This window comes from Ostrea edulis, chromosome 4, assembly GCF_947568905.1.
Source record: "Ostrea edulis chromosome 4, xbOstEdul1.1, whole genome shotgun sequence".
Lineage (NCBI taxonomy): Eukaryota > Metazoa > Mollusca > Bivalvia > Ostreida > Ostreidae > Ostrea > Ostrea edulis.
The window spans coordinates 87,174,659-87,246,747 of record NC_079167.1 but is presented as its reverse complement, the minus strand read 5'-3'; the positions used below and the strand labels follow the sequence as shown (position 1 = coordinate 87,246,747).

The window sequence follows — 72,089 nt, the reverse complement described above, 5'->3', positions numbered from 1 at the left end:
AAATCCGGATCGTATCGGAGGAGAGAAGTTTGAATGTTGCCGCCAATACAACTTGCAATTATCTGAAATCTATGTCGCTTGCGCTGTATATATAGGTTTCTGAAATATAACACGTGATGGGGCTTAACCAATGGAATTACTGTACGGAGACGTCCAACCAATCACGGCACTGTACTGAACCGTACAGACATAATATTGTCAAACAGTGTCAAACAAAGCTGCCGTACAAAATGATAAAGAACGTGAAAAGGTGTTATAAAATCAGAATTGGTGATGGATTTAAACTAGGAGATAATTCTGGAAGTAGTCATACACTGTAAGTAAACATTTATGACTGTAAACATTCGCATTACGTTAAACAAAATATCAATCGTCGAGCAGACGATGTTGTCGCCGTACAAATGAGCAACTGTATTCTATTACAATTTCAGGTAAGATTTTCCGCTAAAATCATCAATAAAATAAATGTACACAACAGCTTTGTAATATTTACAAACGATTTACATAGCAATATAACCGTAAAATGAAACACGTTCTTAAAAACGAAACAGTGCATACATGTAAACACATGGGAGAAAGATGGCGGACATTACGTATACAAAGTGCTGTCCCAATAAACTTCACGCAGGAATAAATAATCAGGGCATCTTCCCGCTTACAAAAACGATGCTTAAAATACCTGTAATGTACACTAAATTGAAAGGTATGTATCTTAACCTACATGAAATAGATTAAGTACAAATATAGAACAACATGCTTTGTGATACTACGGAGACACGAACGTGTATTTCTGAAATATGTAGCAACCATTATTATATTATATAAAATCCACCCACAATTATTCCCAATTGATTCACAACATTGAAATACTGAAATTTAACTGCCAGGTCCTTACAATATCATATACGTCGGGAGAATGCCCAACTTCGAAGCGAAGTCGATTTATTAAGGGCATCTGTGATTAAAATGGATAGAAAAATTGCACACCAAGACAAGGGACTCAATGACTTACGTTCCCCTTCATTGTGAGATAATGGGCTGATCGACAACCTTGAATACTCATCTGGTGAAATCCTATCAGATACTATCTCCAACTTGATAAAGAAATCGTTAGAAATGCAAGTTTCCTTTGTTCGCATTCAGAGAAATAGCGTCAAGGGTACTTACAAATCTAGACCCGTCACAATAACTGCGAAATTGGTGGATCGAAGCAAACAAGGACAAGATACTGAAAGCTCAAATAGCGGAAAAGCTACACAAAATCAGGTCCCCTTTCTATATAACAGCACAAGACCCCCCTGCAATTTGGGAAGAACGCAAAAGAATGTACGCTATTTCTTACTCTCTTGGCGAAAACAAAATCAATGCGAAAGTGGAACGGGGGCGAGTAATTTTGCCAAACGGTGACCCATTGATCCATATTGTGATTTAGTACGAACGATAGAATCATCGGATACTCTATAACTTACACCCGATGAGATCAAAAACTTAGATATCTCGGACACTACAACTGAACTAACCAAACTTAAGGGTTCTGAAATATTCGCCATAGGAGCGACGGTTACTTTAACAACAGAAGTTCAAAACATGTACAAGAAAGTTTGTGCAGGTCACTACTCAGCAGCAGCCGCTTATCGTATCCTAATCTACAGGTTCGTAGACTCTTCCAGGAAAATTAACGAAAGTTACTGGGATGATGGCGAGCATGGAGCAGGGAGGCGCCTTATGACATATATGAAATCAAGCAAAATAGAAAATCTGGGTGTGGTTATAATGCGCTGGTGTGGCCCAAATCATATTAGCCCGGACCGCTTCCGAATCATGGAGGACCATGTATGTGAAGTGGCTAACACTGTACTCTAGTGATTGTTGTGGGTTATATATATATAAAGCATGGAAATAGCAATGAACTCTTAAATAAACATAACTGCCCTAAGTGAAGAAATATTTAATATAAAGCACAGAAAATTTCACTTTATTTGGATACCCACTTCCGTCCCTACCGGGGGTTGAACTCACGACCTGCGGAACAAAATTTCCTAGCAGCATGTAATCAGCGCGCTAGACCGCTCGACCATCTAAGCAAGTCAAAAAACTTGTTTCCGATGACATGGAATTCTCGCCATGCTGTCACACGCTACACGGTCATTGAACTTAATCACTCCATATCATTATCTTCCCACCATTTTATTCCTTAATCACATTGTTTTGGAAGTTTTCCCTTTAAATTTATCTGATTTCTGTAATTTTCAAGAATAATTTTATTTTTATCCTGACCCGACCATGGTATAAACTCTCTACACCATCGTCAGTAAACACGCTTTACAACGAACCCACCATTTTTATCACTCAGTACGACAGTGTATCACTCTTGTTATCAATGTAGATTATTGATACTTGTCGTTTTTTCGTGTTATTTGTTTATGTAATATATGTCTCTTGATAAAGATAAATTTGAGTTTTAAATAAACAACAGTGTCGTGGCCTATTCAGTGCATATATATATATATATATATATATATATATATATATATATATATATAAAGCACATAAATAGCAATCCAAATTTTGTTCTTTATATATATCAGTGCAGTTTGATATCGAAGATCTGTCTCAACGACCATGTATTTTCGACAACCTCAGCAAGGAGGAAAAGTTACCCTTCAATCTCTCAAAAGCCGTAACGACATTGTCATAAAGAAAGCAGACAAAGGGTGTACGGTAGTTGTTCTAGACAAAGAATCGTACATAGCTGAAGCCAACAGACCGCTATCTGACGAGCGATTTTATAAGAAGCTGAACTCAGATCCTACAGAGGAATTTTCAGCCCTCATAACCCAAACTCTCGATAAAATGTACAAAGATGAAGAACTAGAAGACCAAGTTTACGAAGCACTCTGTCCGGCTGACTGTAGATCAGGACAGTTCTATATTCTCCCAAAAATCCACAAAGAAGGCATGCCTGGCCGACCCATTGCAAGTGCCATCAGATATCCCACGGAGAGAATTTTTGAATTCCTTGATTTACATCTCCGTCCCCATGTAGAAGATTTGCCGTCATAACTGAAAGACACCACCGATTACATTAACAAGACTCCTTCTTCTGACCTTCCCGACAACACGTTGTTGGTGACAATGGACGTCACATCTTTGTACACCAACATTCCACACGAGGAAGGTATTGAAGCTTGTAGGGATGTCTAGGATATGAGGTCTATTCAGATATCCTATAATGGATCGTTTGTAAAGCTGTTGGAACATGTTTTCAAGTTCAATAGATTCATGTTCAACGGCGAAAATTACCTACAAATTAATGGCACAGCCATGGGCACCAAAATGGCTTCAAGGTATGCCAACATTTTATAGCGAGACTTGAACACAACCTACTAATGCAGGCACCAATAAAGAGTTGGTTGCGATTCATTGACGATATTGATATGAAATGGGTAGAAAGTCGGGGAGACCTTGACAACTTCATTGAACTAGCCAATGCATTTCATGCTTTGATTAAGTTCACTGTCGATATTTCCGCATCCAGTAACGTCTTTCTAGACACTACGTCTATGGGCTACGGAAATGTCAAGATCGGTATCCACACCAAATCCACGGACTCGTTACGTCAAGCTGCCATCCACCCCATACGTTCAAAGGAGTACCAAAAGGTTTAGCCACCCGAGTCGGTCGTTTCTTCTCCACTCCTGCACTTTATCATAAACAGAGCACCCATCTGCAAAAACACTTCTGCAAGAGAGGCCATGAAGCCCCAAAAGTGCAAGCAGCTATTGATGAGATGTCGAAACACGACAGACAATCCCTACTACAATATAAAGGCAAATCGGTAGGTGACAGAGTCCAAATGGTTACTACGTATCACCCTGGCTTGAAAGACCTAAACAAAATTCTGAAGAAGCAAATTCCCATTCTTCACATCAACCCAAGAATGGCCGAAGTCTTCAAAGAACCTCCTTCGGCTGCCTTCAGACGTCTGCGAAATCTGAAAGACATGGTGGTGGGAACAAAATTGGAGAATCCTTTGCCCAATGGAGGTTTCAAAACATGTTCTTATAGCAGATGCCTGTTGTGCAAACACAGCGCGAGCGCAGATAGTTTTGAGAGCCCTGTCACCGGTCGATGCTACCGAATTCTTGGGGACATATCCTGTCGCAGGGAGAACTGCATTTATCTCATAAGTTGTAAGGTCTGTGACCCACAATACGTAGGTGAAACTGTGGACCTACGTAGAAGGATCAATAACCACCGGTCTACCATTAAAACCAAAAGGGTCAAAGAACCCGTTGCCGAGCATTTCAATCTCTCAGAACACAAATGGGAAGACATGACAGTAGTGGTTATTCACGTGACCTATGTGGAGAGAAAAAAGGAGAAATTCTGGATGCATAGATTGAGGTCATTCCACCCCAATGGTCAATGGCATGGTCAAACCCAATTACTTCACCAGAATGAATATGGCCTATCTTCCCCTAGTTATAACTCAGTGTTGTTTTGTTGGTTTTACACTTTCGTTTTTGCCGTCTATTTGTCACGTCATCATCATTAGCAGTCAAAAACATTTTTCAATTTATTTACTCATTATCAATTATAATATCCTTACTTAGGCCCCCTAATATGTAGTTTAGGAATCCAGTATAGGTACGATAACTCATATTCATTCGACCTATTGACTGGGATATTAAATGTGTCTAATACTGAAGCATGGTTTTGAAGAATCGCCATCGACCTTCCCGTGGACGATCCACTCCGTTCTTCATGACCTTGAAGGATGCGAAGCTTACATTGATGATGCTATCATCTACAACGACACATGGGAGGAACATCTCCAAATCATGCATGTGTTCATCAAGATTCTTAACAGTGAACCTTGCAAAAAGTTACTTTTGCCATGCTGTTGTAAAGTATCTAGGTCATAAAGTAGGTCAAGATTGTGTTACACCTATCAAGGCTAAAGTAGAGGCTAGCGCAAAGTTCCCGATTCCTACAATCGAAAATTGTTAATGAGATTTTTGGGTATGACTGGTTTTACAGAAACTTTTATCCTACTTTTCCCTCAACAGTTGCTCCACTTACCAACTTATAGGAAAAGAGAGTTAACTTTGATTGGAGAAAGGACTGTGATGAATCATTTTGTAAAATTAATTCTGTTCTCATGAGTAGTCCAGTTATTTCAGCTCGAAATCTAGCTGCAGAACTGTAGCTCTCTGAAAAAATAGTGTGACGGACAGAGAGCTACAGATCCACCCCTTATAAAAACCTTCGATTTACGGCGCACAAATAGCTGCGCACGGTTGAGGCCTGATATCGTTGTATTCTTGTCTTGCTGTCACATAAATTTAATATCAAAAAATTCTTAACATATTTTCCTACTATTCTTGTGTCCAAACATACCTTCAAATATTCATTAAAGCCCCATAGACCCGAAAATGCACAGCTTTAAATGATTTCGTTTAAAAGATTTAGAGGCACTCCTTTTGCGTAGTCCTGTTTTTACGCGACATCGGTCAAATTGACCGATACGGTAGAGAAGTAAAAACAAGATGTGTGCAATTTTCTGTCTTTGATACAAGTACAAATGTGTGCTAATTGATAAAAAAAGATATTAACACCGCGACATACCTATTTTATAATTAGCATTTTGATTATCATTTTTGATAAGACTTGATACCCACGCAGCTTAAAGTGCTTGAAATTTAAGGATTATACCATTAACATATCTTCCTTCTTCATTTACTGGACCTATTATGGTTTTTCTTTTTATTCCTTTTTTTTTTTACTCCAAAAGTTAAAAATGTTTTTATTTATTCGTTTTAAAATATCAGTTCCAGGAATTGGTAATACAGATGCTATGTAAATAAATTGGCTAATACCTGAAGTATTTATGATTTCTTTCTTTCCTAAGATTGTTAATTTTCTTTTCTTTTTTGCCATCCTTCAAGGAGTTTTTCCACGTTTTCACATTTATCAATCCAGTTTTTGCGGTGACATTCTTTCTCATTATTTCCTAAGTATATTCCTGAACATCTTAAAGACTCAGTGTTTACTTTTATACCAAAATTTTCTTTTGTTGTGTCTTTTAAAGTACCAGTTAGCATGCATTCTGTTTTATCAATATTCACTTTAGATCCTGTATTTTTTTGATAATATTTTCAATTCTTTAAGCTTCTTTCATTTAATTAATATTTTTTTTAAAACATAGTGAGATCATCCGTATGGTGAGCATGTTTTACTTCCTCACCAAAGTGAGAGGTTTTTATTCCAAATACTTGTTTATTCTTTTTTAGCTTCATAACCAGGATTTCAGCTACAAATAGTTATAATATCGCAGAAATTGGACACCCCTGTCATATCCTTCGTTTCATGTTGCAGGTTTTAGTTATCCAACCATTATATTCTAACCTAAATATTGGGTTTGCATACAATATTTTAACCCATTTTAGAACATTTTCCTTAAATCAGAATTTTGTCAATGTTTTGAACATGAAGCTCCATTCGAGAGAGTCAAAAGCTTTTTCAAAATCTACCAAACGCAAAATTCCTTCATCAGCTGACTCTTTGCATTATTCTAAAATGTCTAAAATTAGTCTAGCATTATCTCCAATATATCGGCATTTGATATACGCGGACTGGTTTTTATTTATCAAATTATCTGAAACCTTTTGAAGTCTTTTTGCAGATATAAATGCTATAATTTCATAATCAGTGTTCGTTAAACTTATTGGACTATAGTTTTTCAAGTCTTTTGTATCTCCTTTTCAAAGATTAGAGAAATTACAGCTAATCTCTGTGTATAGCTTAATTGATTATTTCTATAAATATTTTGCAGTGTGTCATATAATATATCTTTAATATGATTCCAGAAGCATCGGTATAATTTATGTGTTAAGCCATCTAAATCTGGTGCTTTATTTAGTTTGAATTATCAACAGTTTCTGTGCATTCTTCAAGTGATGGACATTCTTCACATAATTGTATATCATTATCACTCATTTCATTTTCTAGTTCAACGGATTGTAAGTAATCATCAATTTCGTTATCTGATATATTTTGGGAAGACTATAAGTTTTCATAGAAATTGCACATGGTATACATTATATCGCTAGTTTTTTTTTAGATATTTTTGTTATCATTTTTTAAATCTTTTATAACACTTTACTTTTGTCTACTTTTTTCTAAAAATAAGAAATAACTCATACATTTCTCACCTTCAGTTATCCATTTTGATCTTGATCGTATAAAAGCACCTTGACATTTCTTACTTATAATAGGTTATCCTACTATGCCTCGATATCTCGTTTTGTATTCAAATCAATGTTTTGAAAGTCTGATTCCTCAATGTCATTTCTTTTTCTAAAGTTCTAATTCTTTTATCTGGATTTTTTCTTTTTTGTTTAGCAAATTGAATAGAAAAGTCCCGAGTTTGTAATTTGAATAATTCCCATTTATCTTGTGGTTCTCCTGGGTCATCATTTTTTATTTCAGTAATCTGGTTTTGAACTCTACGACGGCGTATTTGTGCCAATCTAACCTAGCAGAAAAAATAAAAATAAATCGTTTCTACGATTTATTAAATCGTAGAAACGATTTAAAAAGTCGTTTCTACGATTTAGAAAGTCGTTTCTACGATTTAGAAAATCGTACAAACGATTTAAAAAGTCGTTTCTACGATTTAGAAAGTCGTTTCTACGATTTTTAGGTCTCGTGTGACATATTGGCAATTGGTTGCCGTCTGTCATCGTGCGTTAACAATTGAACATTTTTAACTTCTTGATAAGTATGATCATTCCAATTCATTTCAAATTTGGTATGAAGCATCTTTGGGACAAAGGGAACATAAATTGTAAATTTCAGGACTCCTACACCCCTTGAGCCTTAAGGGCAGGACAAAAACTGCCACAAAATTGAATAATTTTCAAAACTCTTCTTCTCTACCACCACATATATGTAAGAAAAACTAAATGCATTGTGATGTAGAGCAGGAAGGCCTACCAAAATTGCAATTTTCATGATCCCCTGGGTAGGGGTTTTGACCCCAGGGTGAGGCCAAACTTGGTATATAGCGTTTATGTGTAAAACACTTTTATAACATCTTCTTTAGTGCTATTGATACTAAATTAAAACTAAATGGATATCTAAAAGTAATACCGGTAGGTAGTCCTATACAGAAATTGTAAATTTCATTATTCCAAGGGTTTGGTTTCATGATGGTGACAAAATTATTATAACGGTTATTGTCTTAAAGATTTGAAGGACTTCTTTAAGTTTGGTGATACAGTATACAATCTAAATGCATGTTTAAGAATAGCAGAAAAGGGTGTACAAAATAAGGTTGATTTTGCAACCCCAGGGTTTTGACTCTAGTATGGGTCCAAATTAGTCATATCGTTTAATGTTGATATATATTACAGGTATATTATGTAAAGCCTTTCTTCTGTCTATGTACTTTTGAGAGCATTGAAGATTTTAAAAGAACACATGTTGTTTGATAATATACTGTTGCTGAATATTAGAATTGAGGTTAGATATTCAGAACAGGAAATCATTTCTACATTCTTGTATTATCGTATAAACAATTTAAATCGATTTGACCTGGATGATAATGGAAAAGCGAGAGGAACTACATGTAATTAAACGATATTTAGATAAGAGACTGTGCTATTCCGAAATACCTGTTGCTTTAGCTCACAAGTACCGCATTATCATTATTGAAAAAAACTATTTAAAGGATTTCTGCAACTTTGGGCCTTTTCCAACGGAAATACAAATTTAATTAATATCTTTGCGATGTTGTCCTTTTCACTGAGGAAACATTAGAGTATTGTGACCAACTTCATAGGTACAGATGGATTTACTGGAAAGCTGGTAACAGACGGCTTTTTTCCATACAGAGGGGCGGATCCAGGAATTACGGTCAGGGGGCGCAACTTTATGAGGCTGGGGGCCGCCTTGAGGTCCCCAGTGGGTCCAGGGTGGGGGCCCAGGGAAGTCCCCGGAAGCTCCTGGATTTTATAGGGCTTGACATGTCTCCTGTGTAGTCATTTTTACTATTTTCTATCATTTTTAATAAGGTAAACTTAATAAAATGACGCAAATTTTAAGGGATTTTGGAAAATATGTAAGTTCTCCCAATAAAATTAATTCAATAAAAAAGATTTTGTCATTTATATCTTCGAGAGTGGAAGAAATTAGTGCTTCTTCTATCGTTTACATTTTTCTAAACAAGAGACCACAATTTACCTTAAATTTGAAAATTTTAGGGGGCGCCGGCTGCGCCCACCCCCTTAAATCTGCCACTGATACAAGACCCAGAAGGCGTCCATGCATATACGGAAAAGGGACAGATTAAAGTGAAGAGTGTACAGCAGCAAAGGTCCAAATTATATTGGGCATATTGATGGAAATTACAAGTTGAAACTATAGCAATTCATGAGTGTATTGACAGTTTTTCGCGCCACGTCATATGACTGGAAGCTGGAAAATCAAACAAGAGTCCGAGGGTAATTGTTAATTGCTTGCTAAGATACTATGAAGTTAATGAAAATCTTTGAAACTGAGCTGAGCTAAACACAGGTGGAAGAGGATGGATGAGCTGGACCTGATATACAGTATTTCATTCACCCTTACTTCGTTCGTCCGAGTAAGAATTAATCAAATGCTGATTACCAAAAAATAAGAAACTCATCTGGTATCCGTAGGATAGCGGCTCGCTAGAACTTCATTATACTTTACAAACGTAAACATATCATACTTTTTCAACAAGAATGATGATTATCAAAAATAAAACAAAAGATGCATGTACATAGGTCTCATTAATTACTTAAAACAGAGATTTTAACATATCATAACTCAAATATTCACATATATAAGCAAGTCTAAATCGACATTATGCATCTTCTTTAATTCACACATTGTCCCAAAGAAGCTCAAGAAGAAGTTAAAAATGTTCAATTGTTAACGCACGATGGCGGACGACGACCATTTGCAATATGTCACCCGACACCTAAAAATCGTAGAAATGACTTTTTAAATCGTTTCTACGATTTTCTAAATCGTAGAAACGACTTTCTAAATCGTACAAACGATTTATTTTTATTTTTCTGCTAGGTTAAATTGGCACGAATACGCCGTCGTAGAACTCCCATTCTATATTCTATTACTTTTAGATGAGAGTTATTCAATTTCCAGTATCCTTTTCCTCTTTCGTTATAATTTGTTTTATATAGTAGTTGTAGTACTCTGTGATCCGATATTCTCTCTATAGCTACATTAACTGGTGTTTTACGTATGATAACGTTTTCCGAAATATATGTGAAATTTTTACTTATAAACATATAAACTATTCTGCTACAAGGAATGTCGTTTGCATTGCACCATGTATAGCCGTCTAACTCCGGGTGTTTACTGTTTCATGAATCAAACATATCTAATAATGTTAATATTTTCTTTAGTTTTATAGAACTTGGATCCTGTGTAGTATTCTCTATTTTACAATTGAAATCTCCACATATTATAAAATTCATATATTCTTATCTAAGAAATTATGCAATTTTGAGAAAAAATACATCTCTCTGTGGGGTTGTTTGGTGCATAAATGTTTACCAAAGAAAAATATTATCATCTATTCTGACCTTTAAATATAATCTTCCGTCTATCGTTATAATATTATGTTTTTCTAGTATACCACTATTCAAGTCCTTTTTAAAATAATATAGATACTCCTTTACTAAATTGTGATTCACTGAAATAGTGATAATATTTTCCAAACCATCTTGCATTATATTTCGTTTCATCTTTTCCCTATGTAATGGGTTTCTTGCAGAAATGCAATATCAACTTTAGTGTCTCTTAACCAGTCATAAAGTTTTATTCTTTTTTCGTCCGAGTTTATACCTGATATGATATCAAATAAGTCCATGTATTATAATAAAAATTCTTGAATCTTTCATTGACATATATTGTAAGAAATATTCAAATTTCTGACATTAAGAGAAAAAAAATCATTCTGTAAATACAATACATCTTTAGACGATCCGGTTCAAAATTATCTGGGATAATTATACCTGTAATATACACTTTACCCTTTGTCGTTGGAGTAGAGGTCTCGTCGTCTTTGTCTGTTTTGTTCATAGGGACTTTGCTGTCTTGAATCGCAATTTTGTCTGGCATTTCTGGCAGAATTACGTGATGCCCGAGGTGTCGGATCAGAGCGAGAAGCCCGGCTTTGAGTTTTTTTATTGTTTGTTTTCTTTTCTGGATTATGGACACTGTTTAACATTTGTGTGATGTTCATCTGTATCGTAGACTAGGATGTTCTGGTAACCGATGTTCGATATTGATCATATCAGTAGACAGATGACGTAACATTGATTGCATGCACTGTGTCTTTAATGAATATTCCGGAGACTTCATTTTTAGAATAAATGCACTGTCAAAGCTCTGGTAGACAATCACTTTAAAAATTGATGATTTAATGCATTTTTAAAGATATATATCTGGGAACGACATATATAGGAATTATTCCTATTGGAATCCACAGCTGACTTGTGACACTTGTGTGTTTAAATTCGCTTAAACTCGTGACGGACATTATTATTGTACATCTATCATAAGTTAGAATTTTGTTATTGCAATAATTTTCTTTCAATAATTATAAATAAACTGTGTTAATATTTCAAATTGTCTTTGTAAATTCTGCTGCTTTATCAAGGGTAAATCATGACCTATAACATTGTCATGACCCTCCCCCTATAGTAGACTGCTATTTCTATATCATTGTAGGATGTCCGAATTTAGTCACAGTGACTGGGTTTTTTTTTGGGTGAAAAGTGAAGATAACGAACAGCAGTGTTTGTCCAACTCTCTATTTTGTATTGCTTGTAGGAGTTATGAGATTGATCACTGTTCATTATCTTTACCTTTCAGTCAATCCTAAAACTCCTTTGAGGAATACAAAATAGAGAGTAGGGCAAACACGAAATCTTGGACATACCAGAGGTGGGGTCATGTGCCCAGGAGGAGTAAGGATCCCCTGTCGACCGGTCACACCCGTCGTGAACCGTATATCTTGATCTGGTAAACGGAGTAATCCTAGGTATTGTTAGGTCTGAACAGCAGCAGAAATAAAATCGAGCATTGTGTATGTGATTCATAAGTACATCTCTAAACACATTACGTCCAATTTCTTTCTAAGCTGAATTATCCTTAGGTGTACTTCATATTAATCTGCTATTTTGTACCAATATCTACAAAAGTGACTATGTCACAAAAGTTTGTGAGATAATGAATATTATTATACCTCAGTATGAAAATTCTATGCAACGCGTAATCAGATTGGTCTAGGCAGTCACGTGCCAGGGATGACAAAATTTCATATCTCCCTCTTAAACATCATATCTCCTAATCATATTTACCACTTGGGTGCCCTCGTGCATTTTTCATAAATTTAACGTAAAGGTAGATGAAGTGTATTGTGAGGTCACAATAAGGCCGAGTCAATGCACTTAAATCTTCTGGTTTTGGTTGATACAAAACACAAGCAAGTAAATCAGCATTCATGGTGAATGAAAATATAAAAAATTGGTTATCATCATATCACTGTATTTCGTTGTTTGTACCTTCTAATACGTTGACGGCGCGGTGTTACCGTTAGGGCAATCTCAGCTACATACTCTCCAATTGTTAACGTTAGGGCAATCTCAGCTACATACTTTCCAATTTCAAATGCATTTTTGTAGTCTTGCTTTGTTTCGGTATGATAAACAATTTATTGCATGAATGTTCAGGAGATATGAAGCTTTATTCACCCAAGAAAAATCATATTCCCCTCGGGCGTTGCCCTCGGGGAAAATGATTTTTCTTGGGTGAATAAATCTTCATATTTCCCTCACTATCATGCAATAAATGTATACTATAACGTTCTTCTAAAATTTCAAACCATATCTCAAGATTTTCAACTATTCCGTCCTGAACTCGGACACCCGCCAATGTTCTAGAAATAGCAGTCTAGTATTTTGGGCGGGGGATAATGTGTCGATTGCAAAACCTGATAATTTGCATACGAAATAAAACAACTTCGTATAAATTATGGATAAAATTATCACATTTATTACCGAAAAAAAAATCCAAATCAAAGAAATATATACTCTTTATATTTATACTAGTAGACCTGATTGGTTTTCCTGTGAGTGTACAATTGAAAATAATGACCATTTCATTTCGAACACATATTGTTCAATCGAGAAATGATCGACACAAAACGTATATTCGTACGAGTTAATGTACATCATCTTTAGCACGATGGATAACTCGTATACACCTATCATGAGATAACTAGTGGTCATCGTCATACAAACAGTACCAGATAGCCTCGATCTACCCGAAACGTTGAATATAACCATAATTTGGGTTCTGGGGAAAAAATACCCGGAACGTTAAATATAATCATAATTTGGGTTGCGGGTTATATATTGTTATCGTTTTCGCTAAAACCACCCATGATGATTTTTGGGCAACAGGTCCCAGTTTTAATTTAAGCAATCCATACCCACAGAAACCTTTCATTGACTTGAAAAAAATGTACAAAGACAGATACTTGGATGAGTAGCCACGGAAATCAAGGAAGTAAAACCTCGAAAAACAGATCCAAATCTGATTTACCTTGCTCGGCTTCAGTAAGATAAACAACAGTCTCTTTAATGCTTGTTTACAAGGACACTATTTCATTCTCTCTTCGTTTGCAATTTTCACTATAGAACATATAAATTGTATCACCCTGAATTTAAGAGGTTTTGGTGGTCGTAAACTTTTGGTTTTATATTAAAGTCAATGACTTACTTATTACACTCGTAAATGTATCTGCACCCAATGATGATAACAGTAGAATAGAATCCGTAAAAAAGTAACAATGTGGATTTTTAGGTTAGCAATGACTGAATACAATATCTTGCTTGCTGGGGATTTTAATACCATTCTTCATGAACAGGATATACAATATTAGTCAATATAACGATAAAAGCTCTTACAGAGTTCAGTTCAATGTAGTTCCAATTTTACACAGTTATTTTCTATTAAGTTTGGGATTAAACAATTTTATAAAGTATTCCTCCTTTGTAACTCTGGAAATTTCGCAGTCATTATCCTTTGTAACTCTGGAAAATTCGCAGTCATTATTCAGAATTTTGATCAATCTTGAACTTGACGGTTATACATTTGCTATTATAAATATATATGCACCGAATGGTGTCAAAAAGATATGTGAATTTTTCAAAAAATTTAAAATTTTCATGTTAAGACAATCTCTTAAGAAAAATATTGTACTGTGTGGGGATTTTAATTGTCAACTACATTGAACTGAACTCTGTAATTGATTTCCAAGTTTTGTCTAATAATGTGTGTATTATACCGCTACCAGTGTAATTTATTATGACGTCACAAAGGACAATTACTTACGTCGTGATATGTTGACGTTACTTAGCAATATTATTTCATTTTATAACTGTCTGAAGAGGCATTAAAGCCGAAAGTGCTAACAGTGAAATATTATTCGAGTTTTGTGTTTCTTGACTTTTATTATTGGATGTATTTACTGTATCAAATACCGAATTCTTTATTTACAAACTATATATATATATACTGTACATGTAGACATGTATTTTCATTTTTTCTATAAAGTGTGTTTCTTGAAGCAAGACAATATCTATCTTACTTTCTCTTTGCCATGGAAAGATTTTTTTGCCTTTTTTCGAGAGTATTTAGCCCCATACGTTAACTAAAATAAAATCTAGTTTTTCTGTATGAAATTATTGTAATCTTATACACAAAAATCTTATACATGAACTAAGTAAATGAAAATACCATTTCCGTCAGTCCAGTCCATTGTTCAAAAATCAGAATCCTTTCACATTCCGGGCCTTGGAAAACGAAATTGCTATTAATCATTTCAGAGTTGGTGATTAATCATTACCCGTCTCATCTGAATTAGAGTTCGAAGACGCATCAAAGCCTAACAGGGATTCAGATTCAGATTAACTACGTAAGGCTTGACGCATCTGCGCAATGTCTGTTTAGTATTTACTTTGGAATGTTGTTTTTGTTTTAGTTTGCTCCACTGGCCACTATTTTTTTACATTTTCGATTTTTTTTTTTGCAAACTTTGCTGATGATTTTCACAAGAATATTTTGTCCAGGCCAGGACTCCATTTTGGTGTGTTCTGTACCTTGTTTATCCAAGTTGAAAGTTGATTCAAAGTTGATAGTGTCTTTTTTTACTGACCTCAATTTTTCGCGAAACATCAACACTTGTTTGCATTTATTTTCACTAATCTCGGTCATAACCTTCTCCCTTGTATCAATGCAAGGTGAAGATACCATACATTGTTCATTAGGCCTGATTTTGTCCCCAAACCGTTTAGCAGATAAAACTTCTTTGGCGTTTTGGACCATAGTGTCAGCATCAAGGTCATCACATCTGATAACCTTTGCATATTGAAAGGCATGTTCTGCTGAATTATGGGTCACTCAATAGATGTTTAGCTCACACGGGAAAAATTAAATAACATATTGTCCTCTGTATTAAAGGCAATAAGGTTAGCCTGTGCCTCGTATGATGGACAACTTTGATGGTCAGGGTTGTGACCCTCCTGCTTACACACTTTACAGCGAGGTGCGTATTTACAGTACTTCCTGATATGATCGGTAGCCGAACACTGCGTGCAAGTAGTTTTGCGCTGAGATTTGGGTTGTCCGTAGTGAAATAGTTCACATCTCAAGCCGGCACAGTAGTTTACACTAGGTAGATATTTTCCCTCAGGTAAAGGTTCGATGTACATGAACCGATTTCCGTTCAGAACACTAGTCATCTTATTTGTTACAGGATGCCGAATTTTCTGGAACTTGTAAATCAATTGAAGAACCTCGAAACACTGCCAGTCGCTCAAAGAGGACATGTCTTGCTGTATTTCTAGCAAAGCTTCGTATAGGCCTTCCAAATTCAATTTTCCCCACAATCTTCAAGATTTCAATAACCCAGATTCAAAGAATAATTCCATCTGTAAGAGAAGAACTCATGCAAAACTTTGTCACACAGCATCTCGGATTTAAACTCTTTAGTCGTCAGAAACTATGTTTGCATCCTACTTCTCCAATCTCCTTTTCAGTGAGAGACAACCCAGACCAAACCGTACTAAACCTAGATGTTACTGATATATACATACAAAAGAGTCATGACTATGAATTCCAACGCGTCTCATACAGTCTTTAAAAAGATCGTCCACTTGTGAAACCTATGATGGGTACATACTGAGTTTTCAGGGACCATATGTGTCGGATTACCACAACAATGATGCCAACAAAACAAAGCACATGTTCTCACCACAGAATGCTGAATACATTCAAGGTAGCCCTAACTGTTAAATCATTGAAATAAATATTTTAACACTACTATCGTATATTTAGAAGTAGTGCTGGTAAACCTTCACTAGAATTAATCACATACATATTTTTCAAAGTATTTGAGCAATGGGTATCACGTTACTAAATCTTATAATTTTTTCAGCATTGTTGAAAAAGGATGATGTAGTGATCGTTGATAGAGGGTTTAGAGATGCAGTCACCGTTATGGAGGATAATGGCCTACACGTACATGTGTAATTCTATTTCAAAAGAGGAGAAAAACCAGCACACAGCAATTGAAGCCAATTTATCTAGAATGGTAACAAAAGTCAGATGGGTGGTGGAAAGTGGGAATTACAGATTGAAACAATGGAGACTTCTAGATAAGATTATACCCAACACACTTCTGTCACAAATAGGAGACGTTGTTTGCATCGTCTGTGCCTTGTGTAATTGCTTTAGGCATTGTCTTAAAAACATGGACCCAGAATCGGAAAGAACGGCTTCCAAATGTTGGAAAGGGCAGATATTTCCAACAAAGTGCAGAATTTTCTTGAAGAAAACAATATGTTGACACGTCGTGTCGTGTACTCGGCTAGTGATGCCGCTTCTAAGGTTGATGATTTCCCTAATCTAGCACTTGATGATTTGCGTACACTCACATTAGGAATTTATCAAGTTAAGCATGCTGAGACTAACACACATGCGCATCTAAAAGATGGAGGCAGTTGTGAAGTTATGGTATGCCATGATTTCCCTAATCTTTTGAGACTTAAGATTAAGTCAAGACATTCTAAGAACACGCTTTGCACACTTTGGATTAAGTAGGATTCTAATGAAGAGGGTGTCGAAGCCATTTGTGCTGCCAGAATAGTTGGCTGCTGTACACATATATCCAGTGTATTGTGGTTTCTTGGCTGGAAACGACATCAAAGTGATGAACCTAATTGATCTGGACCAGGACCTAAATGCAGCAGAAAGAGAGGATTCAGACAATAATACCATCGAAGAGTAAATTCAGGTGGCTTTTTTGGTCTGATGCATGAATTTAATGCATGTGAATGTTCGACTGGACACACACAAAGCAATATTTAATTAAAATTATCTTTCAGTGTTCATTCATGAAAGGTGAAGTAACGAACAGTGATTAATCTCATAGCTCCTTTTTGCAATACAAAATAGATAGTTAGGCATACATGGACCCCTGGACACACCAGAGGTGGGATCAGGTGCCTAAGAGGAGTAAACATCCCCTGTCGACCGGTCCTTTCCACGAAACATATTGTTATATTTTTCTCAAAATGTATGTGAGGATAAAAAAAAAGATCAATTGTTCATTATGCTACAGTATTACAGTATTGATTAAATTTTTTTTAATGAAAAGTGTTTTATGTTTTTGATATTCATCATTTCTTTTTTCCACAAACATCAAATGCTTGTTATGACATGATACTGTTGTCAAGGAGAATCTAACTGCATATGTGAGTAATATAAAAAATAATATACGTATATCATCCTTCAAGTATTTATTGTATTTATCACAATTTAAAAAGAGTCACTTGAAGAATTTGGTCACTACGGTATATATTTTTTGTTAGGATATACTTTTATTGTTGCTTTAGTTTCTTCTTGAAATACTTATAAAGATATTCTTCAATACATTGTCTTTTTATTAAATATTGTACCATCTCAGTTTAGAAAGATAATACATGGGAAGACATTGGTTTGGTTGTAATGGTACATTTTGGCTACTAGTATTTTGCCCATTCGTTCGCAGATAATATAACCATGATACTGTACATGTATAAAACTTCAATCACAAAGATGTCAGTGGAATTCAGTAGACTTTATTCCTTTCGAAGTGTTGCTAATTCTAAACGATGTACATGTGTGTGTGTGTGTGTGTGTGTGTGTGAAAGACTGAAACAAAGAAACATGTTCTAATTACTAATTGATTCACAGAACATATATAATAGCTACTGAATACAATGAAACATATGACAAATTGTTAATTATAATAATAAAGGCTGTAGAACTATCAAAAAGTAACAATATAAGTCCAAAATATGTATTTATATCACAAATGGCTTTCCATAGAAAAAATGTTAAAACCGTACATTTACACATATAAAGTTTATGACAATAATGGTTTTCCATACTTTTTAGAGTGAATGAGATAATTATTGATACAGTCTAAATTCCTAAGCATAGCAAATAATAAACATTGTAATGATATATATAACACTAAATAGACACAAATATCACAATGTACTTACACTGTGTGCTTGCATACGATGAAAATCTGAGGAGCTCAGAGTGAACGGTGAGGGGTGTGGGTCATTATTCTTAGGAACTTTCAAAATTAAATGAAAACTGAAATTGAAAATATTTTGTGCATTATGAAAATCATATATGCTTTTACCAATGCGAATGAATGAGCTGTTGCTTGGCAACATGACGTCACAACAATAAACAAAAGCCATAATTATAAACCCTACTCTCAGTTGATATTTTATAGTGAAACTTATTGATATCTGAAGGGGGTATAAAATGGCCCATACTGCACTTCTTTTAATACACGAGATTATTTAATTTACATTGAAATCCACTCACAAGCCTATGATTAAACAAGTTGATCCCGGTCATTTGATGTCAAACGTTTTTCATAGACAAGTATATTTGCATGAATAAATTTCTCCGACATAGTTTAACTGGCAAGGTTGATTTTCATGGTTATGTGCGTGTATGTTACAGTAAATACACCCTTCAACTCCTAATTTAGATCCGCCACTATTACAGTTGTACCATGACGTCAAATTGGAGACTCGTTTCACCACAGTATTATTCTTTGACCCAATGCAAGGTGAAGATAACGAACAGTGATCAATCTCATAACTCTTATAAGCAATACAAAATAGATAGTTGGGCAAATACGGACCCCTGGACACACCAGAGGTGGGATCAGGTGCCTAGGAGGAGTAAGCATCCCCTGTTGACCGGTCACACCCGCCGTGAACCTTATATCCTGATCAGGTAAACGGAGTTATCCGCAGTCAAAATCAGTGTACCAAGAACGGTTTAACAATCGATATTGCATTGTGTAAAGATCACAAAGCTATGAAGATACTGAGATAACAGATAATATATGTAAGTTTGTAAACTGAGATCAATTAAGAGATGTGTCTTTGCAAGATACCCCCCCCCCCCATTTTCGATAAGGGACTTCTGGGATTTGTGACAAAAAATTCTAGACGAACGTGCAGCTCCAGCACGGCATTTTTCGCGCGCTTTTGTCATTAGAGCTCACAGAACGAGCCAGCGCTGGCTCGCTATAAGCATTACAATAAAGAAATGAAGAACAAATCCGAACTATTACTTAATACTTACATTGTATGCTATTTTTTACTTTGTTATCGGGGTATTTTAGCAAAATTGATTGATTTATTATTTGCATGGTTTATTAAATAAATGGTTTATCTTTTATTCAAATCCTTCTGATTTAGACCCCTAAAATGTATGTTCAGAAAGGTTGCATTGTGATTCTTCCTATGTCGGACATCATATGTGTGACTACATATGCCAGAAGTGGTGTTAATCTAATGTGGATTCTAAAAAAAATTCTAAAGAACTTTTAGTAAACTTGAAATCACAGAATTTTTCCCAAATCAATAACATTAAAAACTATGACTTTTCAACACTATACACGACCATTCCTCACGATAAATTAAAGACTAGACTTTTTGACATCATAGACAGTTGCTTCTTCAACAAAAACGGAAAACGGAAATATTCATATCTAGTGATCAGTCATTCAAAAACTTACTTTGTTAAACACCACTCTGATTCCACGCACAAGTACTCTGAAGTTGAAATAAAAAATATGCTAGAGTTCCTCATTGACAATATCTTCGTGGTCTTTGGTGATCAGGTCTTCCAACAGTCTGTTGGAATTCCCATGAGGACGAATTGTGCTCCTTTGTTAGCTGACCTGTTTTTATATTCATATGAAGCAGAATTTATTCAAAAACTTCTACGTGAGAAGAAAAAATCTCTCCCTGTGACCTTCAATTCGACTTTTAGATCTATCGATGACGTTTTGTCTATTAACAATGATAGCTTTCATTCATATGTCGATTTGATATATCCCTGTGAGCTCGAAATAAAGGACACCACAGAATCGTCCACTTCTGCTTCATACTTAGATCTTTTATTGAAAGTAGACATTAACGACAAACTAACAACTCAACTGTATGACAAACGGGATGATTTCAGCTTCTCCATCGTCAACTTCCCACATTTATGTAGCAATATTCCATTATCACCTGCATATGGTGTTTATATATCTCAACTGATTCGATATGCAAGAGCTTGTTCTGGGTATAGTCAGTTTTTAAATCGAGGTAAGCTACTGACAAACAAGTTGATGGTACAGGGATGTCAACAGTTCGTCAATACACCTCGCATTGGGTCAGATGCTCTCTGACGTGTTCCATATCGATTGTTAAGCCGTTCTTGGCACACTGATTTTGACTGCAGATAACTCCGTTTACCTGATCAGGATATGGGGCTCACGGCTGGTGTGACCGGTCAACAGGGATTGCTTACTCCTCCTAGGCACCTGATCCCACCTCTGGTGTGTCCAGGGGTCCGTGTTTGCCCAACTATCTATTTTGTATTGCTTGTAGGAGTTATGAGATTGATCACTGTTCGTTATCTTCACCTTGCATCAGGCAAACTTAGGTAGAAGACGACATTTGGTATCCCTTGATCATTTGCAATTTTATTTTTTTCTTCAGAAGATGTGTCAGATACAGAAGTTAAATGGTGTGGTCATAGACAAGACTGTCTTCATCTTTCCATTCTGAGAGTTCAAGCATCCCGACCTGGATTGATTTGTAAAGTTCTCGTCATCTTAAAGATACATAAACGACAATAATAATTGTCTACGTAAAAATCTAGATTGACCTTTGCCAGACGATCTATTTTACAGCTCAGTTTTACATGGTGCGACCGGTCGACAGATTATGCTTACTCCTCCTAGGCACTTGATCCCACCTGTGGTATAAAAATAAAATCTCAAGAGTTCTCAAGCTGAAATGAAAGATTGGCATGACAAAGATATTAGGAACAGAGTTTTTAAAGCAGGTGATACGATTCTTGTATTTTTGTCTGTTCATGGTCATCCTTTGCAGGCCAGGTATTATGGTCCTTATGAAATTGAAAACAAATTTAGAGATGTGAACTATGTAGTTAAGACAACTGGCCGGCGTAAAGAAAAACGAGTTTGTACATTAATATATTGAAAGAATATTTTGATTCATGATGGAATTATGTTTGCACTGAGAATAGAATTAGTGTAAAACTAGTGAGAAAGATTTCAATTAGAATGTCCGTTTAAAGAACTTCGAAATTCTTCCCAATCTGGATACCAAATTTCAGCATTTGAATATTCACCAGAGAGAAGTTATACGTCTCATGATTAAGTATCCTTCAATCTTCTTGGATGCCCCGAAAAGACCAATGTCACAAGTCATGATGTTATAGTGAGTGACACTTTGTCCATCAAGCAGCATCCTTTTCGTTTAAATCCATTAAAATGGAAATACTTAAGAACAGAAGTACAGTACATGGATGACAATGACATTATTGAACCAATGAAAAGTGAATGGAACTCACCTTACATTCTTGTACTGACTTTAGAAAAGTGAATTATGTCACGAAGACAGACTTTTATCCGATTTTAAAATCGAAAATGATAAATTTGTCAGTATATTTGACTTGTTGAAAGGTTACTGGCAAGCGTCATTGACTGAAAGAACCAAAGAAATTTCAACCTTTGTGTCGTCCGATGGTCTATTTCAATACAAAGTGATGCCGTTTGGTATGAAAAATGATCCAGTGACTTTTCAGAGGACAATTCATTCCCTTCTTCATGATGTGAAGCCTATATTGATAAGCCATCATCTATAGCGACATATGAGAGGACTATCTCCAAATCATGTGTGTGTTCTTCGACATTCTGGCAAAACAAACTTAATAGTGAACTTTGCAAAGAGTTACTTTTGTCATGCTACTGTAGAGTATTTAGGTCATAAAGTAGGTCAGAGTTATGTTACACCTATTATGCTGAAGTGGAGGCTATTGCAAATTTCCCGATTCCTACAAAGAAGAAAGAGTTAAAAAGATTTTTAAGCATGACAGGTTTTTACAGAAAATGTTGTCCAAATGTTTCTTCAACAGTTGGTCTATTTACCAACTTAATGCAAAAGAGGGCTAAATTTGAATGGACAAAAGACTGTAACGAATCATTTTGTAAAATGAAATCTGCCCTTATGAGTTCTTTCAGCTCCAGATTTTTCTAAAGAAGGTATACTTACTGTAGATAGTACTGATGTAGGAATCGGTGCAGCTTTGTTTCAAGAACATAGTGACAATGTAGATATAGTTGTTTCTTTGTTTTCAGAGAAACGTACAAAATGTCAACAGATTTATTCAACCAGTGAAAAAGAGTGTCTTGCTTTGTTGTTGTTAGCTTTACAACATTTTGGTGTTGGTTTGAATATTGCTGTGCATCTAATTCTTGTTGATACGGGTCACAACCCTCTCACTTTTTTCATAAAATGTCAGATAAGAATCAAAGACTCACAAGATGGAGTTGATTATTACAAGAATATAATATTGATATTAAACATAGCAAAGGCAAAATACATTGCAATAGCAGATGCTTTATTAAGAGTTTCATGAATGTTCTCTGTTTTTCTTTTTTGCTTTGAGTGATGTACACATGTATTCAGGGTTTGTATTATGGATAATTTAAGTTTTTCATTGTCATTCAAAAGTTTTTGAGGGGGAAGTGTTGTGTAATACCTGCACCTGATTGACACCTGTGACTTAGATTGTTCTACAGTTCTATGTTTATCAAACAGTAGAAAGATGGCGTAATGGTTACATAACTGTGTCTTTCAAGAATGTACCAGAAAATTCATTCTTATTATAAATGCACTATGAATTTTGATGATGTTAAGCTATGGTAGACAAGCACTTTGCGAATTTCAATTCTATATAACTGGGACTAGAATTTAGGAATTTCGTTGGAAATTAACAGCCGATCTGTGATTGTTTTTGTGTAGATTCAGCACGGCAAGGACATTGTTATTGTTTGCCTATCGTAATTTAGTACTTTGTTATAGTCATAATTTTCTTACAGTAATTGCTAATAAATTGTGTCATTTCTTAATTATCTTTGTTAGTAAATTTTGCTATGCTATTGAGGGGTATTCTGACCCATAGCACATCCAATGAAAGACCTTAATAATGATAGTAATGGTATAAACAATATGTATCCAAACTTCAGGAATAAGTAAACAAAACAACCCTGAAGTCTTGGACATGTTCTACAACACTGAACTTCGAGATATCCTGGACAAACACACCATGGGATTAAAAAAGTTATAACAACTAGACCAACTCTACCTCGGTTTACCAATGAGTCGAATCAACTTAAGGCACGTTGTAGATCTGCAGAACGGTAATGGAGAGCCAACAAAATCACGGAGAACAACCACACATACATTTGTGCTAAACGATCGTACAGGCAACACCTGAGATGCAACAAGTTCATTCATATAACCTCTACTATTGTGGAAAGTGGTCAAAATACATCAAAATTGTATAACCTTATCTTCGGATTATTAGTCAGAACTAAAAATAATCCCATGTCATCGAGTAATAGTGAAGACTCATTGGCAAATGAATTTAGTTCCTATTTTACGGGAAAATAGTTACCATTCGAAAAACTTTGGATGATTATAACAAATTTAACCCTAGCCTTGGGGCTATATGTCCTGAGCGGTTTACAAACTTTGATTCAGTTTCGGAATCCGATGTCCTCGAAGTGATCATGAAAGTTAAGCCAACTACCTGCCCTGCAGATTCAATCCAATATACACTGGTAAAGCAATGTATCAAAGTGCTGTTAACAACTATAACTACAATTGTCAACAGTTTGCTAACTTCTGGCGTATCCGCACAGGAAAAGAAAACCGCAGTCATCCGACCAGGAATATCATATCACAATATATAAGAATTATCGATCAGTGAGTAATCTAAGTTGTATCTCCAAATAGTGGGAACATGTGCTTTTCTTCAGTTTACAAAAGATCTGGATTCATTTAAACTATTACCCGACTACCAAAGTGCTTACAGAAAAAGATTTAGTACAAAAACTGCTCTCCTTAAAGTAGCTTCAGATATATTGTGGAAAATGGAAGAAAGCAGGTGACAGCGTTAGTCGTGTTAGATCTGTCGGCAGCGTTCGATACCGTAGACCATTGTATACTTGGAGAGGTTCTGCATACTACGTTTGGTGTGTCAAATTTGGAACTTAAATGGTTCTAAACATACCTCTCCTTACGAATGGCGGAAGTCCAAATCAACTGGTCAAAATCAAACCTCTGCATCTTGATTTCTCAGTACCACAAGGCAGCATATGTGACCCAGATCTGTGTAATGCTTATTCAAGTAGTCTTCAAAACTCCATCAAAGAATAGCAGTGTATCATTGCTTGGGTATGCTGACGACCATTCCGCGTATGACAGTTTTAATCCAAAAAAACATAACAGACGAATCACATGTGATACAGAATCTAGAGTCAGTTCCAATCAATGTCAACGACTGGATGAACCAAAACAGATTTAAACTTAATCCAAATAAAACTGAATTTGTTATTTTTGGAAGCCGGCAAATGTTATCTCTCTCTTCTATCGCATCAATTGACGTAGTTGGAACAAATGTTCCAAGATCAACTTGCATGAAATACCTTGGATGCTATTTGGATGAACAATCAAATTTGAAACACTTTGTAAGCGAAAAATGCGGGACCATCTCGTTGAATATATTCCAAATGAGACAAATTCGTAAATACCTAACACAGGATTCGTGCAAGCAGTTAATGCAATCTTTAGTGAGTAGTCATCTTGATTATACTAACAGTGTGTTATACGGTCTACCAAATTGTACTATCAAACGACTGCAACTCCTTCAAAATCGTACAGCAAAAGTTGTATTAAAATGGAAATCTACTGACAGTTCACGAAAAGCTCTAAATAGTCTGCATTGGTTGCCAGTATATTTTAGAATCAAATTTAGAATTGCTCGTGTCGTTTTTAAATGTCTCAAAGATAGTGACACGTCTTTATATCTTAACAATATGTTGAGCGTGAGAAGGCAGCCTATTACACCCGATCTTTTGACGTTGGAACCAAAACACTCACTATTCCGGCCGTTAAACGAAAAGTGTTTGCATCAAGATCATTCCCAATAGCAGGACCAACTGTATGGAATGAGCTGCCACAAAATATTAGGACAATAACTGAATATACAAATTTTAAACGCCGTCTGAAAACATTTATTTCGCTACTGCCTTTTATTAGCTGTTACACACATGTCAATTTCACTACATTTTAATTATTATGATTTTAACTTTTTTACTTGTATAATGTTTACTTATGTACAGCACCTTTGATTGCTTTTATTGTAAAATTGTGCGCTTTATAAATTGTAATAATTAATAATAATGAAATCAAAGTAAATGGGACAATTGACTATGAGTTACCGTACCTATTATGGATTTCAAAACTACACAGAAACGATTACAAAAGGATATACATTACAAGACATAGAAACTGCTCTACCAAGACCATATTTTTGCTCCTTACAAAAATAATAACTGTTGCGAAAGAGAGACTTCAATTGTATTGTCCCACAACATATGCAAAACTGGTGTGTGGCAGATCGGATTTTTTTTTACACATAGTTTCCTCTCGTTATAGTTCTTATCAATAAATCAGTTAACTATTAAATGCGTTCAAAGACAATTACCCAATTTAAAGTTATTTGCATGAAGAAGTTAAAATAACAAATACTGACTTATCTCATAAAACAAACAAAAATACAAAATCGAGGACAGACAAACACGGGCCCTGATAAAGACATACAGAAAACTCGTGATTGAAACGATACATGAACAAATTTACATAATGTACATGGAAATCATAGCATTTACTTACATGTGCTCTGAATAGATACTTAGAATCGGCATTAAACTAATTATGGGATTTAAATTTCACATATCTTATTTTTCTCTTTCTGGCTTCCTTTCTTTTCGACATTTAGATATATAGACGACGCATTGTCTATTAACAATAATAATTTTCATGGATATGTCGATTCGATATATCTCATTGAAGTCGAAATAAAAGACACCACAGAGTCGTCAACTTCTGCCTCATACTTAAATAATTTATTGAAAATATATATTACATGTAACTGCAAACTAACAACTCAACTTTATGACAAACGGGATGATTTCAGCTTCTCCATCGTCAACTTCCCATATCTATTTAGCAATATTCCATTATCACATGCATATGTCGTTTACATCTCTCAACTGATTCGATATGCAAGAGCTTGCTCTGCTTATGGTCAGTTTTTAAATCGAAGCACGCTACTGACAAACAAGTCAATTGGTGCAGGGGTTCAAACTGTCTCGTTTAAAGTCAGCATTTCGCAGTTTCTTTGGTCGTTATAACGATCTAGTTTGCCAATACAAACTACATGTATCATTAGGTCACATTCTGTCTGACGTGTTTCATACCGATTGTTAGGTCGTTCTTGGCACGCTGCTTTTGACTACGGATAACTCCGTTTTTCTGGTCTACATATAGGGCTCGCTGCTGGTGCAACCGGTCGATAGGGGATGCTTACTCCTCCTAAGCACCTGATCCCTCCTCTGCTGTGTCCAGGGGTCCGTGTTTCCCCAACTATCTATTTTATATTGCTTATAGGAGTTATGAGATTTATCACCGTACGTTATCTTCTTCTTTCATAGAAGAGATTAAAGTTTTGTAGGAATATGATGTGGACCTAATTGTCTGTTGACGCAAGGTAAAAGTGAACCCAACGTGACATTATTTATACTTGGTCTTTTATATAAACGATGTAACTCAACTTTATGACAAACGGGATGATTTCAACTTCTCCATCGTCAACTTCCCATATTTATGTAGCAATATTCCATCCACTATCACCTGCATATGGTGTTTATATCTCTCAATTGATTCGATACGCAAGAGTATGTTCTGCTTATCGTCAGTTTTTAAATCGAAGTAAGCTACTTACAAAGAAGTTGATGGTACGGCAATTTCAGCATTCTCGTTTAAAAGTAGCATTTCGTACATTCTATGGTCGTTATAACGACCTAGTTTGCCAATACAACCTATCATTGGGTCAAATGCTGTCTGACGTGTTTTTATTTGACAACTCTCTATTTTGTATTCGTTGTAGGAGCTATGAAAAGCTATGAGATTGATCGCTGTTTGTTGTCCTTACCTTTCGCTACTTCAGAATGTAGTTAAAGACTTTTGAATTTGAAGAACAAATGTTCAAAATAAGAAACAGAAATGGTGTATACAAAAGAACTGGAAATGTTTATTTTGAAATACGTGTTGGAAGCAATATTTCAATGTTTTGTTACCATATCTTCCAGCCATGATGTGCATGCGTGTAAAAGAGTGATTGTATGTTTAATTTGTCTATGATTGAAATAAAAAAATAATAGACCCCAATTTTTATTTTTAAACTGTTAAAATGTTATGCTATTCGAAATGTTATGTTAACTAGTTGGTATGTGCTTTTTGCTGTTTGACGAAATGTGTTATTTTCTGATGTGAAAATAAGTGTAGCTTCTGATGATCCGTATCCCCTTCCCAGAGTTTGACAACACAATAGAGGAAAAATCGTCACACAATATAGGATTTATTTTCACACAGTATAGGAAAAATCGTCACAAAATATAGAAAAAAATCGTCATTCAATATAGGAAACATTTTCACTGATTACAGGAAAAATCGTCACACATTATAGGAAATATTTTCTATAGGAATTGTCTTCACGCAATTAATATAGGAATTGTTTTCACACAAGATAGTAAAAATCACACAATATAAGAAAAATCGTCATACAATATAGGAAAACTGCAGATTTTTTGTTGTTGGAGAAACAAATGTCTCCCCAGTTCCCCAAATTGGAAGTGGTGCAAATGAAACATAGCCTTAATATACTGCATGGTATGGAGGAGAAAGCATGAGCAGGAAGATAAATATAATGAACTCCGATAAGCCACATAGGAAAAGTATTCACAAACTATTTTATACCCTCCACCCCTCAGATCCACGAAAACTTTAAGGATAACATTGGATCCTCCTGTCCCTACAATATGCAAATCTGCAAATGGCATTGAAGTATTGTACACAATTTAAAGTTTATCGATAAGCCATATAGGAGAAGTCTTCACAAGCTATTTTACATTCTCCACCCCTCTTAGATCCACGAAAACTTTTAGGAAAATAATTGGATCCTCCCGTCCCATCAATAAGCACATCTACAAATGGCAATGAAGCATTGTACAAAGTTTCAAATCCATCCGAAAAGCCATATAGGAGAAGTCTTCACTCGCTATTTTACTTCTGCCACCCCTCTTAGACCCACTATAACTATTAGGAAAATGATTGGATCATCCGTCCCACAAAGCGAATGAAGTATTGTACAAAGTTTCAAGTCTATCGAATAAGCCGTAGAGGAGAAGCATTCACAAGATTTTGTGACAGACAGACGGACGGACAGACGAACAGAAAGTACAAAAACAATGTCTCCTCCCGAAAGAGGAGAGACATAAATTATCACAGAATATAGGAAAAATCGTCACACAATATAGGAAAAATCGTCACAATTATTGAAAAAATTTTCACACAACATAAGGAAACACATCACACTGCTGTGTAATATAAATGTATTACATATTAACATAACGTATTTTAAAACACATGTGACCTAAATTGTTCTCGGCGTTGGAGGTTTGACACTGCAGTATAAATATGACACAACACTAGTTTTTCTGTAAAGATTACATAACTGTGTCTTTCATGAATGTTCCGGACACTTCATTTTTAGTATAAATACACAGTGAATTCTATGATGTTAAACTCTGGTAGTCACTTTAAGAACTAGTGATGAAAAGCATTTTAAAATATATTTGGGAGACTTCAGGAATTACTTTTGACTGCTGATTTGTGACAGTTGTGTGTGTGAATTCAGCCAGGCATTCAAACCCGTAACGGAACACTATCATTATATACTTATCGTAAACTAGTTGTTTTGTTATTGATATTATCTTTCAATAATTGTTAATAAATGGTGTTATTTTTTTTAATTGTGTTTGAGACTGAATTCTGCTGAGTTGCTAACTCATAACACACCATGGAAAAATCGTAACACCATAAAGGGGTGGGGGGTGGGGTCGTTTCCCACATAATACAAAAAATATACTCAAACAATATGTTAAATACTCAGAGTATAGGAAAATATCTTTGAAATTCTTCTTCAACAATCATAGGAATATAATCTGGTCATACATGGAAGCTTTTTAGTGGCGTGGAGCAATGCCGATTCAATGTTTGATCCTTAGAAACTTGGCGGTGGACATAATATTTTTTTTTTATCTTAACAGAAGAAGGACCAAAGAGTTTGATATGTTATATTATTAGTTAAACATCTTCATACCGGGTATATTCTATATTATTTTACTGCAGAGAAAAATCTAGGCATTTCATTGGACGACAAGTCAGGAATATGAGGTCATGTACCCTGCCAAGAATATATGGGATACAAAATGGTTTGAGTATACCTATATACTTAACCGCTTCGCAAAATAAAACATTATTTTAAAGAAATCAAATCCATCTTTTAGATTTGTATTTAGCATTTTCAGAAATTGCATTGTAAAATTGCATTTATTTCCTTCAAATAATAAGAATAGCCCCGCTCGTGACGTAAATACGATGTTTACCAAATAATGCTTAATCATATGAATCAAAACGATGGTGATCAACAAGTTTACAGTGTATGACGTCACAGGTGCTGAGTCACTGATTATGTTAAAGCCCTATATATATTGATCGCTTTCTCACATAAAATGGAATGTTGAAATTAAAAAAATACAACTGTTTTTGTTTAAAAGTTGTTTGTTAAAATAGTTAACAAATCTATAAATAAAATTTGTCTAAGAAATTATTTAAACCCCCCCTCTCTCAATCTCTTGATTGTGCCAATCCGATTTCTACAGTGATCGCTCTGCAGTTGGAGATATTCGTTATATGGATTCTTAACAGGGTATATGAACTGATACTCCCTGTCAAAATACATATTCACCTTCACCCAACGGCTCGGGAGAATATAAACTTCGACCGGGAATGTGAGTCCATGCACCCTGTCAAGAATATATTGTAGGTGAAATATGTTCAAACCCTTTTCTCAGTTTCAGAACAGGGGTATTATCAAAAATTTCATATTAGAACACTTTTATATTAATAACAAGGTCACACACTATTTGTATTCACTATAATAGGTAGTCTATGAATTACACTGTTCGTATATGTAAAAGTGTCCCCAGGCAATAAATCCAAATATTACGTAAACGACTTTGTTGAAAATTTTCCTAATATCGAATAATGATAATGTCGGTGATAATGACAACTATGACAGTTCTGAACATGGTGTCCATGTGCAGGCTACTTAACTTATATTGAAGTCGCTTACATTGAATTATCTTTTATGTTGAAGTAAAGATATATCCTGAAAATAAATATTGCCTATTAATGTTCGAGTAGATCATATGGATTTCATTTCCATCACGTCATAGATTAATCAGTTATTTCGAGGTTGAGACAGAGATGTGCCTTGCTGTCCTTGCTCATAGTCGCGGTAATTTTGTAACCATCTGTTTCCTTCACGATTTCGGTACCAGTATAAGGTGCGTTCTGAAGCATGTATTTATATAAATAACTATTTGCAGGAGGAATGCTACCTTGAGGCCGTATCTGAAATGATAGATGATAGTGTCACAGCTATAATCAGAATTTATTGTCATATATTTACAATTCCAATGTTTTTGTCCTTTATATCTTTACAAATTGTACTAATAGCCATTTCCTGAATACGCATATGAATCTTGATAGATACAGTATGTCTATATTAATGGCTGGGAAATCTTGATAGATACAGTATGTCTATATTAATGGCTGGGAAATCTTGATAGATACAGCATGTCTATATTAATGGCTGGGAAGTCCCACAGAAATGAAAGTAGAATGTATATGTAAGACATAAATTTCAGGTACTTTATGAGGCGTGCCAGCTCAAAGTATATTTTCAAAAATAAAATTTAGTTTTTGTGAGATAGAGAGAGAAAAACGGATTTTACCATATATATGATTAATTAAAATAAAGATTCATCAACAAACCCTGATGGCGAATTGATTTTTGTTCCACAACGAGAAAGGGACACTCCACAGAATTGCTATTTGTTTATCTGTTCCCTCAACATCGAAAGTTAAGACACCATCTGTTCTGATATGCCATACTGGAAAAAAGTTTTTATTAGTTCTTGAGTGTTGACAGTCATGAACTACGTGTATCACATAAGTATACTACAAACAAATAAAACATAAATTGAATGCATTTATAAATTACAATTATTAGAAATTGTATCGAAATTGATTCTAGTTAAAGAACCCAACGCATGTTTCTAAACTTTTTTTCATTTTCAGCAAAATGAATTATTTTCATACCTAAAACTACTTTAAATGTGTTTTAAATGAAATATTTTGCGTAGATTTCAAGTTTGAAAGCGACGAAATTCAAATCTTATGAGATGCATATTTACTTTAGCTATTTTACGGCCATTATGTGTTACGTCATATGCGCTCCTCTGGTTTGAAAACATATATTGGCCATTTCATAACAGATGAGCTTTAATCGACGAAATCCAATTATCACGTTAACAGCTTGTAAATAATATTGCATAATATTGCATTAAGATGTTTTGTGCCGTGCTCGGGTGCACTAGTTGTCGGTAGAAAGGATTTAGACTGAGCATTTTTCAAGTTTTCAAAGGAAGGTACAAGAAAAAAGACGTGGATAATTTTTTGTTGGAACAAGAACTTTACCTTGAAAACCCCCACCTAGTTACCTTTTCAAAAACCGCTTGGATAGAGACTCTGATAAACTGCGAGAAAATGGGTATATCGAAGCTAAGAACTACATAATTCTGTTCTGTTCTTCATATTCAATACACACCCGGATCAACTGACCTTCACCTTGTAGCAACAGAATTTGTGCTCCCAGTTTCTATCAACTGGTATATTTACAAAAATGTTAAAGATATAAAATAATTGAACTTTTAATTTTAAATAACAGAATACTGTATTTCCTAACTTTGAATTTAATTAAAAAAATATTTCTCATTGAACTTGCGACAATTTAAGTGAGTCAGTATAACGCCAAGCTCCCACTTCCTAAACGACGTGCTGATCACAATTAAAAAATAATAAGATTGCTTTATCAAAATAAAATAATGTGATTTCCACTTTAGATTTTATTATTTTTATTGATTTGTGTGTGATTTTTCTTTTTCTTTCTTTCCGAAATGCACCCTTGACAGTAGCTTGGCCTTGGTCCTAGTTGTCAACAATGTAACGTATTATAATTTTTCTAATCCAAAAATAAATACTAATTGCACTGTTTATTTACCCCCTCCCCTAAAAAAACAGCGCCAATTACAGATGTATAAAGGAATAACATAACCAAACAGTTTGTTGACAGCGACCCATATAAACATTATTTACTCGCAATACTGCCGATTTCATACACGCTCTCCTCGCTATAGATGGGTATTGTATTTACATCGCTACAGTATATGTATGCACTGGTGGCAAAACATATAAAACTCTGAAAAATTGTCAAAAAATTCGCTTTAAATGTTGCCCATGGTGAATAATCAGGTCCCTAAAAGCCGAATTTTTAAAAATATCTCATACTACTTTCACAATCATTTGATTGAAGAAGCGCGTATATGATGTCACTGTACCACATGACTACCCAATTAACGATACTTTTTTAAATTGGGGCTCAGAGTTATGTCTGTATGTTGGTTAATTATCGCAATTATTAGCTGAGTGGTTGGAAAGCCTAACTTTGCAATCCGAAAGTCCTGGTTTGTTTCTGGATTCCAGAATAAGACGTTTGAAATAGACAGTGACAGCATTAGGATTTTCTGAGGTCTTGGGTTCGATATTCTACCTTAAAATCGGAGGTACGATAAATATCACTCAATGCTATGACCGTAAGCGTCATGCATACATCACATAATTTGTGAAATTTCACTTAAAGCTGGTGACGTCACTACATGCGTGAAGTTTTTTTCAAAACATACAAAAACAATAACGACAGCGTTGATAGTAGTAGATAGGATAAAACTTGTACACTTACCGGAAATACATCGATATCTTTTTGAATTTCACTAAAATCAGTCAAAATATATCAAAATATTTTCATTCTAAGAAATCTTAGAAACAGACATACTAGTTTTCTTCTGCGAAATAGATTACCTGCAGTTTTCATGATTGTATGTTAATTAGAACTCTCCTCAAGGAAATAGTCACCGGTGGAAAATAGTAATTTTATATTCATTGAAGAATAAAAACATCTTTTTGACATGAAAAAGGACTCTGTTTTTTTAGAGCAATTAATATAAATACAAGACTATATAATCTGCATTAGAGCATTACTCAGAATATTTAATATATGCTTAATATAACTTCAGAAAATAATTTCATGGATAACTATTCAATACTGTGGAATTATCATTGTTCGTAGGGGGTTGATATTCGTGGATTTCGTGGTTCACTCTTGCCCGCGAATTTCCGTGTCCTCCAACATTTATTTAAACCAAGCAGAGTTATCTCTCCTAGTGCATCGTATCGCTTACCCACGAAATTATGTCACCACGAACCAGCAAAATTTTAATTCCCACGAACATTGGCCTCCATGAATTAATATGATTCCACAGAATACGCGAGGCAGTGAACGACACATCTTTTATAAACAAAATCATAACCACTGACAGATGGGCTAACAGACAGACAAATGGACTGGTGATTTCATTATACCGTCTCCTAAACTAATGCAATAGTCTCTTGTGAAAGAACAAATTGTTACAAAATTTAAAAGAAAATGACCAAGTGAATAAAATTGAAAAAAACAACAAACAATTGCAAAATAAAAGAAATATATATAACGTCCTTGAATATTAAAGAATCTAAATAAAAATGACAAGTGCATAAAATCGTTATGTACATGACGTATGTACGAAGTTTAAATCAAATATGTTCATTAACTATTGAAATATCCTCTAGACAACGACAACACCCTTTCAAAATGGAAAAAAATATCGATAACTTCTTGGAATGTTAAAAATCTCGATCAAAATAGCAGGTGTACATGTACAACTTCATTATTCATATAAGATATATATAAAGTTTAAATCAAGTGTTTATCAGTGTTAAAGATATTCACTGAATAAATGATGACAACGAACGGACTGATAGACGGTTGACAACGAACGGACTGACAGACGGACAAGTGATTCCAGTACCCCCAAACTTCGTTTGTGGGGGATATAAAAGGTTATTGATTTAAATCATGTAATACACTTTAATGTACAACTGTCAACTTACGTGTTCCCTCCGTGGTAAAGATGAAAAGTCCCACTTTGCCATCGTCAATACTTTCAACTGAAAGGGTTTTTCTGCCATCTTCGACATGAAGTTTGGGATTTGACAATTTTCGCCGGCTGTTATTTGTGATCGACAAAACACATATTCGTTGAGAATTCTTGAACGTCGTAATTCCATCGATGATCTCTGGTAGGTTACTTACTATTGCAGAAGTACTAAAGGTGGACTTTGTGCCTGGAAAACATGATTTCTAACACATGCATGCAGATTTGTATATCAAATTTTAAAAATTGTTTCCAGAATACAGTTTTGATTCAAGATAAATGACGACTACAATGTATTTACTTTAGAAACAAATTTTATTTTTAACACTTTCGGTACAGGAAAGAATCAGTATTTAAATTTTAGAAAAAATTAGGATAAAAAAATTAATGAAATGACTATACTGATCTGGACGTGTTCAAATACCAAAAGTATCAATGCTTTTAAAATATATTTCAAATGAAATCTAAACTGTATCTATTTTTAGTTCATTAACTTGCAATCATTAATCATACGTCTATAGCTATTATATTTGATTGTATTTTCAATTTATACTGTAAAACAAATAGCAACTTAAACATAGAGTCACGTCATGTCAAAAATGATAAACCAAGGATCTACCATACCGTTTTGAACAAGTTTGATAATTTCCTCGACTGATGGAGCTTCTTGTTCTAAAAATATAATGAATATATTAACAGCAAATTAGCAGCTTAAATCCATGGAAAACGGGATGACTTCAACTCATCCATTGTCAACTTCCCATAAAAACAATATTCCTTGATCACCTGTGCATGGTGTATATTTCTCTCAACTGATTCGATATGCGAAAGCATGTTTTGCGTATGATCAATTTAGAAATCCAGACTTTTTACAGAAAAATACATTACTGTTACAGGACATTCTTAAGTCTTGTTTGAAGTCAAAATTTCGCAAATTATATGGTGGTTATAATGCAATACCTTGCAATCATAACCTGATATTAGTTCGAATGCTGGCTGGCTTGTTTCATACCAATTGTTAAGACTCGTTGTGATCACGGATTACTCCGTTTGCCTGATCAAGATGGAGGGATCACGGCGGGTATCACAGCTGAACAGGGAATGCTTACTCCTCCTAGGTACGTGATTCCACATATGGTGTCTCCAAGAGCCCGAGTATACACTACTCTCAATTTTGTATTCTTTACAGGATTTATCCTGAGATTACTCACTGTTCCTTACCTTCTTTTGTCATTGTAAATTAATGTATACTGATCAAATTAAAAAGAAAGAAAGAAACGCATAGTATAATTTCATATTCATTTTAAGACATAAGAAACACTTAATAATTAATTTATTGATAACGCAAAAATTATATTTACGATGTGTTAATAATCAAAGTACCATATTCACTAATGATAATTACAATCATTAACAGTTCAAGTACAATATCTAGTGTGTCGCTCATGAGCACTATTAAATGCCTGACAACGACTTCCCGTGGACTCAATTAAGTCTCTAAAACTATCTAGAGATGTTGTTCCACTCTAACTGCAGAACTTGGGCCAGTTGTTGCAGAGTTTGAGGCTGCACATTGCCTTTGGCGGATGCAAGTATCCAGTTCGTTCAGTGCATACTGGATAGGGTTCAAATCTTGTGATTTGGATGACCAAGGAAGAACCTGGATATTGTGTATTTGCAGAACATCACGTGTTAGACAAGAGGTATGTGGTCTGGCGTTATCATGTTGGAATACAGTTTCGGGATGTGCTACCCACATTATAAACTACCTCACCAAACAGGTCAGTCTCCTGAATGAAATTTAACACAAACCGTTCATTTTTGGCACCTATACACTCTGAGCCTTTGCTGTAAAAATCGAGATTCATCACTGAACCAAATCGTCCCATAGCATTGAGGCAACCATAAGCTATGATTTCAACATCCCGTTTTTGATTGCGAATGATGTCACTGAAACTAGTTCAGACAGCTAGTAAAGGAGCACAATTTTTGCCCATGGGAATTTCATAATTTCATAAAAAACGACATCGATATTATCAACGAGGAATTCTAGCATCTTTTTAATGTCTGTACAATTAGAATGATGTTTAACAGAAGTTTTAGGATGACTGATCACAATATATGAATATATGAGTTTTATATATATATAATTTTTCTCTCTCTTAAATTGCTTTGGTTTTCATTTAGTGTGGTAAACGAATACACACTACATATAGTGCTATATACTCTTATCTCGCAATTGATATAATTTTCGTTAGAATAGTGTTATGAACAATAAGGCGTTATGAGATTAGTCACTGTTCGTTATCTGCACCTCTTCATTCCATTGACATTTTACCATTAATTGTACTGGCTGATTTTGACTACGGATAGCTCCGTTTACCTGGTCAAGATATAGGACTCATGGTGGGTGTGACCAGTCGACAGGGGATGCTTACTCTTCCTGGGCACCTGATCCCACTTTGGTGTGTCAAGGAGTCCGTGTTTGCCCACCTCTTTATTTTGTATTCCTTGTATGAGTTATTAGATTGATTACTGTTCGTTATCTTCACCTTTCATGAAATTAGAATAATTTTTAAAATATTTTACTAAAAGAAATACCTTTCACATCTAGGTAAATCGAATCCTCTGCAAATCCAAAAGTGTTGATAATCTTACACTTGTAGGTTCCGCTGTCACTTTTCTGAAGGTCGGATATTGTCAAAGAAGGATTTTTACATGTTCCGTTGGAGTACTTCCCTTTGATTAGTATTTCTGTAGCATCTTTCTGCCAACAAATCTTTGTTGCCTCTGAGAGAGTTGATTCGCATCTTATTTCCGATTTCGCTCCCTCAAAAAGCAAATTCTTCTCCACTGACAGCTTAATGACTTGCTTATCTAAAAAGAGATGTATTTGTATTTCGTGAATCTGATAAATACAGATACAAAATTTGCTGTTTGATTTTCCCGATGAGATATAATCCATGCATGAAGCTTCAAAGTTTTGATTGATTGATTGATTGTATATTGTTTAACGTCACACTTGAGACATTTTTACTCATATGGAGACGTCACCATTGCAGGTGAAGGGATGCAAAGTCTAGGTCTATACTCGGCGCTTACGGCCTTTGAGCAGAGAGGAATCTTTATCGTACCACACCTGCTGTTACATGAGGTCTTGGTTTTTGCTGTCTCATCAAAAGGACCGCCCTATTTAATTTCCTTTTACGACAAGCAAGGGACACTCAGGACCTATTATAACCCAGATCCCCACGGGAATTAAGGAGGTATGCTACGCTGGAGAAAAATTTGATATGGATGAAAAGTGGAGGATATACATGTATACAACAATATTTTGAAACTGAAAACTTTCAAATTTACATTATTTAGTCAAAAAATGTTGTTTTAGTAGAAACCAGTCTGAACAAATTTAAAACCCCTGCCGGAATCGAACCGATTTACAGTTCAGCGACGTGCTAATCTACTGTGCTACTCTGCTATGGGATGATTGTTGAAATGAATAGACAAATATTGCTGATATCTATATCTTCTTCCATGTTTTAAAAGAGTAAGCCATTATGACGATGAAGAGTACTTCAATAAAGTTTTGTCATTTGGAATGCATGCTTTAAATGTTTAGTATATTTTGGGTGAAGACCTATCATTAGATCCTTGCCAAATTAATTCGGTTGATCTTATCTTTGGAGAAACAGTCAATAAACTTAGGCATCACAGAATATTATTTGTTTGTTTTACGTCCCTTTGTGAATTTTCATTCATATTGAGACGTCACTAGTTGTAGGCGAAATACGAGAAATTTAGACCTCTGCTTGGCGATCAAAGACGTGGATGTTGGGGTTATTTAATGTGACAACGCCTGTTGCAACACAGGACCTCCTTTTTAAAGGTCATATACAAAATATCCATGATTGTCACCTCTAAATGTTGAGTGTTGGTGAAGGAGAAATAACTACCTATGTAGGAGAACAGGTAACCAGGTGTAAGGTAATGGAAGAACAAAAGAAGCGTTTAACAAAGAACGGTCCCAAATCTTTTAGATAAAATGAATTAGAACTTTTCGTTTTGTCGAGATAGCTCAGTGGTAGATGCTCGCTGAGTGACCGTGAAATCATGAGCTCGAGCCCCTAGGGTATCATGACCTTATCACACCTAAGACTTAAGCATTGGTAGTGATTATTCCTTCGCCAAAATACACCATGGAGTCTTCCATATTTGTTTTTTATTTGACTATTCTTTTGAACATAAATATTGCAAGCAAAGTGAGAACTCAACTTTATGGCAAATTGTTAACAGAAAACTAACAATTAAACACCATGACAAAGAGGATGACTTGATCTTTTTCGTTGTCAAATTCTCATATTTGTATATGTAGCAATAGTCCATCATCACATGAATATGGTGTTTATGTTTCAATTGATTCAATATACAAGAGCATTTTCTTCCTATAATGAACTTTTAAATCAGGCAAACTACTAATAAGATTAGAAAACGAAAAACTAACAAACAGTCATCAATCTCATAACTCCTAGATGTACATAATCTCATAACTCCTAGATGTACATGTATAAGCAATACAAAATAGAGAGTTGGGCAAACACGAACCCCTGGATATACCAGAGGTGGAATCAGGTGCCTAGGAGGAGTAAGCATCCCCTGTCGACCGGTCACACCCGTCGTGAGCCCTATATCGTAGGTAAACGGGGTTATTCGTAGTCAAAATTTGTGTGCCAAGAACGGCCTAACATTCGGTTTCAAACAAGTCAGAGAGCATTTAGCCCAATGATAGGCTGTATTAAGAAACTAGATTGTTTTGTATTGCTTATAAGAGTTATGAAATTGATCACTGTTCGTTATATTCGCCTTTCATGCTATAGAAGGATATCATTTAACCCGTGTTCTTACATAACATGTTGTACATAGTGTCAAGAAAGAAGTTAGTTATCATTTTAGTTTTTTGAATAATTTAGGAGGGAAGTTGTCAGTGTTTAAAAAGTGACATTTCCAACCTTTAATTGAGATGTCCACTTCATTTGATGAGATTTTAGCTCCAGATGATTGTGTAATTTCACATCTGTATTTTCCACCATCGCTCAGCTTAAGCTCTTCCAAACACAAAACTGACTTCTCTGATGAATTTGTTGGGATCGGGACTCCATCTTTAAACCACTTCACATCTTGAGATGTTACAGGGATTCCAGTACATTGAATTCTCACTGTGACTCCTCTGCAGAACATTTCCTCAGGTGGCATGTTCAGTATCAAATTTGAAGCTCCTAGGTAAAATTTAAGGAATTGAAAAGTTTATAATCCAAAATTCATTTTGTTAAAAAAAAATTCGCAGAAGTATTCTGAAGTCTGTATTAAAAAGATGCTAATGTTCCTAGATAAATCCAGTTTTATTATTATTATTATTAAACATTTATGTAGCGCTTTATCTTATTAAGACGATTATCCTAAATCGCTTTACATGTAAAACAATAAAAACAAACTAAAAGAAAGAACAACAAATACAATCATAAAAAAGGCATAAAATAATACTAAAACTGAGGTGTTCGTTAAATAACTTTATACGTAAATACCGAATTACAAAGAACAACAAAAACAAGTTTAAAAAGTTATGATTTAAGTTTGCTTTTAAAAATAGCTAATGAGCCTTCGACGCAAAGATCCAACGGGAGGTAGTTCCGTAGAGTTGATAAAGAAACATCAAACCGTCTTTCGCCATTCAGTTAAGTACAAACACGTGGCTTTAGAAGGTATCATGTGTCACTAGCCTGGAAGCTAACTTCTGCTGAATCCATACCATAAAGAAGTGCATTTCCATAATCAAGACCGGATGTAATCAGTGATCTAGCAAGTGTCCGGCACACATCCTCCGTTAAAAGAGATCTAATTATACCGATATTACGAAGTTGGAAATACCATTATTTAGTCAATGTTGTTATTTGACACTCCATCCTAAATGTGCTGTCAAAAAACATTCCAAGATCTTTTTGAACATGAACCACTCGTGATGACAGATCCACCGAAAACCAATTGATATCCTGAGAATTCCTTAGCTTGACGTTTTGGTGTGAAAATAATAAGTAATGCGTTTCCCTGATTTAGCTGGAGTATGTTGTTTTACATCCAGTTGTCAATGTCTGAAAGACACCGTTGAAGTTTGTCTGGAATGCTGCCCCAGCTGGCGTTCGGATTTATAATCAGGTATATCTGAGTGTCATCCGCGTAGCAATTATAACACACGTTACACCTCCGGGAAATTTCTCCGATTGGTTTGGAGAACATGCAATGCAGACGAGGTCCTAATACAGAACCCTGTGGAACTCAAAAGTGGAGTAGGAATGTTTTGGACATTGTAGGTCCAACAGTGATTTGTGGACTTCAACCAGAGAGATAAAACTAGATCGATGGCATGGCCGATCTCGTGAAATAAAAAAGCATACTCCATACTCCTGATCAGAATGTTATGGTATGTGACGTCGAATGCAGCTGAAAGATCAAGCATCATGAGTGGAACACATGGATTCCCGTCCAATACAGAGGTAATATAATGGTCAACCCGTAACAGACCTCTAATAAATTAATTTGTAGAACTTATGTGACGTCTTGCAAGTGCCAAAACGTTAGGATACTATGAGAAATCTGCGCCGACCAAGGCCAGATGCAGTGTTTGTGCTAGAACAAAATTGGGAATTCCATATGGTTTTATACGCATAAACGTAAGGGATACAGAACGTCCTATTCATAGACAGAGAAAGAAGTTGTAGTGTTAGTTTGGGCGTGTAAATAGTTTCATGTTTATCTCTACGGAACAGAGATTGGGCTTCTCATAGAACACAAACCACTCGAATGTATATATTCCCAAAGGTCAAATGTGTACTCAAGAATAAAACGGTGGGTGTTGCGAATGAAACCATACGCATTCAAAGTTCGGTATATCCCAGGTTCAATGAATCTAGCTGATTCATAATTATGTTAGTTTTGTAGCAAAGGAAGCAACATGCACTGCGATGACAATTCAACTGGATTGAGAGAGCATCAGAGAATGATCCCGAACTATAATCTGTGAGACAATGTCTTGTTAATCAACAACGGCACCATATTGAGTTTTTTTGTTTTGTTTTTTTGAGAACGCAGCTGAGTTAAGGCTTTCCTCATAAATATCAGTGCTGTAAAAATGTACTTTACCGCACTGGCACATTACATGACGTCACAATGAAAAATACGTCATGATTAAGGTCATGACGTACATATCAACATTCCTTTTGCGGTTGGAACTGTAAAAATATTTTTTCGTTATTTACCACCGCTGTCAAACAATAAACCGCAATCGTGTAAAAGTTTCTGTCAAATGGGTTATATTAATTCTCTTTGATATTGAAATATTTTCTTCTTCTTGATATAACATACATGCTAAAGTAATATCCATATTGTATTGTGATCTTAATATCGCCCCTAATCTGCACGTATATAGTGACTTTCACAATGACCTCATTTGCATAAACAGGGTTTCCGTACATACAAATTTCATCATTGGCATGACATCCCGAGGTTTTTGAGTGAAAGATGTTTGATTTATGTGACATCTGAACTTCAGTGCAAAAGGAGAGCTAGGGGAGCAAGTTGTGGCTTCAACAAAAACAACAACACGTTTTTCAGGCTAGATTCAACTTCGTATATGCAAAAACCGCCGCATCTTGCATATTCAATGCAAAAATTAGACATGTTACAAGTCTCGATAAACTTTCTCCCATCACTTTCCAAATTAAGAAATTAATATGTTTTGAAGTTATATTAACTTCAACTTGTATTGATATCTGGATATCGTGCCAATCGAACGATTTATACATACACGGTACGATTTTATTTTGATATTTGATCACGTGATATACAGCTGATGTAGAGATTGTCGGTCTGGTGAAAAATGTATAGGAGGTCAATATGCACTTAATTATATATACATATTTTATTGTATATAAGGGTTGTGTGTACAGAATTTGTCAAAAATTGATCTGTTTATAATGCTTTTTTTCCTGACATATTTCTATGGCCCTACTTAACACAACTGCGAATATTCCCCAGTACGTGCTGAATTGTGTTCGATTGGACAGTTAGTATTTCAAGGTACGCAAATCGTTATTCCAGTACAGATCGGGATCTTGAGGCTGCGCACGAAGGACATCATGACAATTTTACAATGAATCATTGTTAAGAAGCAAAGTATGGACGACCGGTAAAAGTTGTTATGGATGTCAGTTGGTAGGTCAAAAAAGTAAGCGAAAACCATTGAAGCGTACCGAACTGCCTTCTACGCCGTTGCAATATCTGACTGCAGACCTTCTCGGTCCATTGCCGATTAAAAATACATGATTGTGTTAGTGGACTATCATAGGATATATTTTAAGATCGCAGTTACGAAAACATTTCGTCAAAGAACATAAGGGATGTTATCTCATAGGTTTGTTTAACTCGTGGATTAATGTTTTCAATCCATACCGACAATTTTGAAAGCCAACATTTTAAGAATTTCATGTTAAACAATGGTATAGTCCATCACAGAACACCTCTATGGCCACAAGTAAACGGAGACGTGAAAAGTAAAAAACAGATCTATTATGAAACGCGTCAAAGTTGCCTATGCTAAAGGGCAAGGTTGGAAAATGGTTCTTGATAAATTTCTTGTGATGTATCGAAATACTTGATGATTGGGGTTTGTAGATTTCAATTACTTTTTGGCCGTAAACTTTGTACAACGTTGCTTGAGCTTTTTGACTAGAATGTCGATTACCTTGACGTAAGCGACCATGATGTGGAAAGAAAGGAAAAAGGCAAGTGTATTCAGATAAACGTCTTAGGGCAACTGCAACTGATATTCGTACAGTTGATCAAGTTCTCGTGAAACAAGACCGCAAGAATAAGTTATCAACATCATGAAAGGTAAAAATAACAATTTAATACCCCACCCTTTAAAGTGGTTCAGATAAATGGCAATAGCGCAATTGTTGTGTTAGATCAGGGAGTACAATACAAGCGTAATTCACCAATTTAAAGAAGTTTAAAGACAGAAAAAGTATTTTTACATCTAACATGCCAATGTTTCAATGTATTGATGATGATGATGATGATGATAATGATGATGATGATGATGATGATGATGTTATTGGTGAAAACTATGAAACAAAACTTGATACCAATATTAATGACAAACCAGAAATGATTGTAATTCTGAGTCTATAAGTGTTTTTCATGATACATGTGATGCAAATGTTGATGTAAATGTCAGCTGTAAACCTGTAGAAAACAAGAATCTTCCATTCAGATTTGAGTGATTTTCAATGTATTAATACTAGACTGATCTAACTCATTTGTGTTAAACGTTAGATGATCAAGCATGATAATTATGCAGGGTTTTTGTTATAGCAGTAATGAGTTATTTTGATTAAAGAGGTTTTGTTGACCTCTTGACATATACAAATGATTTCTACTGATATACAGGAGTAATTCGTCCTTCGATGTCGAAGATGACCATAACTTGATATCTGCTAATTTCTGCTCGGAGTGCTTTGGGTTCGAAGATGTCTGACAAGTCCAATCCAAGCATGGAATGTCCTTCCACATTCCGGAAAAGACGGTCCGGATGAAGCTGCTGTCGATGCCTCTCTCTCCTTTTTTGCCCGGCAGATACGATTCTTCACGTGTATAATTGCTCCCATATTTTGTGAATATATAAAGTTGTTTGACATAACTATGTTGGGGCATCTACGAGTTTTGGGGCTAAAACATGATTTTTTTCTTTAAAAATCGCCGAAAAATGGAAAACTTCCTCAGATCCTATATAGATGATTACTGAGTTACTTGTAAGAGATATTCTTGCATGCAGTAGTAATCCAGAATTTGTAATCACATTGCAAATAGCAGTTTTACGCTCCAGTGTCTGTGAGTGACTTCTACAGTGACCAAACATATTCATAGTTATTTTGGATTTCAAACATTTCGGTTGAGCATCACTGAAGAGACATTATTTGTCGAAATGCACATCTGGTGCATCAAAATCGGTACCGTATACGTTTTACATTATGACCCCTGGGTCGAGGCCTCTGCTGGTGGACTGTTAGTCCCCGAGGGTCTCTACAGTCCAGTATCTTAGTACTTCGTTACTAGCTTGAAAATATGGATGTATATTTAATTGCTGTTATAAAATTTAGAAATTCATTTCAAAATTAAGGATTATCTCCCTCGTGCATAGCTCTTATCCTTGGACGAATTTGGTTCCACTTTTTTGGCACGCTGTTTTTGGCTATATTTAGCTCCAAAACTTCATAGTTATTTTGGATTTCAAACATTTCGGTTGAGCATCACTGAAGAGACATTATTTGTCGAAATGCGCATCTGGTGCATCAAAATTGGTACGGTATAAGTTTTACATTTAATAGTGTAATAAACTCAGTACTTCTTGTCAGATGGCGCATTGTGATTTCAAACGTGAGGTGCTTAATAATATCCATTTGCCATTTAAAGCTGAGGCACATATGTCTTGAGAGTACGATTTGGCATACCTTTTTGCCCTTGAAAAAAGATGGGTTGTCTGATACCACTTGAGAGAGAAATGCAATGATATATTCTATACACATGTATTCAGAGATGATGGAGAGGTTTCAACTTTTGCAATTCTTACATGAGTTGGGGTACATGACAAGTATCTCTCTTTGAGCATTGTCATACTCTCAACCACATAATTCTACACGATATGTATCTCCATATATTCGGATAAAGTCAAATACCTTTCCTTGGTGCTAAAGAATTATATTATTTTTAGTTTCTGACTTGTTTTGGGCATCGGACTTAGTGTTCATTTTTACAGGTTGGATAAAACATCCCCCCTTTAGCAACCAAATCAATATATCGAACTTTACTTATGAAATTGAACACTGTTCGTTATCTTCATCTTTTTATATAGATGAGAACCAGTGGGGATCCGGGTTAGAATTGATCCTCAGTACACTTGCTTGTCGTTAGAGACGACTTAATGGGGGCGATCCTTCGGATGAGATGACCAAAACCGAGGTCCCATTTCACAGCAGGTGTGGTACAATAAAAATCCCTCCCTGCTCAAAGGCCGTAAGCGCCAAGCATAGGCCTAAATGTTGCAGTCCTTCGCCCCAGCAATGGTGATGTCTCCATATGACTGAAATATTTTTGAGTGGGACGTTAAACAATAAAAATCTTGAGCGGGACATTAAACAATATACAAAGGCCTCCGTAGTCGAGTGGTTAGAGCATCGAGCTCAAAATCATACGGCCTCTCACCTCTGGTTGGCACGGGTTCGAATCCCGCTCGCGCCGATGAGAAAGTTTCCCAGTTTACTTTCGGAAGGTCAGTGGAGACCACCGACCTTCCGAAAGTAAACTGGGAAACTTTCCCCTGGTACATTGTATCTGGGTTCTCTCTTCCACCAATAAAAAAACTGGGCGCCACCATATAACTGAAAAATTGTTGAGTGTGGCGAAAAACAGCAAAAATCAATCAATCATAAACGATATACAATCAACTAACTTATTGTGCCAGTCACTTTTATTTCTTTGCGGGTTTCTTAAATGACCTCTTCTACTGTTCTTGTCACACACTTAAAAATCATTGTGTTTTTGCCTTGGACTTGAGTTTCTCTACTACAAAAGAGACATTTATGGGCGGGGAAAAGTGACGATAGGAACACAGGTTGCGTGAATGTCTCTTACAATTCACTTGAATCGGCACAACTTGGTAAATGCTTAAGTTTTACTTCCAGTAAGTAATATTTGTAAATTATCATAACACCAGCGATAGAAGCCATGTAAGACACTATTGAAAGCTTCAAGCTTGTAAACAATCTATGCCTTTATCATTCTTGGGACTTTTGAGAACTGTGATCCGTGAAAGATTTTATGTCATTATTCTCTACGTTCTATCCATAATTTTATGATGCATCTTTATTCTTGATGTTGATAGGAGCTTAAAACAGATTAACTGTCCACCTTTAAGATCTAAAGGTGTGTTTTTCTATGTGACATCTTTAAAAGTTATCTGAAAATTAAAAATTGTTCAATTTTACGTATGATAATATATCTATCTATTATACAATAATTATTGTAGAATATAACTCATTAAACTAAATTATTGAATTATTAGTTTATTGTTTGTAATATGTCCGATGTTTAATAGTTGAGCCATTATTTATTACGGTTTCCCCCATTTTTGCATGTGTATTCAAAAGTAACTCACGTGTTTTCTTTCTATTGATTATATACAAGTATGGACTTCCATACATTAAATGTATCTTGAGAGGACATGAAAATGTGGTCAGTGATTTTTATGTTGAAAGTTACATTTACTGATTTTGTATTCCTTATAGGAGTTATCTTCACCTTTTCATTTAGCATTGAACGAATCAAATTAAAAAGGAACTTAAATGGACGACTGTTTTAAAATACATAATTACGTGACAGAACCCAAAACAATACAATAATGACACGACTACACGCATACACATGCAATGCAAAGTCTTTCATTTAAAAATATTCAGGCGTTACATATTAAGATCATTTTATCAGTTTGTAATCTTAAAATGAAACGCCTGAGGATTTTGAATAAAAACCCTTTTAACTTTGTGTGCTTTTTTTTAATTTCATTCAATATCATATACCGAACACTGTTTCAAAACTATATATATATATATATATATATATATATATATATATATATATATATATATATATATACATACATACATTAAAATGAAATAAATGAAACAGTACACAAAGTTTCATATTTTAACGCAAGCGCTTTCATTCCATAATTACATTTCAAAATAGCCCTAACTTCCAACAACACCTAATGTCCATACGTATGGGATCCACAACGTGGATACAAGGTAAAATACAAAAATTATATAAAGCACTAAAAAGAACAACACAAATTTTCAGAACAACCTCTTCCTTCTTCCGGACAAACGAACAGAATTACATAATTAACAGAGAATATTAACAAAACAACATATAAATACACCTAACACCAAATCTACTTCAAATCTACAAACATATGTATACCACAGACAACATCTTTTTGGTATTTATGCTTGCCAATATAGGCCCGGTCAACGTTTTAAAAAATTGGAAATACCCATATTTGAAGTGATATGACATGTGTAAATATGTATACAATAATTTTGGAAAGCATGTCAAATGTAGCTGAGTGCTTGATAAAATGTTGATATACAACATGTAAGTGTCACCATGAATTCTAGCATATAGATGGGTGTGAATACGAAATTAAGACACGTGGTCAGTTGCTGAAAAAATTCCGGTGAAAACATGCAGGGTCTAGCAAAAGGTCTGTGGTTTAGAGGGAAGGTGGATGACCCTATATGAAAGGTAGATTTTTAAGAAGGACAGACAGGGTTCTTGATTGTGGACTGTGCCTAAATCCCCACGCTTTGTACTGTGATGATGTGGAGGTGGTGCGGATTAGCCCAAATGAGAGAGAATCAAAGCAAAAAAGGGGCACCTGCTCAGAACATGTATTGTGCATCAGCACCAGTATGTATCGATTACATGTAATTTAGGTTCATAATATGAAATACAAGTATTGACATAAAAATGGAAATGTGATTTTTCATTAGTTTGTCATAATCTGACTTTGATGTATACTCCTACCCACATATTTTAGAACGAAAACATTGTCCCATGCAAACATAGATCATATCCTGAATCACTCCACACTTAGAATTGACGGTCGTCACAAAAATTTGATAATCTGATTGTTGGTGTCGTTAGTCATGTCAATAACACACACACACACGCACACACACACACACACACACACACACACACACACACACACACACACACACACACACACACTCTCTCTCTCTCTCTCTCTCTCTCTCTCTCTCTCTCTCTCTCTCTCTCTCTCTCTCTCTCTCTCTCTCTCTCAACGCTGAAAAGGTAACTACACAGTTTGTTTTTTAAACCTCGAATTCATAACGCAACTCACGTTTTTATCAAGAAACATATATTTCATAAACAAATATCACACACCATCCATTACGAAAAAACAAGAGATACCAATAATCTACATTTTTAACAAGAATGATACACTGGTATACTGAGAATAGTTTAGCTGCAAGCGGGTCTACATACGATGGTGTAGAGACTTTTGTACCATCATCCAGTTGGAATGAAAATAGAATTATTTGTTCAAAATCATACAAATTAGACAAAGTTGGAGAAATTACTTCCAAAACAACATTGTTTTGAAATAAAATGGTGGGAAGATAATGATTTGGGGTTACATTTATTAAGTTAAAGGATTATTTGGTAATTCCCTAGACTACTCTCCCACTCACCTTTTTGGATCGGTGATTTTAGTGCAAGGTTCATTTGTTTATAAATTGGTTGTCTTGATTTTGTATTTCAATCGTGATCTTGCAGTAATCATATTATTATCTTTCGTTGTTGGCACTGTTTACCATATCCGAATCCATAATGGTACGAATTACTAACGTCATTGTAAATGTGATATTCTTACCTACAGGTGACACTTGGTTCTATTTAAAAAGAAAAAAAAGTACAGTGAGATACGGAAATGTGTAATAATCTATATATGTTTTTTTAAGTCAGACTTACAAACAACAATGAACCTTATATAAGATACAGTAACGTGTAGCGGTCACCCAGCCCCGTGCTGATCACGCTCGCTGTTGCTCACGGGCACTGGAAGTTAATGTAAATATATAGTATGTGCATGTAAAAAAAAGGTGCTGTTGCTTAACTGGCGTGATCAAGAGAGAGATTCTACCACATCGATAGAAAAGTTAGCTCTCTAGTTATGCAATATTAGTTCCCTCTTATACTGTCCTCTACAATATGCACAGTGTTTATTTAGTTTTATGTATATATTTTAAATGATTTCACTATTTAAGATAATAATTCGATGACTTCTATATAATACTAATATCATTTTCGCGGAAATATAATCGCTAACAGAAATAATCTTTCAGTGTAGAGAAGAAAATTACCTTTGCTCTTGATGATACGCAAATACCCATTTTTCTGTTAAGGAGACGTCAACTGTAAATAAAGAGTGTATGCTTACACCATTTTGATTAACTCGATGTAGTGCATTCAATATATCTACTGGCATAACATGAATATTTCCCAATTTTGTTTGATGTATACAACAATTTAGATACAAAAAAGGTGATGAAGTTTATATAATTGTTATTTTGTACTTGCAATTGATATCATTATAACAACCACACAATTTGCAAATTGCTGCCTTTGAACTAGGTTATAACCACTGGGGATCCGGGTTAGAATAGATCTTCAGTACCCCTTGTTTGTCGTAAGAGGCGACTAAATGAGGGCGGTCCTTCGGATGAGACCACAAAAACCGAGGTCTCATGTCACAGCAGGTGTGACACGATAAAGATCCCCCTGCTCAATGACCATAAGCGCAGAGTATGGGCCAAAATTTTGCAGCCCCTCATCAGCAGTGGTGACATCTCCATGTGAGTGAATTTTTCTCGAGAGGGACGTTAAACAATATTCAATACATCGATCAGTAAACTAGATTATTGAAATCCTTGTAACATCGACCTATTTTTAGTAGCCTGTCTCAATTTAAAAGATTGTCATATTTCGCATATCGAATCAGCTGAAAGACATAAACATGGTATGCAGATGACGATGGAATATTGCTACATAAATTGGAAAGTTGAAGATGGAGAAGCTGAAATCATTCCGTTTGTCATAAAGTTGAGTTGTTAGTTTGCCGTTAGCATCTAAAGATGTTCAGTTGATTATCCAAATATGAAACAGATGTGGGCTCTATCGCCACCATCCCATATTCAAGTGAATTTCAAATGGAGGCAAGCTACTGACAGATAGGTTGATGTTACATTGAGTGTTGTTTATACATATAGTCAGTATTTCGCAAATCCTATTGTTTTCAAAATCTGATTTGCAAGAATAGCTTGTCATTATGTCGCATGTTGCCTGACATGTTTCAAATCAATTGTTAAGCAATGCTTAAATGACCGTCTTTGTTTTCATTGTATATATGTTCAGAAATTGATTGTAATTCTTCTAAAGTTTGTTGTTTACTGACAATCAGGAGTCATCTAAAACACATTCGTGGAGTTAATGATACTCGTGTAAAAGAAAACAATGCAAATCGAAAATCGTTAATGGTAATATGACTCATTTTTGTAATATTCTTTTAAAGGGACTGATTCACGATTTTCCTTCAAATTTTGTTTTTCAATTTAAATGATCAAAATCTACAGTCTAATATGTTTAGAAGGTTTCACAATTTCCGTTAGGTTATTCATCATGACAGAAGCTCGTGATAGAGAGTTTATTATTTGTTTTGAAAACAAAGATTGAGGTGTGTTATTGTTTACGGGGTTTTCGAAATAAATGGATATTGATCTAAATTTATCATATATATTACATCTCAACTATACTTTATGTAAAATATGTCGTTTAAAAGTTAAATTTGTGATTGCACAAAATGGAAGCTTTAAATTACAAAATTAACGTTTCACTGGTTTGTTTGTTTACATCAAAAGACTTGAGTCTTTGTTTACATAACACATACTCCAAGCTAAAATATTGCTCTTATCCTTGCATTCAGACGGTCCGAATTTTGGTTGTTAACATTAAATGAGCTATATTTTTAATCTTTAACATCAAAAATGAAAAACATTTCTTTCGAAAAACGTGAACCAGTCCCTTTAAATCTAAATTACCTTGTTATTATCTTTCTTTGATTTCCTATTTCAGTTTACTTTCTATGTTGAAAACAATTGTTAAAAAATTTAATTAATACGTTTTACAGTAAGGATTTGATAAATTAAAAATCATCTTAAAATGTTGTATGTCCCCTTGCTACCAAACTTAAACAGGCTCTTTGTGACTTCAAGGTGCATCATATTGATTTTAAGAAGGAATCTGGACATTCAAATGTTTCTTTTCAGAGGTTGTAATATCTGAATGACTTTAGAAAATGTCTGTATCATAAGAATATTGAAATCAAAAACAATATTATTTTCCTGCTAATTTGGTTTATGGATTATTCATTACAATTGTGTTTGTAATTTATAACCTTATACATCATTTCTTTGAATAAATTAATTGTTATCGACGTTTTGTGATATTTCGTGAGCTCTTTTCCATCGGGTTTGAACTTTCAGAAAATAGTATTATTGGGAAAATCCTACAGAGCGAATCTGAACTGTGCCAAAAAAGAACGCGAATTGGTAGTTGTGTTCAGTCGTGGCCTCCGTGTTTAAGGTCATGTCCAAAACACCAGTGACTCTCACTTCTGAATGCCGAGCGTTTGGTGAAGGAACAATCACATCCTATATTTATATCTTAGGTTTGACGCGACCGTGGCACCAACGACCTATCATTTACGAAGCGAACACTCTATGTATACCACTGAGCTAACGTGACTGGTCAACAACAACAACAAACATCAATGCATTACCAAGGAGATTGATATTTACATAGTAACAGCAATGGAGAAAATGAAATGAACCGGAGTTCGAATCTAGGCCCTCTAAATCACTTAAATACGCTCAACTAACCGAAAATGAAATCCAGTTGAGCACAACTGTATCGTAATATCACTTACATTCTCTTTATTTAATGGAGACATAAAAACTTAAAGGAAGTGAACATGAAAAAAAGCATTTGTTGCATAATAAACTTAAAAGATTTCCTGAAACTAAATAGTGTGGCATGAATCTAATTTGCTTGTTTCTATTACGAGATTTGATCAATTAAACACTCAAGTTAAAGGTTTATGGAGGTCATCCATTATTTCCCAGTATGCATCTGTGCTCTGACGTTGATGAGACACATTGCTGTTGTTGACTGGGTCACTATTATACAGCAGAAATTTATGGATTCATTTTAAAATTGATGGATAAGGTTTTGGGGCAAAAAGAATTGAAATCAAATATAATTACAATGCATTATAGGCATATAATTTATATATTTTACCGGGGATGCTTACTCCTCCTAGCCACCCGATCCCACCTCTGGTGTGTCCAGGGGTCCGTGTTTGCCCGACTATCTATTTTGTATTGCTTATAGCAGTTATGAGATTGATCACTTATTCGTTATCTTCGCCTTTCATTAAGAAAAAGAAGAAAACACGCCCACAAAATATCTCCAGCTCCCTCAACTTCTGAACTTAACTCAGAAGCTCTGTTATATTTCAAGATTCCAAATCAATTAATTTGATCAGATTTTAAAATATTTGCAGATTATTAAGGTGACTATGTCATAGAGTACTGCAATATAGGCGTATAATTCATATATTTTATAATAATTGATGTACATGGACCACAGATAAATTTCGGAGATGCAATTTACAGTTATATTATTTATTTACACTGATAAAAAATATTTATTCAGAATCTGTATCAAAGTCTGAGGTTTCAAGAAATCCTTAATAATTGCAGTGCTCTTTAGGAAATACTCCCTTAATTTATGTCACAACAAATGAAGGTAAAACTAATCTGATTTCCCACCCCACAGAGGCTGTCCGCGTCTGACCTAGTTGATAAACTGTCTGTAGACCATAAGTATTGATAGCATGTCTGCAACAGAATTGCTACTGTATTCTATCACGTATTAGGGGCTGTAAGTCTCGTTTCTCGTCACTTGCAGTGAAGCGTTTCCGGTGACAAACAAATCTGATTCAGTATTACGAGTATATAGAATTGGGCCAACTACACGTCCGAAAAACCAACGCCTATGCGTAAATCAGAGAACGCTGTGTACCACAACCATTTGTTATACCCCAGTTTAACAAGTTAAAGTACATTGTCAATGCAGTGGTTCAAGTGTCGATGGAGAACAAGTTGTATAAAGTAACCAGGTAACTGCAAGTATACGTTCAACTTCATGAATGATTATTCGATAATTATGCAATTCATTTACACTTTTAATTCAACTTACTTCTTCTCTTTACTAGGCCTATTATTGTTGATAATTGACATACAAATGTATAATGTAACTCAAGCAGATAATTTTGCGATGTGGCTAAAATTGAGGGGGGGGGGTGTTGTGGTTATATTATGGCCTATTACTTCAATGGTTTTTTTTTAAAATCATTATTATTTAAGCAATTTGGAGAAATTTGTATTATTAAAATAACTTGATTATCTATGGCTTGATTAAGTTTGTATATATTTAGCGCGAACTTACAGGGCCGGGGGGGGGGGGGGGGGGGGGAGAGACAGTTCTTGTTTAAAGATATCAGTTGGCAAACACCAGAGAGAGTAATTTCAGTGGTGGCTCCTTCCAATAATGTGGTAGAGAATTTGTAGAATGCATATCTTCTGTATAATTAACGACTGTTTACAGCCAGATAGAAAAAAAAAATGTTAAGCATAAGAAAAGTCTTGAATTAATTTTTGAGCTCACCAATATTTTCTTTGTAATATTTCTCATGCGTGTGGTATATACTAGTGGTTCAAGTAATAGAAAAATGTTACTAACAGTTATATATAGTTGAAGTGAAGAGTACTTTCTCTGAGGCACAGTTAACAATAGATAAAGCGGTACACAGTGTAAAGACTTTCACCGTGTAAACATCCCTTATGTTTGGCTCTTTTTAGTGGATTATCTTTTTATAGCCTTCACTGTACATTATATATAAACTTTTTGTTACATTTAGAATACAGGAAGAGTATTTACTCCCTCAAGTCCAGCCATCCTTACCATCACCTGATACAGGGTCGGATTTTGTGCAATATGAATCATTGCGTTTTGGTTGTTTGGACTACAGCCGACTGCATGCAAAATTATCCGAATCATCAAGGATTCTTAGTGGACAAAGAACATTGCAAAGTGATAGAATTTTATTGCTGCAACTTGATTATTTGGACAACAGCTGACTGCAGAATTATCCGGGATCATAAAGGACTCTGAATGGACACATAACATTAATAGAATTATACTTATAATATTTCCATACCTGAATGAATTCAAAATCAACATGTATTGATAAAATATACTTAGTAAAACAATAACAATCAGTAGTGCATTTTTAGCTCTTCTGAGCCAAAGGCTCAAAGAGCTAATGCTATGGCCATTTGTGCGGTGTGCGGTGTGCGTAAACTTTTTAGAAAAAGGGCTATAACTCAAGAACCCCTTGGCCAATTTTTTTCAAATTTGTTACAGGGTATCATTGGCCCAAGGGTTTTCATACATACTAAATAAAGGGATGTGACCCTTTAACAAGGGGAGATAATCAGGAAAATACAAACAAAATTAGTGGTTGCTAAAAAATCTTCTTCTCAAGAACCACTGGGCAGATTATCACCAAACTTACACATAAGGATGAAGATATGTTGTAGATTAAAAATTGTTCAAGGCATTACCCTGGGGCAAAGGACGTGGTCTCGAGGTCACTTCAAAGTTGACCTAAATTAAAAAAAACTTTTAAATTCCTTAAATCTTAGATATTTTAGTCATTATAAGGACTAGGATCATCAAATTTTGACAGTTGATGCATCTTAGGACCTTGTGTCAAGTTGTCTCAAAAGTACGTCACGGTGACCTACTTTTTGAATTTTGCAGGTATTTATTTTAAAATTAATTTTGTTGCATATCTTGGACACTTTGAAGCCTATGATCATCAAAACTTGTCAGTTGGTGGATCATGGGACCTTGAAATGTGTCAACTGAAAAATAGGTCACCGTGACCTACTTTCTGAACTTTATGGCTTATCATTTATAGATATATTTTAAGTTGTTATTTCAAATACCAAGAGGTTTAGAATCATCAAATCTTGTAAGTTGATGCATCTTGAGGCTTTGAAACATATTTATAAAAAAGTAGGTCACAGTGACCTACTTTTTCAATTTTGCAGATATTCAAATTTCACATTTTCAATTTTAGATGCATATTTTGGGCACTGTAAAACCTAGGATCATCAAACTTTGTCAGTTGATGCGTCTTCAGTCTTCGGTTTGTGTCGACCAAAAAGTAGGTCACCGTGACCTACTTTTGGTATTTGACAGCTAAATTACTATATTTCAGACACTATTTGACCTACAATCATCAAACTTTGTCAGTTGATGCATCTTGAGTCTTCGGAGTGTATCGACCAAAAAGTAGGTCACTGTGACCTACTTTTGGCATTTGACAGTTATATTTATATATTTCAGTCACTAATTGACCTACAATCATCAAACTTTGACAGTTGATGCATCTTGAGTCTACGGAGTGTGTCGACCAAAAAGTAGGTCACCTTGACCTACTTTTGGAATTTGACGGCTATATTTATATATTTCAGATACTATTTGACCTACAGTCATCAAACTTTGTCAGTTGATGCGTCTTGCATGTTCAAAGGGTGTTGACCAAAAAGTAGGTCACCTTGACCTACTTTTGGAATTGGACGGCTATATTTATATAATTCAGATACTATTTGACCTACAGTCATCAAACTTTGTCAGTTGTTGGGTCTTGCATGTTTGAAGGGTGTTGACAAAAAGTAGGTCACCTTGACCTACTTTTGGAATTTGACGGCTATATTTATATATTTCAGATACTATTTGACCTACAGTCATCAAACTTTGTCAGTTGATGGGTCTTTGCATGTTCGGAGTTCGCTGACCAAAAAGTAGGTCACCATGACCTACGATTGGAATTTGACAGCTATATTTCAATATTCAGATACTAATTGGCTGTTTTATTCATAAATTCCCGAAGATATGAACATGTAGAACATTGTACTTAACAGTCACTCCAGAAAAAGTTAATAAAAGATTACGGTTGAATAAAGAGTTATTAATATTTAATATACTGTTTAATGCATCCCATGCACATATTTATCTTGGTTGATATTGGCTCGTAGACTGCTGGTATGTGGATTTTATCCTTTCTTTAGCCCCGTTGACGTAAATACTCCCCTGGCTATTATGTAACACAGTTCAACTTTTTCATAAGCCAACTGTCCTCTTAAGGATAAAAACGCTGGAATGTTCATTGTTCAAGGACACACCTTGTGCTAATTGATCACAGATGGTTAACACCTAAACCGTTTTCCAGCCGTGGGTTTTGCAGGAACTTTGCTGTGAAGCACAAGTTGATCCTGTATTCAAAGTTGAAAAATAAGTGATAGCACCATTCGGTGTTACACAAGTCACTGCTTTGACGGTATGTCAGCACTTACAGGAACTGTATGTCATGGCCTGGGTATCAAGGTGTCCGGGAATATTGCAAGACATTAGTCTCAATGGCATCGGTCCATCTAACCTAAATTTAAAGAAAATTGGAAGAAAAATAATTTTCGTATAATACGTTTCTCTTTATCTCAAGGAAGTTATTGTAAGACTTGCATGTAGTCTTAAGTTAAAGCCACATTCTTGAATTTAGTATAAACTAATACTTTTCTAAAGGTTTGGCCGAGGCGCGAAGCGCCAATGGGAGGTGGGTGGTTGCCAGGTGGGTTGTCCCTTCCCGCTTGGGGAGGGGGTTAACCCCCGAATTGTTTTTTGAAATATTGAGACTCGTTTGCACTACTCTGAGCATCAAAATAACTGCAATAGACATTAAATATTGTACAACTTTTCAAAGATTTTTAAACTGTTATGTCGAGTGAGTTATTGTGATCAGAAGTTTATAAAAAAATATATTTAACCATTATTCATAATTATCATGTAGAATACATTATTAAAAGAAAAGGCCAGACGGAATAATAATTCCGATTTTAAAAACTAGAAATAGATACAGTCGTTTGGCCAGTTCCGAATAATTTTAAGATTTATGAGCCGATAACTAAAAAAATGTATCGATGTTTAGAAAATTAACGCCCATGCTGTACGGACATATTAATGGTTTTTGTATGTTCGACCATATTATTTTTTGCAAATATTTAGGGACAAAAATGTGTTTGAATATGAAAAAAAAAATATATTTAATGTGTAGACACGTGCTTACTCGAGCCGAACGAAGCTACGCCCCTGTATAGCCCTCTCCGAGTTTTTTACTCTGACCCCCCCCCCTTTTTTTTAAAGGAGACCAGGGCTATATTATTTCAGCTAATCAAGATCATGTACGCGCGACGCCGATAAGAAATCAGTGAGGAAGTTGTGTTGTATATGGAAATAGTACTATTTAGTAATACTACAGCTGCTGTGTCTAGGAATGTTTTTCGTAAAAAATCTCTCTATAGATCGTAAAATCATGCTCCTCCCTCTATAAACATTTGATTTATACAATTTCAAGCGTGGCTGCATGTGATGTATAACTGTGTACATTTTGATTTGTGGATTGTAAATAAATAAATGTAAATCTATTTAGATCTACTTGAGCGTATATGTTACTAAAGACTGATGATCGGTATGAAGGCCCTAGATGTGGAACAAACAAAACCAAGATATTTATTATTTAATGGAAATTAGGTTTACTACCGGTATTTAAATGCATTTATACTTACCTGCACAACTTTCTCCATAACGTCCACTTTTTTGCATCGACCAAAAAAAAAAACACGATAAAAACTGCAGGATATTTCCAACTTGTATGATTTCATGCAAACCGTAAAGGTTTGTTTGTCACCGGAAGTACTCAAATCTCGCGTCATCTCGTTTGCGAGCTTACAGCCCCTATTGGAAATATTTACACACAAATGCAATGCTATGTTTAGATTTTAATGCATGTAAATACAGAAGGTATTTTTTATTTTCGTGTTTTCTTACTTGTTTAACAAGTTGTTATCCAAGTCCTCTGAGACCCCTCCTCTCTGGATACATAAATCCATGGATAAATGTAAGCTGTATCAATTATAACAGAACTTAGACACACCATGTCAAATATGGTGTAGAGAACCGCACGTTATGTGTATATCTATGTAATCTGTCACAAAATGTTCAAACTCATGACAACAAATACACCCCTTAAATTTACATAGCTACAATTTCCACAAGCACATCAATCAAGAAAATTCCTCTCTTTGAAAATCAATTGCTGATAAAGAAGAATTATTCCGAGAAACAATTTCTTCCTCTGTAACATCAGGTTCAAACTGATATTCCAAATTTAATTCACTTTCTGCTGGTGACATTTTAATGTTGATGCTTACAATGTGCCAAAAATACACAATGTGTCCTACTGACACCAGCATCAGTGCTGCCTTCTAGTGGATGCTAAGAAATAACCCAGCAGGGAGGTAATAATGTTTTCAATATGTCAGCTCCCAAGGATTATTGAAAAGATTAGTTAATCTTTATGAAATATCTCCCTACTAAAGAAATCTACATCTTAATGATTTTGAGAATTCATTATATACATCAAAATGACAAATTTAAACCCTTTGTCAGATTTTCATCTTCACTTCCTTTAATGTATTATTCGCAAAATTCTAGACATCATTCTTATCTTTTCATGACTATTGTAATAACAAAACTCCAGAACTTACATGCTATATTTTCCTTCTTGTTGATTTTTATTCCTGCTCATCAATATGATAGTTTGGCCCGTTTGTTCAACTTTTGGTTTGGTGTTTATTCTTCCAGGTGGTTTGTCGTCATGAGATACGAATATCAATATCCATTTTGAATTGTGCAAAACAAGTTGGGATTTGCTTCCCTTAAAGCTTTATACGCCGTGTTCATTGTACTTTTTATCAAAGAGATATATGATACTGCGTCGGTATTTTGACAGAGGTGCAAATGTATGCGAAGGAAATGTTAATCTCGCTCATTACACTATTTGTTATGAATACTTAATAAATTTGTCAATATGTGTCATTGATTGGAAGTTTAAAAGGAAGGTCCTCGCTTGGAAACGGTGGAATGAAAAGCAGACGTATAATGTACTATCTCTCTCTCTCTCTCTCTCTGTAACATTTCCTCAAAACCTGTAATTTTCTCAAAAATTGAAGACAATCAAAATCATTGTCACATGCATACCTTCAATACCCATATCAATACTGTGTAAAACAAGAAGGTTTTCGCTTGAAAACTGTAGTAGAAGTTCACGAGACAAATCATGTAATCTCTATGTAATATTTCCTCAAAACGGACTAAGTTCAACAATCTTTAACTTTCTTAAAGATTGAAAGAAAATCAAAAAACCTTGCCACATGCATATCTTTAATACCCATACAAACACTCGCAAATACCTATTATTCTTCCAGGTGGTTTGTTGTCATGAAATACGAGATAACTTCAATATCGATTTAGAATTCTACACATAACCACTCGGGCTTTGCTTCCCTTAACGCTTTCTCTACCATACCCGTCAATTCGAGCAGTGGCGCGCAAAAACAGGACTAAGTAAAAGGAATGCCTCTAAATCTTTGAAACAACGGCCATAAGATATGTGATTTATAGATCGTACTTTTGAAAATTTTCTCTAGTTCTTAACTATGTAAAATTCAATCAAGTAATTAAAGCCATTAAATTTAAAAACCGATGTTTTGTCTAAATATGACACAACGTTTTGTCGCAAGGCCATTTCCCCCCTCGAATTGATTTTTAAAAAAAATCCTTATGAATGCAATATTCTTGTATTCCTAAAAAGCATACATTCCCTGCTTTCAGTATATATAAAAATTATTCTTAATGCCTTGCAATATTATTAGAAAATAGAAATATTTTGCACATATACGTTTTCTTATGCTTTTCTTTCTCAATGTTTAAATAGATCGGTGTTTTACCGATATTGATATATGAAAATATGGAAAATTGAATTCACCCTGTAAACGTAGAGGATATTTTCCTTTTGATGAACACTTGTTTGTGTTATCATTCATAGTAGTTTTTAATTTACAATGTATTGAAATTGAGACTTGCTCTGCGGTTTGCATTAAATTGGTGACAAAATATCGTCGCTGAAACCGATCGACGCGCGTCGAACAGTATAATGGTAAAACTATGTGTATTGGCCTCTATCAAATTGGTAAAAATGTTTTTGATACACAAAAACAATATTCACATACATGAACGTATAGAATAAGCAACCAGGACTCAGTTACACGAAGTCAAAAATACATATTTCTTCGAACTAGTAAATAGTTTTCTGCCATACATAGTTTTGTTCCGTGATCCGGATCACGGGGCTTTCTTATTTAAAATGTACAAAGGCAACACCTGTTTCCGATTCAATGAAAACAAAACAACAAACGCTTCTTGAAAACGACTTGATGTTACACCCGAAATCGTCGCCCCATCCCAAATCGTCGCCGGCGACGATTTGGGATGACATTTCGCCCCAAATCGTTGCCCTGGCGACGATTTGGGACAAGATTGCATTATCATTAGGGGCAACGATTTGGGATGTACTATAGTACACCCCAAATCGTCGTCCGTCCTAAATCGTCGCCCGCTAATATTTTATTGACGCTTTTAGGATAGATTACACAGAAGTTATTGTATTGTACCCCCTCTTATATGGGGGTAGATGTACATAGGTTTCACTTGGTCTGTTTGTCTGTCTCTCCACACTCATATCTCTGGTGTTTGTTGACCTATTGGACTGCAATTTTGTATGTAGATTAGAAGTGACCCTCTGACATACCCTCCCCAAAATTGAGAATTCTGGAATGAGAGCTCAAAGCGCCGCGAGCTGTGCACAATTTTCAGCAACTCTGCAATATCTCTGGTGTTTGTGAACCGATATGTGGGTTTCATGTGTTCCTAGCATGTGCTTCCCGTAACATGAAATATCTTGATCGTGAGCTCAAAGCACCGCGAGCTGTAATCATAGCGAACTATTTTCGACTGTCACTCTGGTGTTTGTGAACCGATTGAGTTAAAATTGTGTATGTAGGTTATATGATACTAATCACATGTTTCATTTATTTGTTTGTTCACTTGTTTGTTTATTTATTGAGAGAGAGAGAGAGAGAGAGAGAGAGAGAGAGAGAGAGAGAGAGAGAGAGCAACGAGTTAAACAAACAAAAAATATTGAGAAATAAAGAGGAAGGGTGGGTGTTTCTCGAGGTTTTCACGAGTGTCTTGTCCTCTAAACAAAACAACCAACCACTTGTCAATGAGTCTGATACTCCACCACCATGTAACACTATTGTAGATGATACTGTCATCATCAACTTCAGCCAAGCTGATTCACCGGGGGAAAAACATGACAAAACGTATTCCCCCTCTATAGCCCCCGATATTCCAGTAAATGACTGTAAAGGACCGTCACACATGGACGAACACCAACAGAAGACATCTACCTTTACATTTAACGGGGGAAAGTTAGGGACCGATGCGACACGAGATTATCCATGCAACAATGCAACGGTACGTGATCAATCTGAGCCAATTCAACGCACACAAAGATTTACCGAGAAACTGGGAAATCTCGGTCATCAGTCTAACGTCAGTAAGTCTGATGATATCCACCATGCGCTCAAACCTACTAAAGATGGAACATCATTAACTATTAACGTTGGTGATGATATATTCGAGGGCGTTTCCTACAAGCGAAATGCTAGGTATTACATCGCTGGAATTGGACCTAGGTCCACGCAGACCGGTTTGGTGAATTTTCTTAAAAACAGAGGCGTCTCTGTATCACACTGTGTATTTTTTAAACAAAAACACCCAGGCGCAAGACGCAACGCAAAGATCAATGTATCACTACGTGATGTGCAAACGATCGAATCGCCACAATTTTGGCCTAATGGTATTTCCTGTCGCCGATGGTTAAGTAACAGACAGTGGGAAATCAAAATCGCGTGTGAAGAAAAACAGGACAATGGATTTGCGGAAAATGATAACTGGGTGCAACCAGAGGACAATGATGTTGATTAAATTGTCATATACATGTATTTTGTTGTTTGCAACTGTTTATATTCATTTGATCAACTGCAATGTTTTTATGTCAGCATTTCTCAATATTCTAACATGGAATGTACGTGGCATTATGTCATCGTCCATAAGTTTATCAAATATTCTGGACAATGTCAATTGTGATATTGCCATTATATGTGAACACAAGCTTAAACCAACCAGTGTGCAATACTTAGACACGATTAGTTCCAAATATTTAGGTTACGTTCATATAGAACCAGGTCATGGTCAAAACTCTGACAATCTTTACTCAAGCTTTATAGGCAAAGGAGGGGTGGGGATTATGTATAAGAAAGACTTGCAGTTTACAGTTTCGAAAATACCAGATATAGATTCTTCTCGCATCATTGGTATTGAGGTTAAACACCAACATCAACACTCGTTATATATACTTGGAGCGTATTTACCATCAGATAGTAATATTCAATCATACAACACTGAATTAAAACTGTTAGATGCATTATTCAATCATTTTTGCACTCTAGGTGATGTGGTAATAGGAGGTGATCTGAATGCCAGTATTTATGAAATTGATCTGCCCCATGTTAATTCATACAAGTCTAAAGCACTCAAAGAATTTATTTCTCGAAACGATATATGTCGTCCGAGGATTGATTTTCCTGTTGTAGGGTCTAGTTATACCTTTTTACAAACTAAGACCACATTAGACTTTATTTTGTGTAGCAAAACTCTTGTTAGCAATGTATACAAGTATCAAATTTTTGAAGAAGGTACCTTCAGTTCCACGTCTGACCACCTTTCGGTTTTTATGGATATTGTCTTAAACGTAAAGAATTATGTTTCATGTAAACCATATAACTCTCTTCCAGCATGGCACAAAGCAGATGTAAGCAAACTACAAGATTATGAATTGTATATCAACACTGAATCAAGTGTTTTGTTTGATAAAAATCTTAGCTCTGTTGATGACATGGATTCTTTTTGCACTGATTTGTACCATATGTTATACACTGCTGCATCCCTTTTTATTCCTTTAGCTAAATTTAAACCTCACTTAAGACCAGAATGCACGCCTAACGTTAAAAGTCTGCACAACCGAGAACACCACTTACAGAATGTCTGGTTAATTCAAGGCCGTCCTCGAGGTATGGTACACGAATCTTATAAGAACTACAAACGAGCTAAAAGAGACTTTCGAAACGAGTTAAATGCTGAACATGAAAGATACATGGCATCGGTGTTCCATAACATTGATGAAGCCTCTGAATGTGATGTGAGGTTATTCTGGAAACTCGTTAAACGCCAGCGTCCCAAAAAAAACACGAAATCGTATCCAGAAATTGAACTTGACGGAAAACTGTTCGACAAGCCTGATTGTATTGCAAACTGTTTTGCCAATTACTTTGAAAGGGTCTACAACCCAACTGACTGCAAAAACTTTGACTCACAGTTCTTTACCCTTGTTGAAAACTCGTACACTTCGATCAAGAAATCAACTTGTTATCAACAATATTCTACGATTCCGGGAGGAGAAGTATCCTCAACTGAGGTCTCTAACCTTATCAAGGAACTTAAACGCAGGAAGGCACCTGGACTGGACCGTATTCAAAATGAACATCTTATATATGGAGGACCCTCACTTTCCAGATGTATCTCACACCTCTTCAACGCAATAATCAAGATTGGTAAAATCCGAACTATCTGGAAAAAGGATCTCATAGTACCTATCTACAAGGGAAATAACAAGCCCAAAAAATCCCCCGACAGCTACCGACCAATCGCTCTTCTTCCATGTCTTATGAAATTATTTGAGAAAATACTGATGCTAAGGATTCGCCATCACATACTACCATCCATCCTATTTCCAAACCCACAACAACAAGGCTTCCAACCAAGACTAGGATCCATTACAGCCTCATTCAATCTCCAAGAAACTATATTCCACAACTTAGAACATGGTAGTCCTGTCTACGTTGCCTTTCTGGACACGCAAAAAGCTTTCGATACAGTTTGGAGGCATGGTCTCATGCTCAAATTACGTCATCTCGGTGTGACAGGACCTTTGTGGACTCTCATTGATGATTGCCACACGGATACTCTCTGTTCAGTTGCCGTGAACCAGACGAATTCTGACTGGTTTCCCATTTCCCAAGGAGTAAGGCAAGGTGGTGTCCTTTCAACCTTTCTTTATCTAGTGTTTATTAATGACCTTCTACAGGAACTGCAAAACAATTGCACAAATACCGGAATCTACAGTATAAAATCTTCAAATCCAGCTTTAGCAGATGATATTTCCTGTGTAGCCTTGTCTCCACGGTCACTCCAAGTTCTTCTAGACACAGCCTACAACTACTCAATACGGTGGACATTTACCTTCAACGCAAATAAATCTAGTGTTTTGCGCTTCTCTCCCTCAGATACAGGCATTAACTCCACCTCATGGCGACTTGGCCAGAATGCTATTCAACTCTCAAAAGCTTACACTCATCTTGGTATTCTTCTTGATGCAAAAATGGATCCCAGTGATAGGATTGCCAATGCATGCAGAAAAGGACAACAGTCATATTTTGCTCTTAAAATCAATGAACACCTCAACCCTGCGACTTTATCCAAATTCTATAAACGAGTTATTCTTCCTTGCGTCTTATACGGAAGTGAACTATGGTGTGATCTCAGACAAAAAGATATTCGCTCCCTCAACATCTTTCAGCACTTTATTTGTAAACATGCTATGAATCTCCCCAAACAAACACGATCGGACATGTGTGAGTTACTGTTCGGACTAATGCCAATAGTGTCTGAAATAGACAAATGAAAATTACAGTTCTTTGGTCGCCTATGTCGGATGGAAACAAACAACCTCACAAAACAGATCTTTCTTAACCGTCTTTTTTCATACATCGACTTTCCAAAACACAAACATTATGGGTTCATACCGGATGTGATCGATCTCCTCAACAAGTATTGCCTTCAAATACATCTCCACTCATATCTACAAAGTGGAATGTTTCCCACCCAAGTAGAATGGAAAAGAACTGTAAACTCTGTTGTATCCAGCCTTTTTTCAGAAACTAGATCAGCACGTATACTCGGAGACCCTGAATTCACACTCTTCAGATGTGTAACCCAAAATAGAAATCCCAGCATGCTCTGGAAAATTCCTACTGACATGCACGAAGTTCAACTTTGCAAATTCATAGTGAAACTCTGGACTCTTGTAGATACTCCACCCGAAACGTGTATAATTTGTCATCGTGTTTTTACAAATGTATTTGAACATGCTTCAACAGCATGCAAAGGAACCTTTGTATTTAGAGAAGCTTGGTGGCAAACAATAGTAGAGAATTTTGATATTAACTTATCCGCTGAGTTGTGTGGACTTTGCAGTCGTGACCTATATACGTTTCTTTTAGTTGGAAGGTTTCTGCCAGGCCTTACATTTTCTGAACAATCCTCCAGTTTACATCTCCTTAACTTTCGTTTATTAAGGGATGCAGCAGCCTGGTACTACAGAATGTCTCGTTTAGCTACATAATTTCAACCTAAGCGAACAATCGCAAACCAAAGTAACTGCCCAGTCTAGATATCTCAATGTCGTATTTCACATTGTGCCCAATGATGCAAATTAACTGGTTATGCATATGAACATATACGTGTATATGTAAATATAGATGTGTGCATATGTATGTATGTTTTCATATATAATATTGGTATATTAACGTACGATGTGAGAAAACAATTTTCTCTAAATCGAGTACCTGTGGTATAACTTACCTATAACATGTATTCACAATATAATTTTTTCTGTCTTATATACTATCTATGTGATGTTTATTTCTAATGTATAATTGTTGTATGTAAATCTCCTTTAGGAGGAAATAAAGAATGAATGAATGAATGAAAGGGCCAGATTTTGTGCAATATGAATCATTGCGTTTTGGTTGTTTGGACTACAGCCGACTGCATGCAAAATTATCCGAATCATCAAGGACTCTTAGTGGACAAAGAACATTGCAAAGTGATAGAATTTTATTGCTGCAACTTGATTATTTGGACAACAGCTGACTGCAGAATTATCCGGGATCATAAAGGACTCTGAATGGACACATAACATTGACAGAATTATACCTATAATATTTCCATACCTGAATGAATTCAAAATCAACATGTATTGATAAAATATACATAGTAAAACAATAACAATCAGTAGTGCATTTTTTATTCATACTAAACTATTTGAAACACAAGTTTTATTTTATTCATAAATTCCCGAAGATATGAACATGTAGAACATTGTACTTAACAGTCACTCCAGAAAAAGTTAATAAAAGATTACGGTTGAATAAAGAGTTATTAATATTTAATATACTGTTTAATGCATCCCATGCACATATTTATCTTGGTTGATATTGGCTCGTAGACTGCTGGTATGTGGATTTTATCCTTTCTTTAGCCCCGTTGACGTAAATACTCCCCTGGCTATTATGTAACACAGTTCAACTTTTTCATAAGCCAACTGTCCTCTTAAGGATAAAAACGCTGGAATGTTCATTGTTCAAGAACACACCTTGTGCTAATTGATCACAGATGGTTAACACCTAAACCGTTTTCCAGCCGTGGGTTTTGCAGGAACTTTGCTGTGAAGCACAAGTTGATCCTGTATTCAAAGTTGAAAAATAAGTGATAGCACCATTCGGTGTTACACAAGTCACTGCTTTGACGGTATATCAGCACTTACAGGAACTGTATGTCATGGCCTGGGTATCAAGGTGTCCGGGAATATTGCAAGACATTAGTCTCAATGGCATCGGTCCATCTAACCTAAATTTAAAGAAAATTGGAAGAAAAATAATTTTCGTATAATACGTTTCTCTTTATCTCAAGGAAGTTATTGTAAGACTTGCATGTAGTCTTAAGTTAAAGCCACATTCTTGAATTTAGTATAAACTAATACTTTTCTAAAGGTTTGGCCGATGCGCGAAGCGCCAATGGGAGGTGGGTGGTTGCCGGGTGGGTTGTCCCTTCCCGCTTGGGGGGGGGGGGGGGTTCACCCCCGAATTTTTTTTTTGAAATATTGAGACTCGTTTGCACTACTCTGAGCATAAAAATAATTGCAATAGACATTAAATATTGTACAACTTTTCAAAGATTTTTAAACTGTTATGTCGAGTGAGTCATTGTGATCAGAAGTTTATAAAAAATATATTTAACCATTATTCATATCATGTAGAATACATTATTAAAAGAAAAGGCCAGACGGAATAATAATTCCGATTTTAAAAACTAGAAATAGATACAGTCGTTTGGCCAGTTCCGAATAATTTTAAGATTTATGAGCCGATAACTAAAAAAATGTATCGATGTTTAGAAAATTAACGCCCATGCTGTAAAGGCATATTAATGGTTTTTGTATGTTCGACCATATTATTTTTTGCAAATATTTAGGGACAAAAATGTGTTTGAATATGAAAAAAAAAATTTAATGTGTAGGCACGTGCTTACTCGAGCCGAACGAAGCTACGCCCCTGTATAGCCCTCTCCGAGTTTTTTACTCTGACGCCCCCCACCTTTTTTTAAAAGGAGACCAGGGCTATATTATTGCAGCTAATCAAGATCATGTACGCGCGACGCCGATAAGAAATCAGTGAGGAAGTTGTGTTGTATATGGAAATAGTACTATTTAGTAATACTACAGCTGCTGTGTCTAGGAATGTTTTTCGTAAAAATTATCTCTATAGATCGTAAAATCATGCTCCTCCCTCTATAAACATTTGATTTATACAATTTCAAGCGTGACTGCACGTGATGTATAACTGTGTACATTTTGATTTGTGGATTGTAAATAAATAAATGTAAATCTATTTAGATCTACTTGAGCGTATATGTTACTAAAGACTGATGATCGGTATGAAGGCCCTAGATGTGGAACAAACAAAACCAAGATATTTATTATATAACGGAAATAAGGTTTACTACCGGTATTTAAATGCATTTATACTTACCTGCACAACTTTCTCCATAACGTCCACTTTTTTGCATCGACCAAAAAAAAAAAAACGATAAAAACTGCAGGATATTTCCAACTTGTATGATTTCATGCAAACCGTAAAGGTTTGTTTGTCACCGGAAGTACTCAAATCTCGCGTCATCTCGTTTGTGAGCTTACAGCCCCTATTGGAAATATTTACACACAGATGCAATGCTATGTTTAGATTTTGATACATGTATATACAGAAGGTATTTTTCATTTTCGTGTTTTCTTACTTGTTTAACAAGTTGTTATCCAAGTCCTCTGAGACCCCTCCTCTCTGGATACATAAATCCATGGATAAATGTAAGCTGTATCAATTATAACAGAACTTAGACACACCATGTCAAATATGGTGTAGAGAACCGCACGTTATGTGTATATCTATGTAATCTGTCACAAAATGTTCAAACTCATGACAACAAAGACACCCTTTGAATTTACATAGCTACAATTTCCACAAACACATCAATTAAGAAAATTCCTCTCTTTGAAAATCAATTGCTGATAAAGAAGAATTATTCCGAGATACAATTTCTTCCTCTGTAACATCAGGTTCAAACTGATATTCCAAATTTAATTCACTTTCTGCTGATGACATTTTAATGTTGATGCTTACAATGTGCCAAAAATACACAATGTGTCCTACTGACACCAGCATCAGTGCTGCCCTCTAGTGAATGCTAAGAAATAACCCAGCAGGGAGGTAATAATGTTTTCAATATGTCAGCTCCCAAGGATTATTGAAAAGATTAGTTAATCTTTATGAAATATCTCCCTACTAAAGAAATCTACATCTTAATGATTTTGAGAATTCATTATATACATCAAAATGACAAATTTAAACCCTTTGTCAGATTTTCATCTTCACTTCCTTTAATGTATTATTATTCGCAAAATTCTAGACATCATTCTTATCTTTTCATGACTATTGTAATTACAAAATTCCAGAACTTACATGCTATATTTTCCTTCTTGTTGATTTTTATTCCTGCTCATCAATATGATGGTTTGGCCCGTTTGTTCAACTTTTGGTTTGGTGTTTATTCTTCCAGGTGGTTTGTCGTCATGAGATAAGGAATATCAATATCCATTTAAGCTTTATACGCCGTGTTCATTGTACTTTTTATCAAAGAGATATATGATACTGCGTCGGTATTTTGACAGAGGTGCAAATGTATGCGAAGGAAATGTTAATCTCGCTCCTTACACTATTTGTTATGAATACTTAATAAATTTGTCAATATGTGTCATTGATTGGAAGTTGAAATAAGAAGGTCCTCTCTTGAAAACTGTGGAATGAAAAGGAGACGTATAATATACTCTCTCTCTCTCTCTCTCTCTCTCTCTCTCTCTCTCTCTCTCTAGAGGACTGGACGGAAAAAAAATTAATATAGACAAGAATGACACCACCAACACCACCAACAACAAATGCAACTCTTTCAATTGTAACAAAACCACTACCAACCAAAACAACAATATCAAATACTGTGATCATAATAAATCTTTTAAAAAAAATATACAACAGAACAAGTATAAGACGAAGTAGAAGATTAAAATGCTTGTAAGGTCCTTAGAGCCTTTTGTAGTCATAGCTGGACCACAGAAAAAGGAGAAGAAGAAGAAAAAAGAAGAAAGAGGAGAGGAGACGGAGTTAACAAACAGGGTCAGTTTGTATGTAAATGATGTTTCCAAATAGTTGCAGCAAGGGGGACGACAATTAGGGGTGTGACGTTATGCCCAAATCATCGCCGGCGACGATTTGGGATGGGCGACTAATTGGGGTGTTACATAAGAAACCTGAAATCGTCGCCCATCCCAAATCGTCGCCGGCACCGATTTGGGACGGGCGACGATTTGGGGTGATATCGTCAGATAAAGAAGATGCCCTATTTCATGTTGCAATTATCCTGTTGCAGGGTACATTTGATGATGATGCAAGCTATCCTGAATTTTGTGTAAATGACAGGTAAATTGATGTAGCCACGTGCATGTAGGCCGATTTAAAAAATTGCCCTAATTTTGTCATGTTATGAAAAATTCACGATTTGATGCCACAGTTTGTCTTTTCATGAAAGAAAAAAAAATCTATATTCGATTATGTATAAACCAAGTATACAACACCCACTCATTAAGTGTTGACCACATCTGACACCAATTATGCCTTGTAGAAACCGCTAATGAAACAATTATGCTCAATGACAAACTACAATACGGAGTGCACTTGCAGTGATTAGATTATAAAGTATCGCATGAACGGTTTACAGTATAAGCCCTTAATGATAAAATCCCCCAATGATTAACAGAATCCTTCATTAGTAGAAGAGAGGAAAATTCCATCGAGGGGACAAATTAAGGAGTCTAGGACGAGTCTTTGCTGAGTCCTTGACAGCAGATCTTATTCTAGATCGACTTTACCCATGTGAGACAGCCATGTGAGGTTTTTCTGTCTCACAATGTCATTTGATTGTGACGTCATATATTTTCTATGATTTACGTTTCACAGTGAAGTAAAATATCTAAGGAATGAAACTAATTTTGACCTATTTTATATATGTTATAATGTAACTTGATGCTGTGTTGAATTTCATCATCCTAAAAAAATGCATCGACAACATATATTTCAAATTATTTTATTGAAAAACAAAAATGTTATGGTGCTTCAAATAATGACGCTCTCAAAAGACGATATACGTGCATGTGCGTTAGCATTCTTTAGCATGAAAGATGAAGATGGCTTAGAGTACTTGATCACCATGATGAGAGGAAACTGCCTATTGTTTCTCAAGGTCAGAAATCAAAAGTGAAGGTCGTAGTATCACGCATATTCGTAGGAAAACACAGACCTAACTGTCAGGGCTAGGACTGTCAAACTTGGTACACATACACCTTATGCCAAGTAGAGGATGCCTACTGTTTCTCACGTCAAAGGTCAAGGTCATAGTAGTAGGATACAGACCAAACCGTTAGGGCTAGGACCATCAAACTTGGTATACATGGTACACATACACATTATGCCAAGTGGAAATACTACATTGGGAATACAAGATTTGTCTATTTTTATGATGCAAAGAAAATATGCCACACCCTGATGATAACTAATACTACCTGAAGCCAAGTTCTACAAATCATGGTGTAAGAAAAACACGCTATATTAGC

General features: G+C 35.3%; 1 protein-coding gene and 1 long non-coding RNA gene across 2 annotated transcripts; both read right to left on the bottom strand.

The window, feature by feature from the left end:
- Positions 1 to 28,026: 28,026 nt before the first annotated feature.
- Positions 28,027 to 59,661, bottom strand: LOC130054417 (hemicentin-2-like). Its single transcript, XM_056164115.1, has 9 exons — positions 59,560 to 59,661; positions 50,131 to 50,182; positions 49,641 to 49,659; positions 40,081 to 40,347; positions 37,676 to 37,951; positions 35,699 to 35,746; positions 35,031 to 35,264; positions 31,758 to 31,876; positions 28,027 to 31,334 (listed from the first exon to the last, which is right to left on the bottom strand). Exons 2-9 carry the CDS (start codon positions 50,158 to 50,160, stop codon positions 31,158 to 31,160), a joined length of 1,170 nt encoding a protein of 389 aa, XP_056020090.1. The 5' UTR covers positions 50,161 to 50,182; positions 59,560 to 59,661; the 3' UTR covers positions 28,027 to 31,157.
- Positions 59,662 to 67,106: 7,445 nt separating this feature from the next.
- LOC130054418 (uncharacterized) lies at positions 67,107 to 70,263 on the bottom strand. The gene is made up of 2 exons (XR_008802733.1): positions 69,889 to 70,263; positions 67,107 to 67,723 (listed from the first exon to the last, which is right to left on the bottom strand). It is a non-coding gene; the product is annotated as an uncharacterized LOC130054418 (long non-coding RNA).
- Between the last annotated feature and the right edge of the window lie 1,826 nt (positions 70,264 to 72,089).

Coding starts and splice junctions, on each gene's coding strand:
- LOC130054417 (XM_056164115.1), bottom strand. CDS start 50,160: ATGGGTATTTGCGTATCATCAAGAGCAAAG. Junction 35,747..37,675: donor GATTTACCTAGATGTGAAAG/GTATTTCTTTTA, acceptor TTATATTTTTAG/AACAAGAAGCTCCATCAGTC. Junction 31,335..31,757: donor AAAATCAATTCGCCATCAGG/GTTTGTTGATGA, acceptor CTATCATTTCAG/ATACGGCCTCAAGGTAGCAT.